General features: G+C 44.5%; 1 protein-coding gene across 3 annotated transcripts; it reads right to left on the bottom strand.

The window, feature by feature from the left end:
- Positions 1-12,037: 12,037 nt before the first annotated feature.
- ALDH1L1 (aldehyde dehydrogenase 1 family member L1) lies at positions 12,038-40,792 on the bottom strand. Of its 3 annotated transcripts, none has more exons than XM_040406820.1 (23): positions 40,694-40,792; positions 33,024-33,174; positions 28,242-28,476; positions 27,702-27,867; positions 25,021-25,122; positions 24,850-24,939; positions 24,344-24,481; positions 23,237-23,362; positions 23,058-23,149; positions 20,587-20,731; positions 20,313-20,432; positions 19,991-20,118; positions 19,237-19,387; positions 18,839-18,909; positions 18,123-18,228; positions 17,202-17,289; positions 16,686-16,779; positions 16,002-16,101; positions 15,681-15,779; positions 15,449-15,614; positions 14,324-14,429; positions 12,593-12,792; positions 12,038-12,126 (listed from the first exon to the last, which is right to left on the bottom strand). In XM_040406820.1, exons 2-23 carry the CDS (start codon positions 33,151-33,153, stop codon positions 12,071-12,073), a joined length of 2,709 nt encoding a protein of 902 aa, XP_040262754.1. In that variant the 5' UTR covers positions 33,154-33,174; positions 40,694-40,792; the 3' UTR covers positions 12,038-12,070. The 3 variants fall into 3 exon arrangements, with proteins under 3 accessions (XP_040262754.1, XP_040262755.1, XP_040262756.1); XM_040406821.1 differs by lacking the exon at positions 40,694-40,792 and adding an exon at positions 39,493-39,502; XM_040406822.1 differs by lacking the exon at positions 33,024-33,174 and having other exon boundaries at positions 40,694-40,755.
- Positions 40,793-60,948: the final 20,156 nt, after the last annotated feature.

The following is a 60,948-nucleotide window of genomic DNA, read 5'->3' as shown; positions in this document are numbered from 1 at the left end:
AGCTTGGAGGAGAATCCACATGTAAACATCTTGCTCTTGGAACCTTTCTGTAGTAAAACAGCACCAGTTCCTATGGAGGAGGTGCCCACTTCTAAAAATAATTGGCGGGAGACATCGGAATGACACAGAACAGGTGCAGAAACAAAGGACCTTTTTAATTGGACGAAGGCGTCCTCCGCCTCAGGAGTCCAGACCCTGGCATTCACCCCTTTCTTAGTAAGATCGGAAATGTAAGAGATGAAAAATTCGGGATGAACTGACGATAGAAATGAGAAAATCCAAGGAAGCGCTGTATGGCACGAAGACCCTGTGGCCGGGGCCAGTCCATTACTGCATTCAATTTTTCAGGATCCATCTGCAACCCCAAATCTGTGATGATGTATCGGAGGAACGGTACGGTAGATTTTTCAAAGATGCATTTCTCGAGTTTGGCATAAAGTCGATTCTCTCTCAACCGCTGTAAAACCAAACGCACATGCTTCCGGTGAGTGGTCAAATCTGGAGAATAGATCAGTATATCATCCAGGTACACTATCACGGAGACATAGAGCAGGTCCCGGAAGATATCGTTTACCAACTCCTGGAATACCGCTGGAGCATTGCACAGACCGAAGGGCATGACGAGATACTCGTAGTGTCCATCACGAGTGTTGAAAGCAGTCTTCCACTCATCGCCCTATCGAATGCCGATAAGGTTGTATGAGCCGCGCAGGTCGAATTTTGTGAAGACCTTAACTCCCCGGATCCTGTCAAAGAGTTCGGAGATTAGCGGAAGAGGGTATCGATTCTTGACTGTGACTTTATTCAGACCTTGATAGTCGATACAGGGTCGTAAGGATCCATCTTTTTTCTGCACAAAGAAGAACCCGACACCGCTGGTGAAGTAGATTTCCAGATAAACCCCCTCTTGAGATTCTCCTTGATTTAATCAGACATCGCTTGGGTCTCGGAAAGTGAGAGTGGGTAGACTCAACCATGAGGAGGAGTGGCACCAAGCAGAAGGTCAATATGGACGATGAGGAGGCAGGGTCTCAGCCTTTCTTACTGAAGACATCTGCAAAACTGGCATACTGATGCGGAAGTCCAGGCAGGTCTACAGGTACAGTAGGTGAGGAAGCAGGTCTGACCTCTGATAAGCAGGTGGACTGCCAGGAAGAACCCCAATGCAGAATCTAACCGGAGTGTCAGTCCAGAACTGGAGTGTGCTGACGCAGCCAGGGAAGACGAAGGATAACCGGATTCACGGACGCTGGCAGCACATAGAAGGAGATCATCTATGAATGCAGAACCCCTACTGGCAACCTAAGGGGCATAGTAAGAGAAAGCACAGGTTCTGGAAGTGGCAATCCATTTACGGATTGGACGAGATGGACGGGAGCTTTCTGAATGAAGTTACCGGATGACCCAGAGTTCAAAAATGCAGCCACAGACAGTGTTACTGCTTTGTGAGAGAGGGTCACTGGAACTGAAAGTTTTGGAGAGGACTTCTCCTTGTCTAGGACCATCTCTCCAACTGACCCTAGACATTGGCGTTTCCCGGCTTCTGTGGACAATTACGCACAAAGTGGGCCTTGCCTCCACAATACAGTCACAGGTTCTCTGCTTTGCGGCGTAAACGTTTACTGGTCAGAAAATTGAAGGCGCTCTATTTGCATGAGCTCTTCAGATGGGGTGGACACTAGAGGAAGAACCGGCCTCTGGAAGGATGGAGCCAAACGAGGTGGTCTTCTGGTGCTTGCAACCTCCTTAGAACGTTCCCTGAAATGCATATCTATCCTTGTGGCCAAGGTGATCAGGTCATTCAGAGTAGACGGACGGTCGCGACCAGCTAATTCATTCTTAATCCGGTCAGAAAGACCCTCCCAGAACACCGCCAGTTGAGCCTCATTGTCCCATGCAAGTTCGGCAGCCAGGGTACGAAACTGGATGGCGTACTGACCCACAGACGAGGAGCCCTGTCGTAGACGCAGCAGAGCTGATGCAGAGGAGGACGTGCTACCGGGCTCTTCAAAGACCAGCCAGGAAAGACTGCAGATTAGTGGTCTCTGGACCTCCATGTTCCCAAATGGGATTTGCCCAAGCAAGGGCCTCATCAGACAGCAGGGACACAATAAAGGCAACCTTGGACCGCTCAGTGGGAAACTTCTGCCCATGCAACTCAAAGTGGATCAGGCACTGGTTCAGGAATCCACAACAGGTTTTTGGATCTCCACTATAGCGAGATGGCAGAGGGAGTTGCACACCAGCGGCACACAAAGCCGGATTCACTGGTGTGGGAACTGCATGAGTAGCAGCAGCTAGAGAAGAGATGGCATCTAGACGAGCAGCAACATTTTACATGAACTGCACCATGACATCCTGAGGTTCACTCTGACACCTCACTTCATGTAATAATTCCTGAACAACAGGCTTGGGGTGACCAGCGGGGTCCATGGCTTCAGTGTACCACGTGTCTTACCTCCTCTAAGAGTGTTGTCTAAGTGAACCCCTCAATCTTCACAGTACCCCTGATGGTGGGGATAGACTTTCCCGAGGGGAACACCGCGTCGCTACAGGGGGGCGAGGTGGGGCAATTGCCCCCCCTATGTTATTCTTTGCCCCCCGGCTTCCCCCCCGCTGATTCCCCAAAGCAGAAGCCCCAATGGCCGGTGAATACTAGTACCGAAGGACCAGGAAGGCAGCGGTAAACGCTCTGTACTTACCACTTCCTGGTCCTCGGCTGTCGGCTGTGCAGGGCTGCACACAGCGTGCGGGCGCTCTGTGACTTCACGCTGTGCGCGCCAGTTCAGAGCACAGTCGACTGAGGAGAGAGAAAATTGCAGGCGGCGTCCAGGAGCAGGAGAGGTAAGTGTTTTTTTATTTTATAAAAAATGAGGCTGGGGGGGCATAATAGGGGCTAATGAGAGAAATGGGGATAATTAGAGACATAATGGGGCTAATTAGACTATTAGAGGCATAATGGGGGCCCCATTATGGGGCAAATGAGGCATATGGGAGCTAATGAGGCATATGGGGGCTAATGAGGCATATGGGTGGGCTAATGAGGCTTATGGGGGCTAATGAGGCATATGGGGCTAATGAGGCATATGGGGGCTATTAAGATGCATAATGGGGGCTAATGAGAGGCATCATGGGGGCTAATTAGAGACTCAATGGGGCTAATTAGACTATTAGAGGCATAATGGGGGCTAATGAGGCATAATGGCTTATAATGGGGGCTAATGAGGCATCAGGACTGATATGGGGGCTAATGAGAGGCATAATAACAGTGTCATCCACAGATGCCCCCATAACAGTGTGTCTTCCACAGATGCCGCCATAACACTGCGGCCTGCGCACTGACGAGAGACAGAAAGAAGGGGAAAGAATCTGCTGAAGCAAGCAGAGGACGGCACAGCAGACGACTGAATAGCTTATTTTGTAAGTAAATAGTTTTATTATAAATGTATCCCTGCAGACCGCAATTCTCTCGTATTTTGTAATCTTATTTATATATACTTATTTTGTTTTTGCCCCCCCATTTTTGACTGTGGTATCTTTGTGCCCCCCCTATATATTGTTCCTAGAGTCGCCACTGCGCGTCGCTACCTCTTGAGGAGGATAGGCACATGAGGCAGCTGGTACAGGCGGACCAGGAGGTACCTGAGAAAGGTGCCAGAGGCACAGGCGTTGTCAGCAGACTGAGTCATTACCAGGAGCAACAGTGCAGGACCGAAGGGTGAGGCAGAGACGAAGTCAGACAGGCAATAGGTCAGGGCAGGCGGCACAGGTACAGGTCAGGCAATCCGGATCGGCAACAGGAGAGTCAAGGCTAGCAGGCATGGATCAGACAGGTAGTGGAATCCAGGAATACAAGTACGAGTCAGGAACACAAGCGGATAACAGGAACCTTAGCAGGACACAAGGACCTTGACACTGAGGCATCTGGGAAGGGGGCTGAGCCACTTATATATGTGCAGGAGGGCTAGGATTGGTCAGCGAGGTCACATGATCTAACCCATAAAGCACAGGGAGTGATGCGTGTCGGCCCTTAAGGAAGTGCTGCAGGAAACAAGCAGCAAGCATGCTGTGGCCAGGGCTGAGAGGAAACTGTGGAGCGGATCCCAGAACAACAGTGTTTACACAGACAGAGCCCAGGACTGCAGCGGTGAATGGGAAGCACTGGCAGCAGATCACCGCTAAACATGGCGCCCGGGACCGCGGCGGTAGGCAGGGGAACAGCGGCGCACAGCGTCATCCTTATTTTTTTGTGGATCTGTGTTTTGCAGACAGCAAGTCGTGTGCATGAGCCTTTACATTGCATATGGCTGGACATTCCCCCATTCCATCAGGAACAATGCCAAAATGGGCAGAAACACACTCCTTTGTAGCAGATTTGCATGAGCTCCACCCCTGAGGTCCAGTTTGTAGGACAGCTCCCTGCTGCTAACCCTGCTCTTAAAGGGGTTGTCCTGAGTGTTTAATACTAATGACTTATCCTCAGGATAGGTCATTAGTAGCTGATTGGTGGGGTCCGACAACTGGGGGGCCCCTACAATCAGCTGTTTGAAGAAGCTGCTACACTCCAGTGAGCAATTAGGCCTCTTCCTAGGCCAGTGACGTCATGTTCATTGGTCACATGGCCTAGGCACAGCTCGGTCCCATTCAAGTAAAAGGGACTGAGCTGCTATCCAATGCTTGGTATGCTGTGAGGAGGCCTCAGCGCTCACTGGAGCTCCCCTCGGTCATGCAGTGATAGGAAGGGCGCCCCTTTTCTCCATGGGGCACACCCTGGTCTTGGGGTTCTGCTGCCTGATGGTGGTTCGGGGGTGTGCTGGGTGGTGATGAGGTGCAGGGTCCCGTGCAGTGGCAGAGGAGGCCATGATGAAGCAATTGTGCAGTTCTTTGCTGGAGATCCAAGTTCAAGCACATCAATTACAGATCTCAGCATGCACAGAGTGGCAGATGTTATACAAGTGCACTTTCCACAGTTCTTACAGGATATACCGGTGCAAAGGTAGTAAATAGGCCAAGATGTCTCTCTAAAGTGATTTTCCTCACACTGCACTTCGCTAACTGAATCTTGCACAAGCATCCCGGTATTGGGTGTTACAGTTCTCTTTCTTCAATGCAACCTCAGGGCAGACCCTAATGTCAGACTACACTCTGCACCGTTTTTAACAGGTTGCTGTACTTACAATGTACATTTCCACAATGTTCTCTGTGAGACATGGATAAATTTCTCCTATGCAAGCAATCAATCTTTCCCTCAAGCGTGTCCAGGGACCGTAAGACTTTAAGCTCCTCACCTGGAAATGGAGACTTAGTGCAGACAGCAATTCTCCACAGAACTTCTCTCGACACCTCCTCTTTCATATCTGGCATGCTTTCTGAGTGTGCAAAGTTCTATTCTGGCTTTGCTCTGGCTGGCAACTGATGCAGGGATGGCTTTTTTTTTCAACTTGGATTCTTAAAGGGGTATTAAAGTTGTTTCAAATGATCCCCTATCCACAGGATAGTGGATAACTATTAGCTCAGTGGGAGTCCTACTGCTGGGAACCCCACCAATCACAAGAAGGGGCCCCCGTACCCCCTACACCGTACTGAACAGGGCTCGGCAATCTCAGGAGCTCCCATAGAAATTAATGTAGCGGCTGCTCCGCTCATTTTCAGGGGGCTGCAGGGGGTATGGTTGATCGGTGGGGGTCCCAGTGGTGGCATTCCCACCAAGCTAATAGTCATCTTCTATCATGTGGATAGGGGATAACTTGAAACAACCAGAATACACCTTTAACGTGTGCTCTGTCTCCTTGCTCTTAAGGCTCATGCACACGAACGTGTGCCGGCCAGGCCTGTGATGCGGGCACCAACCGTAGGTTCACTTGAATGGAGACAGCGATCCGTATCCGACAATCCGCACCACAAAAAAGTAGTGCAGGCACTACTTTTTTGCGGTGCGGATGCACAGACAGAAAGCCCGCGGAAGCGCTCCATAGTACTTCCGTGCCTCAGTTCCGCACTGCATGTTCCGGATTGCGGTGCACAAACGGCCGATGCCTGTATATTGGGGGCCTGTTTTTTGGCGGGTCGCAATACAGGCCCGGCTGGCACACACATGGGTCTTTAGACTCACACACTAACAGATACTGGTCTAGACACGGGACTGATATAACTAGAATGTTCTCCCTCCTTCGCTCTACATAGAGTGGGTCACACCAGCCCCATCTAGTGGTGGATGTGAATATGGCCTATGAACGCCTATTAATACGGTAAATGCAATACCATACAAGATCACATTTTAACCCCTTTTTCAGTGGTGTACTGCTGCTTTGCAGTGGGAGGCTGCATCAAAAGAAAGGCGTCTCTATACCCTTTTGAATGTAGTGATGGTCGGGCATGAGCAGTTCTCCTCCATCCAAAAAGTCTGTGAGACTGTCACAGATGGCAGAGCGCTGAACTCGACAATCTCCATCCATCTCCATCGGATCTAACTCTATAAGATGGGACTACTCCCATAAAACTGTTGGGCCTTATTAATGTTGAGATTATATAAGGGTAGGTTCACACTAGCGTTAGGGATTCCGTTATGGCTTTCCGTTATAACATGGAGAGAACATGGTTATAACGGAAAATAACGGAATCCATAAGGCGGAAGGACGGATCCGTTCTTCTGCCCATAGACTTATATTATCACGGAATGCGAAACGTAAGCCTTTAAAAGGCATTCCGTTTGCTTTCCGTCCTAATAGAAGTCTATGGCAATCAAAACAGATCCGTCGGAAAACAAAGTCCTGTCGACAGGACATAACGGGACCCAGACGGATCCGTTTTGATTCCCATAGACTTCTATTAGGACGGAAAGCAAACGGAATGCCTTTTAAAGGCTTCCGTTTTGCATTCCGTCATAATACAAGTCTATGGGCAGAAGAACGGATCCGTCCTTCCGCCTTATGGATTCCGTTATTTTCCGTTATAACCATGTTATAACGGAAAGCCATAACGGAATCCCTAACATGGTTAACATGGTTATAACGGAAAATAACGGAATCCATAAGGCGGAAGGACGGATCCGTTCTTCTGCCCATAGACTTGTATTATGACGGAATGCAAAACGGAAGCCTTTAAAAGGCATTCCGTTTGCTTTCCGTCCTAATAGAAGTCTATGGGAATCAAAACGGATCCGTCTGGGTCCCGTTATGTCCTGTCGACAGGACTTTGTTTTCCGACGGATCTGTTTTGATTGCCATAGACTTCTATTAGGACGGAAAGCAAACGGAATGCCTTTTAAAGGCTTCCGTTTCGCATTCCGTGATAATACAAGTCTATGGGCAGAAGAACGGATCCGTCCTTCCGCCTTATGGATTCCGTTATTTTCCGTTATAACCATGTTCTCTCCATGTTATAACGGAAAGCCATAACGGAATCCCTAACGCTAGTGTGAACCTACCCTTATCTGCTCTGTTCATCTGGATCTTCATGGTAATGAATAAAATGCCAGAACTGCAATAAAGACTGACACACAGACAGAAGAGAGGGCAGAGCAGAGAGAGTTGGGGAAGGGGGGGGGGGGGGGGGGGGGGTTGTTGCAGCTACATAATAACGGTGTTGATTTTTTATGAAATTCAGGGTTTGGGGAAAGCTGAGCTCCAATATAGTTACACAATGTTTGGTGGAATTTTTTTACCAATTTTATTCAGGAATTTTAAAACAACAGAAAATAACTGGATGGATGGAGGACGAGGAGGACGATTCTGTGATCAGAAGTATTCTATTTACTGATTTTGTACAATATGCGGAGCTGTCGCCTTCTGTTAAAGTCATTACAAATATGATGAAGCCATTTCTCTGTTATATCTGTTCCTGGGAAAGCTGGGTGACAAGCAAAACAGCCTCCATTACCGCTGCCACAGAGGTGGACCATCCGCTTTCCTACAGCCCTGAATGGCAGAGCTGCGTTGTTATGCAGCAATAGATATCTAGGCAGACTTACCGTTCGTCTTTAATTATATATATATATATACATAATTTATTTTATTTTTTTCTTATCATTTATTACATTTATTTGCATAGCGTCCCAAGTAGGGATGAGCGAACCCGGTGAAGGTCCGGTTCGCCGGGTTTGGCCGAATTTCAGGTCAAAGTTCGGGTTTGGGACCCGAACCCGAATCCGGACCCCAATTAAGTCAATGGGGACCCGAACTTCACTTTATTATTTTCCATTATAACGTGGTTATAACGGAAAATAATAGCATTCTTAAGACAGAATGCTAAATAAAATGGACATTGAGGGGTTAAAAATAATTTTTTAAAAATTCATTCAGCAGGACCTGCGGTGACGTCACCGCGCTCACCACGTGACATCACCGCAGGTCCTGAAGAAAGGAGACATGCGCGATCAAGTGGAGGAGGTGAGTTTTTTTTGTATTATTTTTAACCCCTCAATGTCCATTTTATTTAGCATTCTGTCTTAAGAATGCTATTATTTTCCATTATAACCACGTTATAATGGAAAATTATTATTATTATTTATTATTAAAGCGCCATTCATTCCATAGCGCTGTACATATGATAAGCGGTGCGCATACATAATACAGACAATTGCACTAAGCATAAACAAGACGAGTTACAGACTGGTACAGAAGGAGAGAGGGCCCTGCCCGCGAGGCTTACAATCTACATGGTACAGAAGGAGAGAGGGTCCTGCCCGCGAGGCTTACAATCTACATGGTACAGAAGGAGAGAGGGTCCTGCCCGCGAGGCTTACAATCCACATGGTACAGAAGGAGAGAGGGCCCTGCCCGCGAGGCTTACAATCTACATGGTACAGAAGGAGAGAGGGCCCTGCCCGCGAGGCTTACAATCTACATGGTATGAGAGAAGGACGCAGTAGGTGCGGGTGAAGCTGGTCGTGGCGGTATAGAGGCAGCAGGGTCACTGGTTGTAGGCTTGTCTGAAGAGGTGGGTTCTCAGGTTTCTTTTGAAGGATTCCACTGCCGGTGAGAGTCTGATATGTTGGGGCAGCGAGTTCCAGAGTATGGGGGATGCACGGGAGAAATCCTGGAGGCGATTGTGGGAAGAGGCGATAAGAGGAGAGAAGGAGGTCTTGTGAGGATCGGAGAGTGCGTGTGGGGGTGTATCGGGAGGTCAGAGATGTAGGGAGGGGACAGGTTGTGGACGGCCTTGTATGTATTTCTTAGTACTTTGAAGTGAATTCGCTGGGCAATGGGGAGCCAGGGAAGGGATTGGCAGAGGAGTAACAGGGTGAGAGGTGGATTAGTCGGGCAGCAGAGTTGAGGATAGATTGGAAGGGTGCGAGAGTGCTAGATGGAAGGCCAGAGGGGAGAGTGTTGCAGTAGTCTAGGCGGGAGATGATGAGGGCATGTACGAGCATTTTCGCAAATTCAAAGTTGAGGAAAGAGTTGGAAGCGGTCGGAAGAAGAGGGTCATTCCAAGGCAGTGGACTTGGTTGACCGGGGAGAGTGTGCAGCCTTTGATCGTGATAGACAGGTTTGTTGGGGGGTTGAGCAAGATGGGGGAAAGATGATGAGTTCTGTTTCATCCATGTTAAGTTTCACAAAGTGAGAGAAGAAGGAGGTGGATATGGAAGATGGATATTGTGGGATTCTTGATAGTAAGGTGGTGATGTCTGGACCAGAGAGGTAGATTTGTGTGTCGTCAGCATAAGAGTGATACTGAAAGCCATGGGACTCTATGAGCTGTCCCAGGCCGAATGTGTAGATAGAGGAGAGCAGGGGTCCTAGGACAGAGCCTTGGGGGACACCAACAGAGGGAATGAGACGAGGAGGTGGTGCGAGAGTGGGAGATGCTAAACGTCCGGTCTGTGAGGTATGATGTGATCCAGGAGAGGGCCAGGTCAGTGATGCCAAGAGATGAGAGAGTTTATAACAGAAGGGAGTGGTTGACAGTGTCGAAGGCAGAGGACAGGTCAAGGAGAAGGTGGACAGAGTAATGTTTTTTTGTTTTGGCTGTTAGTAGGTCATTGGTGACTTTGGTGAGGGCAGTCTCAGTCGAGTGGTGGAGTCGGAAGCCAGATTGTAGGCGGTCTAAGTATAGGTATATGGAAGAAGATAAAGAACTAGCTGACTGCCTCAATGAATACTTCTGTTCAGTTTTTACAAAGATGCATGTGTCTTTACAGAGGAAGAGGTTCTGAGTCAGCTGTCTAAAATCAATACAAATAAGTCACAGGGGCCTGATGGGATACACCCAAAGCTATCAAAAGAGCTCAGCGGTGAACTAGCAAAACCATTAACAGATTTATTTAACCAATCACTGGCAACAGGAGTCGTCCCAGAAGATTGGAGATTGGCAAATGTTGTGCCCATTCACAAGAAAGGTAGTAGGGAGGAATCGGGCAACTATAGGCCAGTAAGCCTGACATCAATAGTGGGGAAATTAATGGAAACCATACTTAAGGAGAGGATTGTGGAACATCTAAAATCCCATGGATTGGAAGATGAAAAACAGCATGGGTTTACTTCAGGGAGATCATGTCAAACTAATCTTATAGATTTTTTTTGATTGGGTGACTAAAATAATAGATGGCGGAGGTGCAGTAGACATCGCTTATCTAGACTTCAGTAAGGCTTTTGATACTGTCCCACATAGAAGGCTTATCAATACATTGCAGTCTTTGGGCTTGGACTCCCATATTGTTGAATGGATTAGGCAGTGGCTGAGGGACAGACAGCAGAAGGTTGTAGTCAATGGAGTATATTCAGACCATGGTCTTGTTACCAGTGGGGTACCTCAGGGATCTGTTCTGGGACCCATATTGTTTAATATCTTTATCAGCGAAATTGCAGAAGGCCTCGATGGTAAGGTGTGTCTTTTTGCTGATGACAAAAAAAAAAAATTGTAACAGGGTTGATGTTCCTGGAGGGATACACCAAATGGAAAAGGATTTAGGAAAACTAGAGGAATGGTCAAAAATCTGGCAACTAAAATGTAATGTTGATAAGTGCAAGATAATGCACCTGGGACGTAAAAACCCAAGAGCAGAATATACAATCAGTGATACAGTCCTAACCTCAGTATCTGAGGAAAGGGATTTAGGGGTCATTATTTCAGAAGACTTAAAGGTAGGCAGACCATGTCATAGAGCAGCAGGAGATGCTAGCAGAATGCTGGGGTGTATAGGGAGAGGCATTACCAGTAGACAGAGGGAGGCGCTCATGTCGCTCTACAGAGCACTAGTGAGACCTCATCTGGAGTATTGTGCGCAGTACTGGAGGCCATATCTCCAGAAGGATACTGATACTTTGGAGAGAGTTCAGAGAAGAGATACTAAACTGGTCCATGGATTGCAGGACAAAACTTACCAGGAAAGATTAAAGGACCTTAACATGTATAGCTTGGAAGAAAGACGAGACAGAGGGGAGAGGAGAGAAACTGCTAAATACATAAAGGGAATCAACAAGGTAAAAGAGGAGAGAAGATTTACAAGAAGAAAAACTGCTACAAGAGGACATGGTTTTAAATTAGAGGGGCAAAGGTTTAAAAGTAATATCAGGAAGTATTACTTTACTGAGAGAGTAGTGGATGCATGGAATAGCCTTCCTGCAGAAGTGGTAGCTGCAAATACAGTGAAGGAGTTTAAGCATGCATGGGATAGGCATAAGGCTATCCTTCATATAAGATAGGGCCAGGGGCTATCCATAGTATTCAGTATATTGGGCAGACAAGATGGGCCAAATGGTTTTTATCTGCCGACACATTCTAGGTTTCTATGTTACAAGGACTATAATGGACCGGGGGAGCTGCAGAAGAGACCAGTGAAGAGAAGGTGAGTAGGTTGTGGTCAGATATGGGAAGAGGCGAATTAGAAAGGTTAGATAGGGAGCAGAGGAGGGTAATAAAATCACCCGAACACCGAACCCCAACTTCAGTGAAAAAGTTCGGGTTCAGGTCCGGGTACCCGAACTCTCGCAAAGTTCAGTACGAACCCGAATTTTGTAGTTCGGGTTCGCTTAACCCTAGTCCCAAACGTTTCTCTTTAAATTCATCTTTGCTCAGAGCAATGATTTGACGGTTTTTCTAATACGACCCTATACATGGTGGTGTCCTGTTTCTAGTACTCGATAGTAACGGCTTTCGTCTTTAGATATTCATTCAGCGCTTCTTCACCTGCATAAGAAAAAAAAACATTAAAAGTAGGATTTTTTTTTTTATTGGGTGCAGTACCGCTCTAGGACCAGAAGGTGGCAACAGGAAATAAAAAATTTGAAAATCCTCATATGGTTCTGGGATATAAAGCTCCATCTGAGCGCTGCTGCCCCCTCCTGGGGATGGGGGGGGGGGTGCCTCAGTATCCGGACCCCACTGATCAAAACGTCTGACATGTCACTATGACAATGTGGCCTCATTCCCTGAGTGGGAAACTTAGTAAAAAGTATGCTGCGGAATCCATAGCTTATCATATTTGCCAGGGATACATGTTTTGCACCCCCCGTATTTGCTTTTCAGGACCCCAAAAAAGCTAGGTGGTACCCCCTATGAGAGACCTATTAGTCTTTATATTGGTTGTCACCCAGCTTTCCCCTGACAAGATCAGATATGTAATATAATAATGTAGGACGACATTGATCCTCACCCAAATCCTTCCCAAACCCGGACTGTTTGAAGCCCCCGAATGGCGCAGCGACGTCGGTTTTGTTGTAGGTGTTGATGAAGACGGTGCCGGCCTGGAGCTTCTCGCTCACGTACAGGGCCTTGCCGATGTCTCGGGTAAATACTCCAGATGCCAGACCAAACTCGGTGTCATTCGCCCTCTTCAAGACCCCGTCAATATCACTGAAATAAAAGGGGAATGATCACCCATCAGCAGCAGTGCCCTCTAGTGGAAGAACAAGTCATTGCAGGACTAGGAAATTAGACAGGACATATCCCTATAACACAGGGATCAGCAACCTCTGGGGATCCAGGAACTACAACTCCCAGAATCCTCCTCTCACTTCTATAAGGTCTCTTTCACACGGGCGTCATGTATTTGGCCGGATAAGATGCGGGTGCGTTGTGGGAAAATGTGCGATTTTTCCGCGCGAGTGCAAAACATTGTAATGCATTTTGCACGCGTGTGAGAAAAATCAGCATGTTTGGTACCCAGACCCGGACTTCTTCACAGAAGTTCGAGTTTGCGTTAGGTGTTCTGTAGATTTTATTATTTTCCCTTATAACATGGTTATAAGAGAAAATAATAGCGTTCTTAATACAGAATGCCTAGTACAATAGGGCTGGAGGGGTTAAAAAAAATTATAATAATTTAACTCACCTTAATCCACTTGCTCGCGCAGACGGCATCTCTTCTGTCTCCTTCTTTGCTGTGCACAGGAAAAGGACCTGTGGTGACGTCACTACGCTCATCACATGGTCCATCACATGATCTTTTACCATGGTGGTGGTGGATCATGTGATGAGCGTAGTGACGTCACCACAGGTCCTTTTCCTCCTGCACAGCAAAGATGAAGACAGAAGAGAAGCCGGGCTGCGCGAGCAAGTGGATTAAGGCGAGTTAAATTATTATTATTTTTTTTTAACCCCTCCAGCGCTATTTTACTATGCATTTTGTATTCAGAATGCTATTATTTTCCCTTATAACTATGTTATAAGGGAAAATAATAATGATCGGGTCTCCATCCCGATCGTCTCCTAGCAACCATGCGTGAAAATCGCACCGCATCCGCACTTGCTTGCGATTTTCACGCAGCCCCATTCACTTCTATGGGGCCTGCGTTGTGTGAAAAACGCACAAAATAGAGCATGCTGCGATTTTTACGCAACGCACAAGTGATACGTGAAAATCACCGCTCGTTTGCACAGCCCCATAGAAATGAATGGGTCGGGATTCAGTGCGGGTGCAATGCGTTCAACTCACACATTGCACCCGCGCGGAAATCTCGCCCCGCGTGAAAGGGGCCTAAGAGTTTCAGGAACAGCCGTGTAAATGTGCATGCTGGTAGTTGTAGTTTTGTAGCAGCTGGAGTGCGGAAGGTTACAGATCTCTGCTATAAAACATCTATGTGATTCCCCAACAGACCTGAGGAGGAGGATGCATGTGCATTTAAAGGGATTCCTCCAAAACAGCTCCACCTCAGTCCGTGGATTGTGTCTGATATTACAGCTGTATTACTGCAGTGCCGCTCACAACCTGTGAACAATAGTGGCGCTGTTGTTGGAAGAAATCAGCCATGTTTTCCCAGATCTGCAGTAGTCTAGTCCTTACATCAGGGGGCGCTATTGTCTGTTTGCAAAGAATGGTTACTCTGTAGCAAATCTTTTTCTATATTCAGTTTCTATGCCGGTCAGGCTGATTATAACCTCCTACCCGTCTGAAAACCGCGAGATGATCATTACGGGACCAAACGACTCTTCTTTAGCGATGAACATGTGATCTGCCACATCTGTGAATATGGTCGGCTCGAAGAAGAAGCCTTCAGATAAAAAATAATGAGATTTAGTCAGACGGGAAATGACGATCAGATGATATTCAGCAAGAGAAATGTGTGTGTGTGGGGGGGGTCACTTATGGAGGAAGATATATTGATACATTATTACATTTTCTACACTGGATACAACTGTAGCATCCACTCAGTATTAAGGGCTCATGCACACGAACACTGTTTGGGTCCGCATCCGGGCCGCATTTTTTGCGGTTCGGATGCGGACCTATTCACTTCAATGGGGCCGCAAAAGATGTGGACAGCACTCCATGTGCTGTCCGCATCCATTGCTCCGTTCCGTGGTCCTAAAAAAAAAAAAAGAGCTTGTCCTACCCTTGTCAAGTTTGCGGCCAAGAATAGCCATTTCTATTATGGGCAGCATCCTTTTTTTTTTTGCAGATCCGCAATTTGCAGACCCCAAAACACGGTGCGATCGTGTACATGAGCCCTAAGTCTGTACAGGATTTCAACTTCTGGACATAAAGAAGCATGCTCCCATTTACTGGCAGCAAGCAGAGATTTTGTAATGGTGGGGAACTGAAATGCATGGGAATCATGCAGCGTCCTTTCATACATGTTTTATGATGCAGCTTTATACGAAGTCTGATGGAGCAGATTGTAGTGTCCCGCTGGTCTCGCCGGCTCGGTGTACATTCCAGCCGCCCTGTGTTCTGTCCTCAGCTGCTCTGTGACTTTCTCCCCTTCCTGCACTAATGCTGCACATGGGGTTCCTGGCAGGATACCCGCCGCCTGGCGCACAGATATGACCAGACTGGCAGAGGATCCTGACCCAGTCCAGGAATCAGTGAGCGATGCACAAGGCAGGAGGTGAGCGCCACCTAGAGGTATTTCCCATCACTGACCCTATAGCATGATGTCTATGGATGGTCCCTGTTGTGACTGTCGAAGCACTACAAGTCGCAGCATGCCCCATGAACCAGGGGATAACAGGACATACCGGTTCTGACATACATGGCCACTTTCATTTGGTCTCCTAGCTCAGAGCTCACCTGGTCTTGGGACCTGTTTTCCACCGTACACCAGCGTGGCGCCCTCCGTCACGCCCATTTGGCAATACTCAATTAGTTTATCTAGGTGGGCCTTGTGGTTCTGGGGTCCGTGGTCTGTGGACCTGTCCAGTGGGTCTCCAATCTTCATCTTTTTTACTTCTTCCACCTAGAAAAGTTTTGATTATGGTTGTTGCAGACCAGAAGACGTGTCTTCATGTGTCAGTTTACTCACCACTCTCTTCACAAACTCATCATGAATGGAGTCCTCCACAAATAGCCGCCCGGCAGCGATGCAGTTTTCACCTTTATTAAAGAACACGGCACCCATCCCCTGATGGAACAGGAAAAAAAATAATCCATAACACTGCAGAATTTCATACAGACATCAAATAAAGCAAAATGGGTCATTGGGGGTTTAGTCCTTTGCAAAGAAAGAAAAAATGTGCAAGAATGGTCCGGAGCGCCACCTAGTGGCGATACACCAAATAAGAAGAACTGCTACTGCATTGCCTTTTATCAGCTCCTAATAAAATTCTTGGCCGTAAAACCTTACCATCCGTACAGCTTTGTCCAGGTCAGAGTCACTGAAGATGATCAGAGGAGATTTCCCTCCGAGCTCCAGTGACACCTTCTTCACATTACTCACTGCACAACTGAAAGAGAAAACAAGATACTTAAGCTGGACATGGTTTTTAGATAGCCGAAAGCTAGTCCCCCTGACAGCCCCATACACATGCATGCTCGGACGGCTGAGCATGCATGTGTCCTCATTAGGGAGAGGGGGGGGAAATGCTGCCAGACGCCTCCCGTGGGCAGTTTACCTTCCTTAGGCTGAAATCCAACAGCCCTAAATATATTAGATGGTCAGTCCAATGAAATCGGGGGGTCCATCTGACATTCATCTAATGTGTATAGCCACCGTAAAAAATATTTAAAGGGACTGTGTAGTGGCATAATATTCTCAGGATAGGTCATCGATATCAGATCGGCGATGGTCTGACGCCCAGCACCCCAGCCATGAAATATTTCAAGGGGTCACAGCACTTGTGTGGGCGCATCGTGTCCTCCTCACTATTTACCTGTCACGGGACCCCCACAAGCCAGACACGTATCCCCTATGCTATGGATAGGGGGTACTTTTGAATCTTGGGACAACCCCTCTAATACATGACACCTCAAAACTTCTCAAATACTGCCCTATATGTTCAAAAATATTTTATGAATCCTCGAAACTCACCTTTTCATGATATGCTTCCCTATGGGGGTGGACCCTGTGAATCCTATTTTCCTGACATCAGGATGATCCGAAAGACGTTGACCAATAAGAGATCCTAAGTGAAGTGAAAAGAGCAGTGAGACTCTTAGGCTGGGTTCACACCACGTCTTTCCCATCCATTTAATGTACACAAATATGATGTATACATTAAACGGATGCCTCAGACAGATGCCATACAGTGGCATCCGTTCACCATAGAGTTCCATTGTAAAAAAAAAAAAAAAAAGTATGCTTTCTTTTTACCGGACTGTGCAGGATACAAGAACGTGATGTGCTGCATTTTTGTAACCTTTTTTTCTAATGTATAGGTCAAACGGAGGCATAAAACGGGATGTGAACCCACCTTCCCTTTAATTTGCACAGTGCATTTTTCTGGAGAAGAATCTGATTTATTTATGTATTTATTTATTTATCTTGTTTGTTTGTTTATTGAGAGGGTGAGGTTTGGATTTGTGATCTTGGGTGTGCGGCACCTACCAGCTCCAGGCAGGATATTAACCACTCCTTTAGGAAATCCGGCTTTTACAGTTAATTCAGTAAATTTCAGAGCTGTTAATGGGGTCACCTGCCGAAAATGACAATTATAAAATGTAGGTTTCTAATTTACACACAGTACAATTTGGCAACTGATTTACATTAGCTGACCTTCAAAAGATAGCACGATGGAAAAAAAAGTTATAATAAAGTGCATTACATTACTTATCTTCTTATTATCCTGAGTTACATCCTGCATTATACTCCAGAGCTGCATTCACTATTCTGCTGGTGGAGTCACTGTGTACATACATAACTTATCCTGTACTGATTCTGAGTTACATCCTGTATTATACTCCAGAGCTGCACTCCCTATTCTGCTGGTGCAGTCACTGTGTACATACATTACATTACTGATCCTGTACTGATCCTGAGTTACATCCTGTATTATCTTCCAGAGCTGCACTCACTATTCTGCTGGTGCAGTACATACATTACATTACTTATCCTGTACTGATCCTGAGTTACATCCTGTATTATACTCCAGAGCTGCACTCACTATTCTGCTGGTGGAGTCACTGTGTACATACATTACTTATCCTGTACTGATCCTGAGTTACATCCTGTATTATACTCCGGAGCTGCACTCACTATTCTGCTGGTACAGTCACTGTGTACATACATTACTTATCCTGTACTGATCCTGAGTTACATCCTGTATTATACTCCAGAGCTGCACTCTCTATTCTGCTGGTGGAGTCACTGTGTACATACATTACTTATCCTGTACTGATCCTGAGTTACATCCTGTATTATCTTCCAGAGCTGCACTCACTATTCTGCTTGTGGAGTCACTATGTTGCAACTTGTTTCAAGAAATGTCAATGTGCACCCACAGAGCTGAGCACATCTGATGTATCTCACCTGAGCTGGCTTCAGCACCACCGTGTTACCTGCTGCCAGACAAGCTGCTGTTTTCCACGCCAACATCATGAGTGGGTAGTTCCAGGGGATAACGATTCCACACACTCTGCGTAACAAAATCCTATTTCATTGCCACATGTTATGTTACCAGTATATTATTATCATCTATCTCACATGTACATAGGGCAATATTTAAAGGAGACACACATGATACCAGAACTGTCCCTTTAAACTAAAACAGCTCATAGATGTCCCTAGAGGGTCCCCTAAAGTGCCAACCGTATGGCAGTAAAATGGTGAATAAGTTATGCTAATATATGTATATAGTCCCCGCCCCCCAGGAGCCATTGTGGCTACACAGAAGAGCCAAGAGGACCTGTAAAATGTAGTCACCATCGCTGTGACTTTCTGGAAACATCACGAGTCTCTGGGGAAACAATGCCTAAGAGTCCACCGGTGACTGCGCATAGCAGAAGGGGCTTCTGGTGGCAGGCAGGGGGCGCCACAAGGTTCGATGAGGTGCTGTTGCATTTCCATCAGTGCCTCTCGTACATTTTTGTCAAGATGTCATCAGTCATGGCATTGTGTGGACCACCCTAAGATATTGGTTGCTCCCTTACAATATGCCAAACCTTTCATGGTAATGTCAGGAAAGTTTCTGTACCAGGCGTGCAGTTTACCCGGGCGCTGCATTCAGCTCTGCGTGGCACACTTACCCAATGGGCTCTCTCTTGGTGAAGGTCAAATTCCGATTCGGTCGAGCTTGATTAATTGGGATGGTGGAGCCCTGGAAAACAATTCCATGCAATATTCTAATTATCGCTAAGTACATGGAATAGCGCCCCCCTATGGTCAAATTGCCATGAAGAATATAGGATCCTAAGCCGATTTCATCCTCTTCTGTTCCCATTTGCTCTCTTCGCCTAATATTGACATTGTAAATCTGTCCTGCCGTGGTCTTCAGATGTCACAAGTGAAGTCTGCTGGAAGTTGTAGGGTCAAGGGTTGACCATTACCCGGGTCCCAATCTATTGCAGACTGCCCTGTTGCCTCCCCTGCTATATAGATATAAAATGGCGCCATGAGTAGAGGCTGTTACTTTCTCGGGCATCACCTGAATTTTATCACACCAGCCGGCAAAGTATCGGAAGGTCTGTATGGACATCCCCACGTGAGTCTTCAGCGCCAACGTGTACACGGCGCCCGAGTCTATGGACTCAATGGTGGCCAGCTCTTCCTGGTGCTCCTCCATGAGGTCAGCAAGCCTGGGACAACACAGAAGAAAGGGACACTGGGAAATAGACTTTACAGTAGCCTCCCCCCACCCACCATACCGTGCCTAGCTGTAAGTGCCATAGGTAATGGTGCCTAAAAATCTGTTCCATACAGTACCGCCATACTGTGAAAAATCTGCTGTGTGAACCTGGCCTAAAGATTTTTGGTGGTCTCAAGGTCATCTGTGGCACTCCCACTTTCAGCAAGACCAGCAGATGACCCCTAAGCAACCTAAAGGTGGCCATACACATTAGTCTACCATTGGGCTGAACCCACCAATGGGATCGGCCGACCATCTTCTTATATGTTCACTGATGTTCATTCAACTACTGTCGAGGCAACATGTCCAATCCTTTGTTCCCAAGAGAGTTAAGTCACCTTCAGAGGAACACAGAGTTGTCTAGAGGGGACAGAAGTGTCTGGAAATGGCTTTATTCCCCATCAGGAATACATGCACCCCCAGCCAAACCGAGCATGCATCTGTACGTGGAGATCAGGACACTTGTTCAGCCTTCAGCTATTGAAGTTCAGACACCCAATATACCTGCCCTGACCTCCCACAGGTGCTTACAGGAACATGCAACGGAGCTCACCTGTAGATCAATCGGCCCCGATCCCTTGCATTCATTTTGCCCCATTCACCATTCTCGAAGGCGTCTCTGGCAGCAGCCACAGCTTTATCGATATCAGACACCTGGGCCAGGGACACTTTGCAAATGGCCTGTGAGAAGGAAACATGGATGAACCCGGGGGTCACCTGGCCATATTGGTCCTCGGAGGACACTCCATACTGGTGGGAGGGGTTATCATTGGGAAACCCCTACAGAGCCTTCACTGTCTCTCAGCTTCATCCAGTGGGGAGAATTAAAAAAAAAATTTTTTTTTTTTAAATTTTTTTATTTTTATTACACTTACCTCCCCGTCCGTGGGGTTAATGGTGTCGTAGGTTTTCCCACCTTCAGCGTCCACAAACTGTCCATTGATGAAAAGCTGATGAGGAATCCTGATCTTCATATTGTTAATGTCCTTCTCCACCTGCAGAGGGACAGAAAAAGCTCTGGAGTGTAAGGACCTCATCAAACAGTGACCCGTATCTCAGCTTCCTGAACCCCTGATATAGGAGAGGGAGGGGGATACAAGGGGGCTAACTACACAAATTCATGTTCAGATGAGTATTTCCCCATCTTACGTGATCTATGAGTATTTCCTCCTCATCGTCCCCTCGGAGCCTCCTCACGAGCAGCTGAATGAACTCCTCAAACTTGGTGGCCATATAGATGTCTTCATTCTGAAGCTGCAGCCCCTTACACTTCAGCTTCACTTCCTCCACCAGCCTGGAGATGTGAGCGCAGGAAGAGGGAAGATGGTCACCAGGGACGTACACAGGACTCAGCAGACCCCATTGTAAAAACACCCCCAAAGGTGCACGGATAACACTCTATAACCGAACCAGCCATAGTCCATATCTAATACCAGCCATAGTCCATATCTAATACCAGCCATAGTCCATAGCTAATACTAGTCATGGTCCATATCTAATACCAGCCATAGTCCATATCTAATACCAGCCATAGTCCATATCTAATACTAGTCATAGTCCATAGCTAATACTAGTCATGGTCCATATCTAATACCAGCCATAGTCCATATCTAATACCAGCCATAGTCCATATCTAATACTAGTCATAGTCCATATCTAATACCAGCCATAGTCCATATCTAATACTAGTCATAGTCCATATCTAATCCTAGTCATAGTCCATATCTAATACCAGCCATAGTCCATATCTAATACCAGCCATAGTCCATATCTAATACCAGCCATAGTCCATAGCTAATACTAGTCATGGTCCATATCTAATACCAGCCATAGTCCATATCTAATACCAGCCATAGTCCATATCTAATACTAGTCATAGTCCATATCTAATACCAGCCATAGTCCATATCTAATACTAGTCATAGTCCATATCTAATCCTAGTCATAGTCCATATCTAATACCAGCCATAGTCCATATCTAATACCAGCCATAGTCCATATCTAATACTAGTCATAGTCCATATCTAATCCTAGTCATAGTCCATATCTAATACCAGCCATAGTCCATATCTAATACCAGCCATAGTCCATATCTAATACCAGCCATAGTCCATATCTAATACCAGCCATAGTCCATATCTAATACCAGCCATAGTCCATATCTAATACCAGCCATAGTCCATATCTAATACTAGTCATAGTCATATCTAATACCAGCCATAGTCCATATCTAATACCAGCCATAGTCCATATCTAATACTAGTCATAGTCTATATCTAATACTAGTCATAGTCCATATCTAATACTAGTCATAGTCCATATCTAATACTAGTCATAGTCCATATCTAATACCAGCCATAGACCATATCTAATACCAGCCATAGTCCATATCTAATACCAGCCATAGTCCATATCTAATACCAGCCATAGTCCATATCTAATACCAGCCATAGTCCATATCTAATACCAGCCATAGTCCATATCTAATACCAGCCATAGTCCATATCTAATACTAGTCATAGTCATATCTAATACCAGCCATAGTCCATATCTAATACCAGCCATAGTCCATATCTAATACTAGTCATAGTCTATATCTAATACTAGTCATAGTCCATATCTAATACTAGTCATAGTCCATATCTAATACTAGTCATAGTCCATATCTAATACCAGCCATAGACCATATCTAATACCAGCCAAAGTCCATATCTAATACCAGCCATAGTCCATATCTAATACTAGTCATAATCCATATGAAATACTAGTCATAGTCATATCTAATACAGCCATTGTCCATATCTAATACCAGCCATAGTCATATCTAATACCAGCCATAGTCCATATCTAATACCAGCCATAGTCCATATCTAATACCAGCCATAGTCCATATCTAATACTAGTCATAGTCTATATCTAATACTAGTCATAGTCCATGTCTAATACTAGTCATAGTCCATATCTAATACTAGTCATAGTCCATATCTAATACTAGTCATAGTCCATATCTAATACTAGTCATAGTCCATATCTAATACCAGCCATAGACCATATCTAATACCAGCCAAAGTCCATATCTAATACTAGTCATAGTCCATATCTAATACCAGCCATAGTCCATATCTAATACTAGTCATAGTCCATATGAAATACTAGTCATAGTCCATATCTAATAGCAGCCATAGTCCACATCTAATACTAGTCATAGTCCATATCTAATACTAGTCATAGTCCATATGAAATACTAGTCATAGTCCATATCTAATAGCAGCCATAGTCCACATCTAATACTAGTCATAGTCCATATCTAATACTAGTCATAGTCCATATCTAATAGCAGCCATAGTCCACATCTAATACTAGTCATAGTCCATATCTAATAGCAGCCATAGTCCACATCTAATACTAGTCATAGTCCATATCTAATACCAGCCATAGTCCAGCACTTGCAGGAGCAGAACCTGACAGAATAAAAGTTCATATCCACACTACTCCTGATTATAAAAGCTCCAGAAAAGTAAAGTTTGTCCTGCTCTCCCCAGCCACTACCTAGTGCTATAAGCAGTTTGGCCTAGTCAGAACTGCTGACGGACACTCTTTAATGATGGTGATGAGCCCACCTGACTACATCCATAGATGCAGCTCCAGCCTTGAAGAAGTCAGTGGAGTCTTCAATCTGAGAGACATTGGTGAGGATTCTCTTCCAGGCAGCCTATGACACAAACACAGAGGTGGTTTACCTACCGACTATCTACTGGTCTACTGGATGTTCATGGAGGCTGGTTCTGGACTGACATACTCGCATTTCATCCGCTACGGCTTGCTCCTCTGGGGACAGCTGTAAGGTTGCATTGTCCGACAACTTAAAGTATTGAGATGCTGGAATCATCTTCCCGTCTTCAAACTGGATGTTCTTCACCGTCAGCTGCGATCAAATACAGAGACCTGTGAGACATGGGCCTGGGGTTGGGTGAGGCCTCCTTTTGGGACAATGACGAGCACGTGCCAAGGACTTGCAAGTCATATTCTCCCCCAGGAAGTAAACTATAGAGAAAGAGGAGGTCATGACAATCGGGAGGAGTCGTCACACAGTTGTTTGGAAAGTTGGATAATGGAAACAGCTGTTGGGTTCGTTACAGTGTAACAGGTTTGAATATATAATAAGAATATATAATGAACGGCTCATCTTATACAGTAATAATGAAATAAAGTTAAAATTATGAAATAAACTTATATAACTATGTTTAGCTCGATATCACTCTACCTATAATGTAGTCCGAGGCATCTCACGTGTCTGGTTCCAACAGACAAAAAAGGACACTATAAATTTAGAAAGTGAGTGCCTCAAGGAGTATATAAAAAAAATAAAAATAATTAACAAATAAAACATATATATAACTGCGATACAATGTAGCAATAGCCTAGATACAATTAACAAAAATTTCAGTCCAGAAATATATGCAATAATGCAGCTTATAAGGTGACGCTGGCCGTATCTCACAATGCAGGTATCGGCAGGCGATGTGCACTTTACCAATCCTTATAGCTTGTATGTGGACCTGTGGAACTAAAGCGCTCAGCAGACCAAAGATTACCAGGGAGCACGCATACAACTCTGTTCACACTTGCGTTAGGGTATTCCGTTAAAGGTTCCATTTATAACGGGATTCGTAGACGGAATGCAAAACGTAAGCCTTGAAGAAGGCATTCCATTTTGATCTGTCATAATAGAAGTCTAGGGGCAAGCATAACGGATCCGTCTGGTTTCCATTATGCAGGACGGAAAACTAAGTCCTGTGGACTTTCCGTATAAATGGAACCTATAACGGAATACCCTAACACAAGTGCGAACCCGGCCTAAGCAGTAGCATGAAAATATCACTAACAATCCAAAACCAGCACTTACAGTTTTTCCATCATTTCCATAAAGCACCAGGCCATGCTTTGTGACCACGGCTGGTTGTGACGCCCCAGGAATCTCCAGAGGTTCTCCATCTGGGTTTGGTCCATTAGACGTGAAGGAGGAACCGAAAAAAGTCCATTTCTGGATTAAGGAAACAAAAGTATTAAAGTATCTATCTACCTATCTATAATACAAATGATGTGAGCGGTAGAAAAAAGGGAAGGTTGGTGTGCCAGCGGCTGCGGAGACGATCCAACAGCCAAATAAATAAATTCAAAGAAATTCCACAGCACTACCAAACAGTTAATTAAAAGTAGTGTTCTTTAAAGAACTCTACTTTTAATTTACTTTTTGGTAGGGCTGTGGAATTTCTTTAAATCTATCTATCTATCTATCTATCTATCTATCTATCTATCTATCTATCTATCTCCTATCTATCTAATCAATCTCCTATCTATCTATCTATCTATCGTTCGTCCCCCCTGTCCTTGTCTCAGATCTGCACTTACACTTCCATTGACCTCGGTCCAGGCTCCGGGCACCTTATCATTCCCTCTGATGAAGTTGTGTATTGCTTCTGCTGGTTGGTCCCAGTTAATCTACAGATTGGCACAGAAAACACCAGAGTGAGGACGACCATCCCAGAAACTCCTTATCTGGACACTAGGATTTGCACAGACCTTTGCATTATCCTTCTTTTGTATTGGGTCATAGGTGGCCCCTTCGCTTGGTTGTGGGATCCTGGGAGCGGAGCCTTGTGCAATGAGCTGAACGGCTTCCACCTGAAAGATAGACCCCTCATGAGCAAAGCAAAGTATCTGCACCTTCACAGAATATGGTGTTAACTGGCATCAGAGCAGTCACCGCGCAAGGTTATTATATTATTGTGTATGTTAAATGTCTCCAGTGACACAGCTGAGAGAGACGTCCGCACCCTGCACGCCCAGCCGATCACCGAAAAGCTACATATCCTAAATATATACATCTTTCCTCTCAACATATGCTGTACGCTCTGAGCCATTCAGATGTGTACTCCCTGCAGCTCCCTCTCCCCTCTCACAGCATGCAGCCACACAGAGAGAAGCTGCAGCTGCAACCCCCTCCTTCCCCTGTCTTCTAATTACTGTCCTTCTGTGAGGCTGCACGCTGTGAGGGGGGGCAGCTTTAGCTTCTCTCTGTGTGTCTGTGAGACTGCATGCTGTGAGAGGGGAAAGGGAGCTGCAGCCTCACAGACACACAGAGAGAAGCTGGAGCTGCAACCCCCTCCTTCCCCGTCTTCTAATTAATGTGCTTCTGTGAGGCTGCATGCTGTAAGAGGGGAGAGAGAGGGGGCAGATGCAGCTTCTCTCTGTGTGTCTGTAAGACTGAATGCTGTGGGAGGGGAAAGGGAGCTGCAGCCTCACAGACATACAGAGAGAAGCTGCAGCTGCAACCCCCTCCTTCCCCTGTCTTCTAATTAATGTGCTTCTGTGAGGCTGCATGCTGTAAGAGGGGAGAAAGAGGGTGCAGCTGCAGCTTCTCTCTGTGTGTCTGTGAGACTGCATGCTGTGGGAGGGGAAAGGGAGCTGCAGCCTCACAGACATACAGAGAGAAGCTGCAGCTGCAACCCCCTCCTTCCCCTGTCTTCTAATTAATGTGCTTCTGTGAGGCTGCATGCTGTAAGAGGGGAGAGAGAGGGTGCAGCTGCAGCTTCTCTCTGTGTGTCTGTGAGACTGCATGCTGTGGGAGGGGAAAGGGAGCTGCAGCCTCACAGACATATAGAGAGAAGCTGCAGCTGCAACCCCCTCCTTCCCCTGTCTTCTAATTAATGTGCTTCTGTGAGACTACATGATATGAGAGGGGAGACGGGTGAAGCTGCAGCTTCTCTCTGTGTGTCTGTAAGACTGCATGCTGTGAGAGGGGAAATGGAGCTGCAGCCTCACAGACACACAGAGAGAAGCTGGAGCTGCAACCCCCTCCTTCCCCGTCTTCTAATTAATGTGCTTCTGTGAGGCTGCATGCTGTAAGAGGGGAGAGAGAGGGGGCAGCTGCAGCTTCTCTCTGTGTCTGTGAGACTGCATGCTGTGGGAGGGGAAAGGGAGCTGCAGCCTCACAGACATACAGAGAGAAGCTGCAGCTGCAACCCCCTCCTTCCCCTGTCTTCTAATTAATGTGCTTCTGTGAGGCTGCATGCTGTAAGAGGGGAGAGAGAGGGGGCAGCTGCAGCTTCTCTCTGTGTCTGTAAGACTGAATGCTGTGGGAGGGGAAAGGGAGCTGCAGCCTCACAGACATATAGAGAGAAGCTGCAGCTGCAACCCCCTCCTTCCCCTGTCTTCTAATTAATGTGCTTCTGTGAGGCTGCATGCTGTAAGAGGGGAGAGAGAGGGTGCAGCTGCAGCTTCTCTCTGTGTGTCTGTGAGACTGCATGCTGTGGGAGGGGAAAGGGAGCTGCAGCCTCACAGACATACAGAGAGAAGCTGCAGCTGCATCCACTTCCTTCCCCTGTCTTCTAATTACTGTGCTTCTGCAGACATGTTTTCAGGGGGTTGGTGGTACTTCTCCATCGGTTGCACTACTTGGGGGCCCACATCTCCAGCAACAACATAGTCCCATGTACATAGTTGTTCAATGGTTTGGAATTTCCAATAATCCAGCATGTCAGTGGCGTGCTGAGTTACTGGCATTTTACTATAAAGTCACATGAGGGGAAAAAAATGCTGAGCATGAACTGCTGCTCGGTCCCTGATCATGTGACCCTGACTCCTCGAGCAATGAGCCAAAACAAATATTTACTCAGCCTGGAAATAAAACAGGATTCTCAACCGCTGGGTCCATTTCATGTCAAGGATGTTTTACTGTTGTGCAAAGTAAGTACCCCCACAGCTGCTCAGTCCTCTTTAATCTACCCGATCCAATCATACATTATACTCTAGTCACATCCAAAGCTGCATCAATCATTCTGCTGATTCTGCTGTATTCCATGTAGCAGAATTCTAAATGCAGCTCTGGATCTTGGAGCAGAATAGTTAGATAAGAAAATCATGTTAAAAAAAAAGTTCTTAAGCTTGGACTGAGTGAGCACCCCGAAAGTGAGCCACTGAAAGAGTTAATCCTGCCCGACCACGCTGACCGCAGCCAGTAAAGGATGCAGAATTAACGGAATCTACGATTAGTAACACATGGCTGCTTTCTTCCAGAAACAGCATCACACTTGTTCATTGGTTGTATCTGGTATTGCAGCTCTGCTCTCTTGAAGCTAATAGGACTCAGCTGCAATACCACACACAACCTGTGGACAAGTGTGGCGCTGTAAAAGAAGAATGCAGGCATGTTTTTCTAATGATGAACATTCCCTTTAATATGTGACGAATGATATACCGACCATGCCTTTAACTCCCTCGGGAAAGAGGAATCTGTTGTATAGTGAATTGACGGTGTCATCTGGGAGGACGTCGCACTCTTTCTGCAGGACAATGTCGCCCGTATCCAGCCCGTCATCTGCCCAGAATATGGTGAAGCCGCCCTTCTTATCTCCCTGCATCAGCGTCCTGCAAGAGAAAAGTCATATGAGCGTGAAGGGCACAGTCCGCAGTGGGGTTTGGATACCCGGACCCTTGTACCAAGGTGATACCAGGGTCCTCCATGACTAACCCTATGTGATAAAAGGCTATATACACCATTCATAAATGATACAGTTGTGTGGTACGGTATGCTATGTGGCTGTGTGGACTATGGGTCCCAAGGAGTTAGGGCCATGTGGCAGTTGTTCCCTCTTGTAGACACTTTGTTGAATGCCATTCTCAAGCTGGCAGAATTCTGAATTCAGCTCTGGATGTAACTAGAGTTAATCTATGGTATACAAACTATCTAAACCCGAAATGTAGGTTTGACCTGTTATGAAATGTACAATCAGAATAATTACCAGTTAATGGCGGAGGCCCCCCGATGTCGAGGCAGGATGGAGGGATGATAGATGACAGATCCATATTTTGGAGCATCGATGACTTCCATGGGGATGAATTGAGAGCAGAATGGAAGGACATTCAGCTCGGCCTCCACTGATTTGTATTGCTCCACCACCTCCGGAAGCGCCTGACCCTTCACTCGCCAGCGCAGGAATTTGAAGACAGGAACGCCATCCTTCTCCGCTTCTGCTCCTACAGATACAAGGAATGAAATGGAAACGATTCATTAGATGGAAAATCCAGTAACACTGGGTCAAATGGACAACCAATGTTACCTCAAAAACGAGACCTCAAAAATGTAAGGTGATAGGGGTCCACTCTAGAGAGGAGCGACTTTCTTGAAATCCATTCAGTTTTTATTTTTTTTAATTTGATTTGTATCCGAATCGATTCTACAGGAATCAAGTATGCTCCAATTGGCCTGCAAATTGGTATATGATACTCTGAGGTCTTCTAGGACTCAGAATTTTTATATCTTTTGTTGAGGAAGGGTTCAATTAAGGCAAGGTGAAAGTATTATTCTTTACTTAAGGTATAAATAGGCGGAGTCATCACTAGATGACTCCTCCTATTTATGAATATTAATTATTACTATTTGCATAAATACGGGTGATTAATATTCCCCCTTTACATCTTTTCATTATCTCTCTCTCTCTTTTTTTTTTTTACACATTTTTGTCGCATGTGTTATGCTTTTTCATATTAGAAAGTTTCCAAAAAAAGAATCTCTTATTGACAGCAGATGGTGTTTAAACATGTTATGGGAAAAAAAAAACAGTAGCTTGTTGCGACCAAGCATCCAAAAATTATGCCTTAACGGGGGCAGATCCTCACACACGTTAATGTCAGAAGAAAGACTGGCAGGTTCTAAATAAGGCTGGAAAAAGTCTCCCTTTTACTTGGGAGCAGCAGCAGCACAGTGTGGAAGTGGAAAGGGTAGGGTAATAGTGGCATGTGATGGCAATAATAGTAGCACAGCAGAACAGACAAGGCTGTAGAAGTGTGTGCCTGTGTTTAGGGGTGGTAGTCGTAGTCGTAGTAGTGATGGCTGTGTACTGGTATTGGTAGTGGCAGTAGGGGATTAACAGCAGGGAGCAGCAGCTGCAGTGGTGACAACAGCAGGCATATAGTACAGAGCATGATAATAGGCAGGCAGCAGCACAATGGCTGCAGCAGCGGTAGCAGCCATATTGTATGGAACATGATGGTAGGCAGGCAGTGGCATGATGGTGGCAGTTGCAGCCATATGGTGCAGAACATGATGGTGGGCAGGCAGACAGCGGCAGTGGCATGATGGCGGCATCAGCAGCTATGTGGTACATGACATAATGGTAGGTAGGCAGGCAGACAGCACTGTGGCACGATGGTGACAGCAACAGCCATACAGTACAGGACATGATGGTAGTCAGGCAGGCAGACAGCACTGTGGCACGATGGTGGCAGCAATAGCCATACAGTACAGGACATGATGGTAGCCAGGCAGGCAGCGGTATGATGCCCCCCTCACAGTAGTTATGCACAGATATATGCTCTCTTCACAGTATCTATGCCCAGATATGAGCCCATTCAGAGGAAGAAAAAAAACAGTAAATACTCACCTAGTTCCTCCGATGATCAGAACTCAGCGGCCGATGCTCCCCAGCAGCAGCAGGCAGGATACAGTCACACATTGCGCTGCTGGTCTGTGTAGAAGGAGCAGAGGCTGGTTCCTGGGCCGGCATTGCTCCTCCTACACAGCCCAGCAGTGTGATAGTGGGGTCTCTGACCGCATCCTGCCTGCTGCTGTGGAACGCCGACTGATGAGCCGAATGGTGAAGCGAAGAACGGACAGTTCCCTGCCTCACCGTTACAGGCAACTGTCTCTGCATCCTATATATGCAGAGACAGCTAAGAGCGGGAGATATCTCAGCCATTCCGGGACTATGGGACTGCCACCAAAATCCGGGACTGTACTGCCGGATGCGGAAAGGTTGGGAGGTATGTAAATGGTACAGCATAGACGGCACCTTCAGCAACTTAGCCAGGTGGGAATTAAGCTTACACACCAGCAGATTGCTGCCATCAGCATGTAATGATGATGACAACAAGAACACTGCACTGCCCCTGGAGGAGGTCTGGCTGCTGCAAAACAGACCGGGAGAAGGAGGACACTTTTGCTGAGCTAACTGGTCGCTACTTCTATTTTCCCACAGTAACTGGTGATCCAGCATCATGTGCTGCGATAGAGACCTGTTTGTGTTTGAATGCCTAAGGCTTGTTTTAATCCTGCAGATCTTGCACACGGCGATGGTTTTGTCTTTCAGCACTTTGGAGAAAACCTGCCAGATGGGATATACTCTCACAGAGCTGGCAGCAGCCAAGCTTGGTCTAGGTCTGGCATGTTTAAGGTGCATCACCTGTTTCCAAGCTGACTAAAATAGAAGCAGATGTGGCCCTCACAATTTTTTTGGAGGTTCTGGTCATACTTTGTCTCTGCTCTTTATTGCTGCCACCGCTACCACCCTGTTACCTACTCCTCAGCATCCCTATGCAGCTACCAGGTTATTCCCAACACACAGTCATAGTCATAGTCCTCACCCTCAATGATACTTTTATCAGACTGTGATATGTCATCATGGGGTCCATGGCCCCCTCCAGATTCCCTGCCTTGTATTTGCCCCGAGTGCCGCTGTTCCTACCGGCACCACCATAGCTACAGGTGCCACTACTACCACCATCACCAAGACATCAACAGGTAGGCTATGTTGAGTATTTTCCATTGCACATGGGGTGTTGTTGCCTCTTCTTAGGAAAAAAGAAGGCACCCCACTAGGAGAGGGAAGTTAAAACAGAAAATGCAACTGAAAGGCTTCTCTGGGGTTGCAAGGAGGAGAAGCAGGAGGAATGCTGTGATCCCTGGCTCCAAGTCACTGTTTCAGACTCAGAGGTGACCTAGATGTCATCCTGCTGTGACTGAGAGGAGAAGTGAGCCATCAAGTCACAATTTCCTCCTCTTTGTCCTCAATGATAATGTCACCTATCGGAAGCCATGGAGAACTGTGGCCTACTACTACTGTCCGAATGGCTGGGGGTGCTGCTACCACTGCTACTACCCATGTTTTGACTCTCGAATGACCTAAGTCTTTTGTTTTGCTCTCTTCCATTTTCCAGACATTTCATTATGAGTCCTATAAATGAAAGTGACAGGTTTCCTATAAGGGAAAAGTCACAGGTTGGATACACCAAGATTATTAAACGGTACTAGCAAAATTCCAAGTCTTTTCGCTGTAATTCAAACACACTGCACACTGGTATTGACAATTTACTAATTGAGTTTTTGCAGTAAAATGTCTTTGAACTAGATCGTCTGATGTAGTAATTGTCACACCGGTGACAGGTCTCAGAAGGTCAGAAAGATTATTTACGCATTAGTGATCTGACAGCCTCTTTCGGTTTCACTTTGTCTGTGTGTTGCTGGTATGTCCACACCTCCTGGTCAGGTGTGGATCATGTGACCTTTACCTCCCCCTATTTAGTCTGACTTTACCCATCACTCCTTGCTCTGGATAGCTTCATTTGGTCTTGGAAGAGCTGGAGTGTGGTTCTTGGTGAAGTCCTGTTCGTCCATCAGCCTCAGAAGTTAAGTGTTCCGCTTGTTGTGTTTTGTATTCCCCCCCACCTTTGTTGTTTACTAGGCCTTAGCGAGACGCTGGTTCCTTCACCAGGGAAGGAGCGGGTTGTCTCTGCCCTGTCATTACCATTAGGGCATCTGAGGGCCACCAGGGTTTTCTAGGTTCCTTTGTATGGGCATCTCTACCATCGAGAGGTGCCCATACGGATAGGAGTTAGGGCCAGGAGCAGGGTTTTATAGGTGGTGACCCTTTTCCTTCCCTAGCGGTGAGGCCTAGTGTCTTTTCCCTTCCATCTTGTTGTCTTTTGGTGTTCTCCCCTTCTACATCCGTGACAGTAATACAACACTTTTTTTTTAGTAAACTTACAACGTTTTCAATAATACGGGTATAAAAATGACGTTATTGCATTATTGCTTTTACTCTAACTAACCACTATATTGCAGTAATATGCAACAAGTTCAGTGACACAGGTATCATGCACTGATATGCCCAATTACAAATGATAAAATGAAACATTTTTATTTTTTATTTTTTATATTGCAATTGCTCACCTTTTGTTGCAGCTCTATTAAACACAAAACCCTGTTCCTCACTCTGTATATGCTTTCCCTGATAAAAGTCCCTAAAATATACCTATATACCCTTATTCTCTCCCTATACTATCCTTATAATGACCCTATTACACTGCATTAGTGGTTTGTGTCTGCAACTGTTTTTTGGCAGATACTGCCATAACACATCCTTCCAGATCACAAGCTGAAGGCAGAATGGCATTCTATGACTTTCTCAACAAAGAACTTTCCTGAATTCTGCCCCCGATTGTCTGATCATGCTGTCTGTCAGCCTCTGAGCCAAGCTCCTCACCCCACACACACTTTCTTCCAGCATCATATGATTCTCAATCTTCTTCCTCTCTCTTGCAATTCTTCACCAATAATCACAGTAAAATGGCGCTGGGTGCATTTGTACGTGATTTGTCCAAAACTAATTGCAAAAACTTTAGATTTGTTTGGATTCATTTATGTGAAATTTGTGATAAATTCAATTCCTAAATCTCGACTGCAACTTACTGGTAAATCATGTAGCAATGAAAGTAAATAACGATGGAGGTGATGATGAAGCACATACCTAGTGGGTCTGGCTTGCCGCCAGCTTTATCAGGAATCGTGAACACTCCCACCACTTGGTGTCCCTCCTTCACCAGCTCTTTATATACTTCTTTACCAAAGATGCTCTGCCCAATCACAGCTATCCGCATGACTATAGTTGTTGTGATGGACTGATGAAGACATATAAAAGGAAAAGCTAAATTATGAGGGAAATGATACATCTTACATCACTGACTGCAATATTTACAAATAATCAAATCTGGTAAACCAGTTCTAAGATCAATAGGTGAATAGGAATTGCTGGATTCCACAGTAAGGGTACATTCACATCTTTTTTTGCGGAACAGAACCATAGATACAGACAGCACACATCTTTTGCAGCCACATTAAAATGAATATATCTGCATCCGTTCTGCAAAATTGCAGAACAAATGCGGACACAGAAATACAGTTGTGTGAATGTACCCTAAGAAAAAGGATCTGTGAAATGACTTTTTATTATTGATTATTTATGACATTATTTCATATATATTTCATCCTGGGAACAGCTTTTGCCTGTACACCGCATAGCCCTCAGAAGGATCGAGCAAGTGTACATAAGAAGTGGGGGAAAGAAGAGACAATTATAAAACTGCTTCTATGTAAAAGGATATAACTATTATAATACTGCCTCCTATGTACAAGAATATAACTACTATTATACTGCTCCTATGTACAAGGATATAACTACTATAATACTGCTCCTATGTACAAGAATATAACTACTATAATACTGCTCCTATGTACAAGAATATAACTACTATAATACTGCTCCTATGTACAAGAATATAACTACTATAATACTGCTCCTATGTACAAGAATATAACTACTATAATACTGCTCCTATGTACAAGAATATAACTACTATAATACTGCTCCTATGTACAGGAATATAACTACTATAATACTGCTCCTATGTACAAGAATATAACTACTATAATACTGCCTCCTATGTACAAGAATATAACTACTATAATACTGCTCCTATGTACAAGGATATAACTACTATAATACTGCTCCTATGTACAAGAATATAACTACTATAATACTGCTCCTATGTACAAGAATATAACTACTATAATACTGCCTTCTATGTACAAGAATATAACTACTATAATACTGCTCCTATGTACAAGAATATAACTACTATATTACTGCCTCCTATGTACAAGAATATAACTACTATAATACTGCCTTCTATGTGCAAGAATATAACTACTATAATACTGCTCCTATGTACAAGAATATAACTACTATAATACTGCTCCTATGTATAAGAATATAACTACTATAATACTGCTCCTATGTACAAGAATATAACTACTATAATACTGCCTCCTATGTACAAGAATATAACTACTATAATACTGCTCCTATGTACAAGAATATAACTACTATAATACTGCCTCCTATGTACAAGAATATAACTACTATAATACTGCTCCTATGTACAAGAATATAACTACTATAATACTGCTCCTATGTACAAGATTATAACTACTATAATACTGCCTCCTATGTACAAGAATATAACTGCTATAATACTGCCTCCTATGTACAAGAATATAACTACTATAATACTGCTCCTATGTACAAGAATATAACTACTATAATACTGCTCCTATGTACAAGAATATAACTACTATAATACTGCCTTCTATGTACAAGAATATAACTACTATAATACTGCTCCTATGTACAAGAATATAACTACTATAATACTGCCTCCTATGTACAAGAATATAACTACTATAATACTGCCTTCTATGTGCAAGAATATAACTACTATAATACTGCTCCTATGTACAAGAATATAACTACTATAATACTGCTCCTATGTATAAGAATATAACTACTATATATCGTATGGAAGAGCTAGCGGGCTGGGAACTTAGGGCACATGAGAAGCACAAAAAGCTATGGGCCCCATGGATTACATATAGATATGCGAATGGTACACCAACATCTTAAACAATTTTCAACAGACAAACAACTTTGAAAATGTCCCCCCAGACAGGAACGACACATTAGTGAGAATGGAGGGTGCTAAACCTTCTTTCTCCCTTTGGAATCATCAAAGGTTATCTTAACAGCCTCAGACCGTATCTGTCCAGTTCTAAGGACACCCCCCCCCCCCCCATCCCCCATCCTCCCCCCCCTTTTTATATGTTTGTTTGACCTACCTACATCAGGTCACACACCAAATGTCAATTAGTTGGTTCTAGATGACCTTGCTCTGAAGACATGCACTTTATATATGTCATATGTATACTATGCACTATACTGTCAAAGTACGCTTTAGACTTGTCTGTAATAACTCTGATTTGTGCATCAATGTATGTAAACATCTCTTTTGATATGCTTTTCAATAAAAAGACAATTGACAAAGAATATAACTACTATAATACTGCTCCTATGTACAAGAATATAACTACTATAATACTGCCTCCTATGTACAAGAATATAACTACTATAATACTGCTCCTATGTACAAGAATATAACTACTATAATACTGCCTCCTATGTACAAGAATATAACTACTATAATACTGCCCCCTATGTACAAGAATTAACTACTATAATACTGCCTCCTATGTACAAGAATATAACTACTATAATACTGCCCCCTATGTACAAGAATATAACTACTATAATACTGCCCCCTGTGTACAAGAATATAACTACTATAATACTGCCCCCTATGTGCAAGAATATAACTACTATAATACTGCCTCCTATGTACAAGAATATAACTACTATAATACTGCCTCCTATGTACAAGAATATAACTACTATAATACTGCTCCTATGTACAAGAATATAACTACTATAATACTGCCTCCTATGTATAAGAATATAACTACTATAATACTGCTCCTATGTACAAGAATATAACTACTATAATACTGCCTCCTATGTACAAGAATATAACTACTATAATACTGCCCCCTATGTGCAAGAATATAACTACTATAATACTGCCTCCTATGTACAAGAATATAACTACTATAATACTGCCCCCTATGTACAAGAATATAACTACTATAATACTGCCCCCTGTGTACAAGAATATAACTACTATAACACTGCCCCCTATGTGCAAGAATATAACTACTATAATACTGCCTCCTATGTACAAGAATATAACTACTATAATACTGCCTCCTATGTACAAGAATATAACTACTATAATACTGCTCCTATGTACAAGAATATAACTACTATAATACTGCCTCCTATGTATAAGAATATAACTACTATAATACTGCCTCCTATGTACAAGAATATAACTACTATAATACTGCTCCTATGTACAAGAATATAACTACTATAATACTGCTCCCTATGTACAAGAATATAACTACTATAATACTGCTCCTATGTACAAGAATATAACTACTATAATACTGCTCCTATGTACAAGGATATAACTACTATAATACTGCTCCTATGTACAAGAATATAACCACTATAATACTGCCTCCTATGTACAAGAATATAACTACTATAATACTTCTCCTATGTACAAGAATATAACTACTATAATACTGCTCCTATGTACAAGAATATAACTACTATAATACTGCCTCCTATGTACAAGAATATAACTACTATAATACTGCTCCTATGTACAAGAATATTACTACTATAATACTGCCTCCTATGTACAAGAATATAACTACTATAATACTGCCCCCTATGTACAAGAATATAACTACTATAATACTGCTGCTATGTACAAGAATATAACTACTATAATACTGCCTCCTATGTACAAGAATATAACTACTATAATACTGCTCTTATGTACAAGAATATTACTACTATAATACTGCCTCCTATGTACAAGAATATAACTACTATAATACTGCCCCCTCTGTACAATGATATAACTACTATAATACTGCCCCCTATGTACAAGAATATAACTACTATAATACTGCTGCTATGTACAAGAATATAACTACTATAATACTGCCTCCTATGTACAAGAATATAACTACTATAATACTGCTCTTATGTACAAGAATATTACTACTATAATACTGCCTCCTATGTACAAGAATATAACTACTATAATACTGCCCCCTATGTACAAGAATATAACTACTATAATACTGCCTCCTATGTAGAAGAATATAACTACTATAATACTGCTCCTATGTACAAGAATATATCTACTATAATACTGCTCCTATGTACAAGAATATAACTACTATAATACTGCCTCCTATGTACAAGAATATAACTACTATAATACTGCCTCCTATGTACAAGAATATAACTACTATAATACTGCTCCTATGTACAAGAATATAACTACTATAATACTGCCTCCTATGTACAAGAATATAACTACTATAATACTGCTCCTATGTACAAGAATATAACTACTATAATACTGCCTCCTATGTACAAGAATATAACTACTATAATACTGCCCCCTATGTACAAGAATTAACTACTATAATACTGCCTCCTATGTACAAGAATATAACTACTATAATACTGCCCCCTATGTACAAGAATATAACTACTATAATACTGCCCCCTGTGTACAAGAATATAACTACTATAATACTGCCCCCTATGTGCAAGAATATAACTACTATAATACTGCCTCCTATGTACAAGAATATAACTACTATAATACTGCCTCCTATGTACAAGAATATAACTACTATAATACTGCTCCTATGTACAAGAATATAACTACTATAATACTGCCTCCTATGTATAAGAATATAACTACTATAATACTGCTCCTATGTACAAGAATATAACTACTATAATACTGCCTCCTATGTACAAGAATATAACTACTATAATACTGCCCCCTATGTGCAAGAATATAACTACTATAATACTGCCTCCTATGTACAAGAATATAACTACTATAATACTGCCCCCTATGTACAAGAATATAACTACTATAATACTGCCCCCTGTGTACAAGAATATAACTACTATAACACTGCCCCCTATGTGCAAGAATATAACTACTATAATACTGCCTCCTATGTACAAGAATATAACTACTATAATACTGCCTCCTATGTACAAGAATATAACTACTATAATACTGCTCCTATGTACAAGAATATAACTACTATAATACTGCCTCCTATGTATAAGAATATAACTACTATAATACTGCCTCCTATGTACAAGAATATAACTACTATAATACTGCTCCTATGTACAAGAATATAACTACTATAATACTGCTCCCTATGTACAAGAATATAACTACTATAATACTGCTCCTATGTACAAGAATATAACTACTATAATACTGCTCCTATGTACAAGGATATAACTACTATAATACTGCTCCTATGTACAAGAATATAACCACTATAATACTGCCTCCTATGTACAAGAATATAACTACTATAATACTTCTCCTATGTACAAGAATATAACTACTATAATACTGCTCCTATGTACAAGAATATAACTACTATAATACTGCCTCCTATGTACAAGAATATAACTACTATAATACTGCTCCTATGTACAAGAATATTACTACTATAATACTGCCTCCTATGTACAAGAATATAACTACTATAATACTGCTCCTATGTACAAGAATATAACTACTATAATACTGCCTCCTATGTACAAGAATATAACTACTATAATACTGCCTCCTATGTACAAGAATATAACTACTATAATACTGCTTCCTATGTACAAGAATATAACTACTATAATACTGCTCCTATGCACAAGAATATAACTACTATAATACTGCTCCTATGTACAAGAATATAACTACTATAATACTGCCTCCTATGTACAAGAATATAACTACTATAATACTGCTCCTATGTACAAGAATATTACTACTATAATACTGCCTCCTATGTACAAGAATATAACTACTATAATACTGCCCCCTATGTACAAGAATATAACTACTATAATACTGCTGCTATGTACAAGAATATAACTACTATAATACTGCCTCCTATGTACAAGAATATAACTACTATAATACTGCTCTTATGTACAAGAATATTACTACTATAATACTGCCTCCTATGTACAAGAATATAACTACTATAATACTGCCCCTTATGTACAAGAATATAACTACTATAATACTGCCTCCTATGTAGAAGAATATAACTACTATAATACTGCCTCCTATGTACAAGAATATAACTACTATAATACTGCTCCTATGTACAAGAATATAACTACTATAATACTGCCTCCTATGTACAAGAATATAACTACTATAATACTGCCTCCTATGTACAAGAATATAACTACTATAATACTTCCTCTTACTACTGTTTATGTACAAGAATATAGAAAGAAATAGTTAGGAATGTAACAAGGGCAGACACAATACGACGTATTTTATAGCTATAGCAGTATAAATGTTATTTCTTGAGCACTTTGCCCTCTCCCTCTACAGTAAGACACATAATACCGTAGAGATGTAACAGGTGATATAAATGCTCTAATACCTTTGACACATGCTTTACGTAGAGGTGTGTGCTTCAGGGCGCTGGCTTATGTTCACCAATCAGGAGCGAGCTCTATCCGAGCCTCCTGAGAGGTTTGCCCAATCAGCGACTCTCATGCAATTACACCCGGTTACCCTGAGGCGATGACCCTGACACTTCCAGACATTGTAGCCTGGTTTACTTTTACTTATAAACTGTAAAATACATTGAATCAGGCAATGAAATGAAATAAAACTTTTCACCATTCCTGAGTTGACCCTTAAAAGAGGAACACCGACTATAACAAGAGCATAACCAGAACTATTTCCAGAGTTTCCAAAGGTATTAGTTGGTTGCATCTCATTACTTTGTTATCTGAGACACAATGACTGCAAAAATGTAAAGGGGACACAGGGACAATTTAAGGTACATTCACTCTCAGTGCCTATGACAACACCCACGGTCAACAGTGCCGTCCAGATGTTTTGCAGCCCCATTGAAGTAAATGGGTCTGCATCCGACCCATAAAAAATGTGGCTCACGTGCTGACCCAAAGCACGGTCATGTGCATGAAACACTATGCAACTTTGTAATATACTGCATGCTTCAATTTCTCAGTTTTCAAGAACTCTGGTTGTTGTCAGTGAAAGAGAACTTTCTTGTTGACATCTACAGGTCGATACCTCTCTTACTAAAATTATATCCAATCACATAAGCAAACACAAATCTCTCCCCTGTCAAGATTGTATGCTACAATGTATCAGTGCAGGAAAAACATGTACCGGTATATCTGAATTCCATTGCAGACTAAAAATTGCTCTGTGACCTAAAGAGAATGGACCTCAGGCTGATACAGTTTACATGCACTGATACACTGTAACAAACTTTCAGGGCAGAAGAGAGAATTATGCTGACTTCATGGAGGATTGTCTAGACTGGATGAAACTGTAACAAAGCCTGCGCTGTATTTGGCCAGGAAGTGTTTTCATTATTTGGAGGTAAGCAAGATAAATTTCATTCACTGACAACATGCAGAGACCTTGAATATAATGAACCATGGACACAGAATCTGCAACGTTTTCAGTGAGTTTCATTTATATAACATTAGAAAATCCCTCAAATTTACAAGGGTCAAGAATAAAGCCGACGGCGTGTACAAATAGAAGACAACCCCCAATAACTCACCTGGATGCAGGACACAGGAAAAGTTTTGCTGGGCGAAGTCTCCCAGTGCAGTGTGGAGCTACTTTCTAGAAGCAGGTGAGAGAGAAGCGGAGGAGGAGTCTGCGAGAGGGACAAGATCCAGGGAAGTATTACTGATAACTGCAGTAACACACAGGGCAATGTATGAAGAGGTCACAGCTGAATATTCAATCTCTAAAACTCAAGGCCGCAGGTAAAGAGCAAAAGATAAAAAGTATAAAGCGCAGATAGATATTACCAGGGATAGACACAAAGGTCTGCTGCCATAACAAGGGAAGGCACCAAAGCACATTCCAATACATGGCCCTCAGAATCACCACCGCTGACAGAGGTTCTTGGTCAGCTGCATCAACATTAATCAACAGTCACCTAGTACACCAGTGATCTGAAGGGGTTTAAGCATGCATGGGATAGGCATAAGGCTATCCTTCATATAAGATAGGGCCAGGGACTATTCATAGGATTCAGATATATTGGGCAGACTAGATGGGCCAAATGGTTCTTATCTGCCAACACATTCTATGTTTCTATGTTTCTATAAAACTATCTGTTCCAGAACAAAAAGCTGAAAATTGTGTAACAAAGAAAATACTGACAAGTTTGACACACCATAATACTGCCTCCTATGTACAAGAATATTACTACTATAATACTGCTCCTATGTACAAGAAAATAACTACTATAATACTGCTCCTATATACAAGAATATAACTACTATAATACTGCTCCTATGTACAAGAAAATAACTACTATAATACTGCCTCCTATGTACAAGAATATAACTACTATAATACTGCTCCAATGTACAAGGATATAACTACTATAATACTGCTCCTATGTGCAAGAATATAACTACTATAATACTGCTCCTATGTACAAGAATATTACTACTATAATACTGCTCCTATGTACAAGAATATAACTACTATAATACTGCTCCTATGTACAAGAATATAACTACTATAATACTGCCTCCTATGTACAAGAATATAACTACTATAATACTGCTCCTATGTACAAGAATATAACTACTATAATACTGCTCCTATATACAAGAATATAACTACTATAATACTGCTCCTATATACAAGAATATAACTACTATAATACTGCTCCTATGTACAAGAATATAACTACTATAATACTGCCCTCTATGTACAAGAATATAACCACTATAATACTGCCTCCCATGTACAAGAATATAACTACTATAATACTACTCCTATGTACAAGAATATAACTACTATAATACTGCCTCCTATGTACAAGAATATAACTACTATAATACTGCTCCTATGTACAAGAATATAGCTACTATAATACTACCTCCTATGTACAAGAATATAACTACTATAATACTGCTCCAATGTAAAAGGATATAACTACTATAATACTGCTCCTATGTACAATAATATAACTACTATAATACTGCTCCTATGTACAAGAATATAACTACTATAATACTGCTCCTTTGCACAAGAATATAACTGCTATAATACTGCCTCCTATGTACACGAATATAACTACTATAATACTGCTCCTATGTACAAGAATATAACTACTATAATACTGCTCCTATGTACAAGAATATTACTACTATAATACTGCTCCTATGTACAAGAATATAACTACTATAATACTGCTCCTATGTACAAGAATATAACTACTATAATACTGCCTCCTATGTACAAGAATATAACTACTATAATACTGCTCCTATGTACAAGAATATAACTACTATAATACTGCTCCTATGTACAAGAATGTAACTACTATAATACTGCTCCTATGTACAAGAATATAACTACTATAATACTGCCTCCTATGTACAAGAATATAACTACTATAATACTGCTCCTATGTACAAGAATATAACTACTATAATACTGCCTCCTATGTACAAGAATATAACTACTATAATACTGCTCCTATGTACAAGAATATAACTACTATAATACTGCTCCTATGTACAAGAATATAACTACTATAATACTGCCTCCTATGTACAAGAATATAATTACTATAATACTGCCTTCTATGTACAAGAATATAACTACTATAATACTGCTCCTATGTACAAGAATATAACTACTATAATACTGCCTCCTATGTACAAGAATATAACTGCTATAATACTGCCTCCTATGTACAAGAATATAACTACTATAATACTGCCTCCTATGTACAAGAATATAACTACTATAATACTGCTCCTATGTACAAGAATATAACTACTATAATACTGCTCCTATGTACAAGAATATAACTACTATAATACTGCTCCTATGTACAAGAATATAACTACTATAATACTGCCTTCTATGTAGAAGAATATAACTACTATAATATTGCTCCTATGTACAAGAATATAACTACTATAATACTGCTCCTATGTACAAGAATATATCTACTGCAATAATGCCGCTTATGTACAAGAATTGATCGACTATAATGCTGCTCTGTATTGAAATTAAAGGGGTTCTCTGGGGTTTACTACTGATGATTTATCAGTGCATATCCAACTCCCTGGACACCAGCCGATCCGGTGTACCAAGAGGCTGTGTCCTTCTGTCAGTGCTTAGGCCTTTTCCTAGGCCATGTAATATGTCACCTTCTTTGGTCACATGGCCTAGGGACTGCTCAGCCTCATTCATGTGAATGGCACTGAACTGCAATACCAAGAACGGCCACATTACTATGTATGGCGCTGTGCTTGTTAAGCTGCATGAAGGCCGCTGCACTCACTGGAGCGCTGCAGCCTTCTCGAACGGTTTATCTTTGGGGATGCCGGAAGTCAGATGCCCAACTATCTCATAGGGATAGCTATTCATGACCTATACTCAGGATAGGTTAAAACCCGGAGAACCCCTTTATTGTGTAATCATGTACTGCAGTTGCTCGGTGCTTAGTCAGTGTTCATAGTGAGATTTCACACATCAGATAACACGGTTCTAGTTAGGGCTGAGTTTCTGTCTCGGTTCAGGTTTTATATTATACAGGTATATGGCGGTATTACTTGTGTCTGGCGGGGCTGAAGTTACTCATTCACAGATGGTGTGACTGGCACAAGGTCGGCTCTCTTATGTACACTGAGGTTTTTCTGGTTTTTACTGTGAAGTCCTGGACCTCGAGGGTCAGTGATCCGGCGACTTTCTGAAATAATATCTGATCGGCGCGGTCTTCAACTGTATTTCTCTACTGCCCATATGGTCCAGGTTTGGACAACCTCCTCTAAAGCCCATGATGGAGCAGAGAACTTCCTGATGGGGGTTATCCTCCTTTTCAGGATTTTCCCTAACTCTGCTTAGTGTAATGATTGGCTCCACCATGAAATGTTATGGCGCAGTGATGGGGCCGCGAAGATGAGGGAGGACCCATGAAGCCGCACGGTTGGCGGGATGCCTTATTCTTATAGGACGCTGATCTCCCAGTACAGTCATGTGGAGCGATCCCCAGATTTTCTGCAGCTATCAGATAGACCCATGTGAGGGTCACCCAGTAGACATCGTCCATAGGGCCACAGTATACCGTATGGGGGGGGGGGCTCTGTGATAGCCCCCCGCTCTGTGGGAGACTCTCAGCTCCTGCCCATGTGTTACACCTTGTTTTTCCTTCTTTACAATCACTGGGAACCTTGACCCAGAAAAACTCTGAAAAACAGGACGGAATTAACCCTGAGATAATAACTGCATATCCAGGGTGTAGATGGTAGAGCGCCGCACAGCAACCCACCTACCGGCCCAAAGGTCACACTACATACCCCCCGACCGGAAACAGAAAAACTGCCAGGTCATTCACCGTGAGCAAGACACCAGACAAATGTATCTGTTTGCAGTACGCAGGCCTGCAGGGTGAGCGAGTGTGAGGTCACGGTTAATAGGCAGAACGAGGGTTGCTCTTGGTACTCACAGTTTATAGAAGACCCTGGGCAGGCGTACAGCAGTGATGGAGAGGCTGGCACAGGAGTCCTCTGGGGCACTCTCAATGTATAGGGACCAGGCCGATGGTAGATGAGGTGCCCTGGGTGTTGCAGGTTTAATGTGCCGGTGGCAAGATCCCTTTAAGTTTGTGACGCCAGTGCCGGTAACGGTGGCACACCGATTGATAGAGGTAATAAGTGAGGAACACAAGTTGCAGTGAACCAAAACTTTTGTTTACTGAAACAGTTAACTATTTACAGTTTTTTGTTCAGTTCCACATGTACAAGAAGGTAACAGGCAGGCTTTACATCCAATGGCAGGCACAATGTACTTGCAAGATACTCAGAGGGTTAAACACTTACAGATCAGGCTGCACTTTTCCTCAGAATCCTGTCTGTCTTTATCCCAAGGCCCGTATGCCCTATTGCTGGCTTTATCCTTGGTTAGGGAAACTTCCTCAGGTATATATCTCCTTGCTTTGCACATACAGTACAGACCAAAAGTTTGGACACACCTTCTCATTCAAAGAGTTTTCTTTATTTTCATGACTATGAAGGCATCAAAACTATGAATTAACACATGTGGAATTATATACATAACAAACAAGTGTGAAACAACTGAAAATATGTCATATTCTAGGTTCTTCAAAGTAGCCACCTTTTGCTTTGATTACTGCTTTGCACACTCTTGGCATTCTCTTGATGAGCTTCAAGAGGTAGTCCCCTGAAATGGTTTTCACTTCACAGGTGTGCCCTGTCAGGTTTAATAAGTGGGATTTCTTGCCTTATAAATGGGGTTGGGACCATTAGTTGCGTTGAGGAGAAGTCAGGTGGATACACAGCTGATAGTCCTACTGAATAGACTGTTAGAATTTGTATTATGGCAAGAAAAAAGCAGTAAGTAAAGAAAAACGAGTGGCCATCATTACTTTAAGAAACGAAGGTCAGTCAGTCAGCCGAAAAATTGGGAAAACTTTGAAAGTAAGGGCTATTTGACCATGAAGGAGAGTGATGGGGTGCTGCGCCAGATGACCTGGCCTCCACAGTCACCGGACATGAACCCAATCGAGATGGTTTGGGGTGAGCTGGACTGCAGAGTGAAGGCAAAAGGGCCAACAAGTGCTAAGCATCTCTGGGAACTCCTTCAAGACTGTTGGAAGACCATTTCAGGGGACTACCTCTTGAAGCTCATCAAGAGAATGCCAAGAGTGTGCAAAGCAGAAATCAAAGCAAAAGGTGGCTACTTTGAAGAACCTAGAATATGACATATTTTCAGTTGTTTCACACTTGTTTGTTATGTATATAATTCCACATGTGTTAATTCATAGTTTTGATGCCTTCATAGTCATGAAAATAAAGAAAACTCTTTGAATGAGAAGGTGTGTCCAAACTTTTGGTCTGTACTGTATATCCTTCTGCCCTTCAGCTCTCTGTTTGGCTGGAACAATAGATCTGCTCTGTACTCTTATAGGAACTTAGTTTCTCAGGAGGCTGCTTCTTCTCCAGGTGGCAAGCTAGGAGCCTGGGCTATCTAGCTGCATGTCAGAGGCTGCTTCTCAGCTCTTTTCTGGCTGAAGTGACTCTAGGCTTCTGACTACACACACCCTCTCTGACTGACTCTTTCCTGTCTGGGCCTAACTATTTATATAAGGGGTTCCCTACCTCCCTCTACTGTCTAGGAGGAGGAACTACACCCTTAACAGGCCTGGTACATAGGAGATAACATAAATAACATTTCACATTAAAATGCAATATAAAATACAATGACCATGTTCCACTGGAGGTGGAGAACAACGTGACCCAATTGACCCCAGTGGCGTCTCTAGCTTTAAAAAAAAAAATTTTTTTTGGGGGGGGGGCACACTGGGGGCCAGGACAAAAGTAGGGGGGGCAGCTATAACAACGATACATTTACACAAGTATGATTAGAAATGCTGCGATACTTTACCCAATACCTAAAACCGCAACAGGGAAGAAAAGTCCTGCTGTCTGTTAAAAAAAAAAAACAACAATCACTCAGATTTCAACATGTCCTAGCTGCCTGGGCATGCTGGAATTACTCCTGAGTCAGAGGTAAGTCCCCTTCTCTTTGTCACATGGCATGACCCGATAGTATCGCTATCGGTGAGCACCTGAAGTACTTGTACAAAGACAATATCTGTAACAAAAATAGAGGCACAAAGGAAATGGTGGAAAATTGTGTGCAAATATTACTCCTAAATAACTACTGTGTAAGGAATGCCTTCAGTTTCATACATACCTTTGCAGTCTTCCCTTCTTTTCTGCAGGGGGGCATCAAGCTCTCATGGGCCCACCCAGTGGCGTCGCCAGGGGGGGGCCAGAGGGGGCCACGGCCCCCCCTACATCATGCTGTGCCCCCCCAACTAAAATGACACCCCCCCCCGTGAGCAGCCGCCACCGCCGGGAACAGGGAGATGAGCGCTTCCATTGCGCTCATCTCCATTGTAAACTGCCTGTGCCAGCGGAGGTGCAGGGGAGGGAGAGGCGTGTCCCTTCCCTTTCCTCTGATAGGCTGCAGGCAGGCACCGAAGTGGAGGAGAGGCCCCGCCCCCTAATTACTCCTGTTTACCTTTCTAAAGCTAAAGGACCTTTGATGATGTCATCACAGGTCCTGTAAGGGAACTGCACAGTGTAAAGTGTAGTTCCCAGGTTAGAACAGTGCATCTGCCAGGACCTGTGATGACATCATCTTCAACATCACAGGTCCTGCAGAATCTAGCAAAGGAATTGCACCAAAAATGGTGTAGTTCCTAGGTTTCAAAGGTACATCTGCCAGGACCTGTGATGACATCATCACAGGTCCTTCAACCCCTAACAGCAAGTATTAAAAGTTCACAAGCAGCTCTGCATTGATCCATACAGACTGGAATGGAGAGGTAAGAGGAGGTCCTCCACTTTTCATCATTTACCTCCCCTCCATGCCCTGTTTTTACTCATTGCTCACTCATGTATAATACTTCAGACAGTTACCACTACCTCATGTACCTCACAGTGACTATAATGCATAACTGACCACATATTTCTATAAACACTGCATCTACAGTATTATACCTTCTATGTGTCACATCAATACACTGCTCTGTGTGTATATATATATATATATATACACACACATACATGCACACACACTGCATATATTACACAGTATTATACATGCAATATGTACAGATATCAGTACACTTCTGTATATACTATATATGTGAGGTACGAGGTATAATAGATGCAGTGTGTACAGATATATAGTATTTACAGCGGTGTACTGATATCTGAGGTACGAGGTGTCAGTACACTGCTGTATATACTATATATCTGTACACACTGCATCTATTATACCTCGTACCTCACATATTACACTACTGTATATACTGTATACACTGCATATATTATACCCCGTACCTCACATATAAGTACACTGCTGTATATACTATATACCTGTACACACTGCATCTATTATACCCCGTACCTCACATATCAGAACACTAGGGAATATACTATATACCTGTACACACTGCATCTATTATACCCTGTACCTCACATATCAGAACACTAGGGAATATACTATATACCTGTACACACTGCATCTATTATACCGCGTACCTCACATAACTGTACACTGCTGTATATAATATACATCTGCATCTATTATACCTCTTTTGTGTGCCAGGCCTGTTTTGTAATCCCAATCCGGCCCTGATGGCATAAATTATAAAACGCAGCAGCAAGAATAGTTCATGGAACAAAGGGAGGGGCTACAAAAGGGGAATGGGGGCCCAATTTAGATTCCTGCTATGGGGCCCAGTGATTTTTATGTACGCCCCTGGCTGCAGGCACTAGGCCGGCAGCCTATCAGAGGCCGGCGCAAGCGGCGCGATGACGTCATCGCGTCGCCTGAGCCTTACATTACAGCGTGGGACACAGGAAGAGGCTGCATCGCATCGCTGACACTTAGGTAAGTATAAGTGATTTTTTTTTGTTTTGTTTTTTACAATAGTGTTACTGGCACATTGGGGGGGGGCTTATTACAAAACCGGCACATGATGATGGGGGGGGACTTTATACTGGCACATGATGATGAGGGGGAACTTTATACTGGCACATGATGATGGGGGGGACTTTATACTGGCACATGATGATGGGGGGGACTTTATACTGGCACATGATGATGGGGGGACTTAATACTGGCACATGATGATGGGGGGACTTAATACTGGCACATGATGATGGGAGGGACTTAATACTGGCACATGATGATGGGGGGACTTAATACTGGCACATGATGATGGGGGGGACTTAATACTGGCACATAATGATGGGGGGGACTTAATACTGGCACATGATGATGGGGGGACTTAATACTGGCACATGATGGGGGGACTTAATACTGGCACATGATGATGGAGGGGACTTAATACTGGCACATGATGATGGGGGGAGACTTAATACTGGCACATGATGATGGGGGGGACTTAATACTGGCACATGATGATGGGGGACTTAATACTGGCACATGATGATGGGGGGACTTAATACTGGCACATGATGATGGGGGACTTAATACTGGCACATGATGATGGGGGGACTTAATACTCGCACATGATGATGGGGGGACTTAATACTGGAACATGGGGGGCTTAATACTGGCACGTGATGGGGGGCTTATTACTGGCACGTGATGGGGGGCTCATTACTGGCATGTGATGGGGGCTCATTACTGGCACGTGATGGGGGCTTATTACTGGCACGTGATGGGGGCTCTTGTTACTGGCACGTGATGGGGGCTTATTACTGGCACATTGGGGGGCTCTTGTTACTGGCACGTTATTGAGGGCACTTATTACTGGCACATTATTGGTGGGCACTATAGGGGCATCTACTGAGGCCACAAAGAAGGGGTGTTTTATATGGGGGGCTCTGTACAGTAGCATTTTATACTGGGACACATTATGGTGGGTACTATGGAGAAGGGGAGAGAGGAGTACTATGGAGTCATCTACGGGGGGCACTAAGAAGGGGTATTTTATACTTGCAAATTATGGGGGACACTGAGGGCATCTACTGGGGCACGATATATGGGACATTTTATACTGGTACATTATGGGGGGCACTAGCAGGAAGGGGGGAGAGGAGCACTATGGAGGCATTTACTGGTGCACTATATAGGGGTATTTTATACTGGCACATTATGGGGGAAATTAGCTCAACTGGGGGCATAAGGGGGTATGTTTTGCACATTATAAGGAGAATTATTTCTACTGGGGGGCATTATGGTGGGTTTTATTACTCCCCCATGGTATGACCCCCTAGTAGCAGCACCAGCCTCTCTCTGCTCTGCGACCCCACTGCCCCTTCTCCAAATCCTTATTATGAAATCTTTCTCATTAGGATAAAACACAACATCAGCTCCGCCGAGCCCCCGGCCAAGTGTTGAAGTGGTGTCCGAGATCCCCAAGGGCCAAGCCAAGTAACTGTACGTTTTCATGTGAAATATGTTTATTTTATATATGTACACTCCTGTGAGAGGCGGGGAGGGAGATCTGTGGATGACACTGTTATAGGGAGGGAGATCTGTGGATGACACTGTTATGGAGGGGGAAATGGGGATGACACTGTCATGGGGTGGATCTGTGGATGACACATATAGCATAAGATGCTATATACGGTATGTGGCATCCACAGATCCCCCCCATAGCAGTGTCATCCACAGATCCCCCTCTCTATAAAAGTGTCATCCACAGACAGCTGGACATTTCTTCCCTGTTGCGGTTTTAGGTATTGGGTAAAGTATTGCAGCATTTCTAAGCGTACTTGTGTAAATGTATCGTTGTTATAGCTGCCCCCCCTACTTTTATCCTGGCCCCCAGTGTGCCCCCCCAAAATTTGAAAGCTAGAGACGCCACTGGGCCCACCACACTGAAGCTGAGCCTCACCCACTGCCCTTTCACGATACAAGAGTTCGTGTCCCAGGGTTTTATCTTGTGTGCTTTGGACCTTCAGCAATGATTTTAAAAAATTAAGTAAATAAAATAAAAAATATATACATTTGAATAGCGTATCCCTGTTTACAGTAGAAGAGCAGGGGGTCAAAATGATAGGAGTTTCTGCACTTTAATGTTATTCTAAGTGCAAAAGGTGCGCCAACTCTAGCTGGGCCTGTGACCATCTGCACTGCAGCATAGTGTAACTGTCAGTATATTATGACAGGTCGCCTGTGAGATCCACTGGCTTCCAGACAGGTTCTGCCACCGATCTGGAGGTGCAGTGAGAATGCAGGACGTATGCATACGTCCAGTTGTGTGAACATTGCAGCTGCAAGGACATAGGCATACATCCTGAAGTAAGAAGGGGTTAAAGGGTTTTTCCCCATCTCATTAAGTTATATATATCCACAGTATAGGGGATAACAAGCAGATAGGTGGGAGTCTGACTGCTGGAACCCCTGCCGATCCTGAGAATGTAGACATGCATAGGGAATGGATGGAGTGGTGGACACGCAGTCCGCACCATTCACTCCAGGCACAATTATGTCCCATTCTCAGGATTGGTGGGGGCCCCAGTGGTCAGACCCCCATCTACTGCTTTAGCTTATAGAGCAGTGGTCTCCAAACTGTGGAGCTCCAGATATTTCAAAACTACAACTCCCAGCATGCCTGGATAGCTAACGGGAGTTGTAGTTCACTGAGGGCAGTGATACAGCTGAATACAGGAAAGCGCCCACAGCTGCTGGCCAAGTGCATAAGTACCTAAAGCTCCTAGCAGTAGGTAATGCTGAGAGCATCAGATCATTATGATCTGCTGATGGCACTGTTATGGGGGGAATGGGGGATCTGTGGATGGCACTGTTATGGGGGGATTTGTGGATGGCACTTATGGGGGATCTGTAGATGAAACTGTTATGGGGGGATCTGTGGATGACACTGTTATGGGGATCTGTGGATGACACTGTTATGGGGGGATCTGTGGATGACACTGTTATGGGGGGCTCTGTGGATGACACTGTTATGGGGGGATTTGTGGATGGCACTTATGGGGGATCTGTAGATGACACTGTTATGGGGGGGATCTGTGGATGACACTGTTATGGGGGATCTGTGGATGACACTGTTATGGGGGGTACTGTGGATGACACACTGTTGTGGGGGGGGGCTCTGTGGATGACACACTGTTGTGGGGGGGGGGCTCTGTGGATGACACACTGTTGTGGGGGGGGGGGGGCTCTGTGGATGACACACTGTTGTGGGGGGGGCTCTGTGGTTGACACACTGTTGTGGGGGGGGCTCTGTGGATGACACACTGTTGTGGGGGGGGGGCTCTGTGGATGACACACTGTTGTGGGGGGGGGCTCTGTGGATGACACACTGTTGTGGGGGGGGGCTCTGTGGATGACACACTGTTGTGGGGGGGGCTCTGTGGATGACACACTATTGTGGGGGGGGGCTCTGTGGATGACACACTGTTGTGGGGGGGGCTCTGTGGATGACACACTGTTGTGGGGGGGGGCTCTGTGGATGACACACTGTTGTGGGGGGGGGCTCTGTGGATTACACACTGTTGTGGGGGGGGGCTCTGTGGATGACACACTGTTGTGGGGGGGCTCTGTGGATGACACACTGTTGTGGGGGGATCTGTGGATGACACACTGTTGTGGGGGGGGGATCTGTGGATGACACACTGTTGTGGGGGGGATCTGTGGATGACACACTGTTGTGGGGGGGCTCTGTGGATGACACTGTTATGGGGGGGATCTGTGAATGACACTGTTATGGGGGGGATCTGTGGATGACACTGTTATGGGGGGATCTGTTGATGGCACTGTTATGGGGGGGATCTGTGGATGTCACTGTTATGGGGGGATCTGTGGATGACACTGTTGTGGGGGGGATCTGTGGATGACACACTGTTGTGGGGGGGCTCTGTGGATGACACAATGTTGTGGGGGGGGCTCTGTGGATGACACACTGTTGTGGGGGGGGATCTGTGGATGACACACTGTTGTGGGGGGGGGGCTCTGTGGAGGACACACAGTTGTGGGGGGGGGGAATCTGTGGATGACACACTGTTGTGGGGGGGATCTGTGGATGACACATATATAGCAGCATATACAGTGTCATCCACAGATCCCCATAACAGTGTCTCTGTGAGTAAATGATCCCCAATACACTGCGCATGCGCGAAAAAGACGACTTAGCGCAGGCGCAGTAGAGGTTAACAAAATGCAAACAAAAATAAAGGTTAACAAAATGCAAATATCTCGACCTCTTCAGCACCTCTGTGACATTTAATTGACAGTATTATGTCTATATCGTGGAAAATAGTTTTAAGGAAATGAAATAAAGATTTTAAATTTTATATTAGTGATCAGTTCAAGCTAGACGTAATGCAAAACTATCTCCCACGATATAGACATAATACTGTCAAGTAAACGGAACACCGGCATCTGGTGTTGTAATGGCAGCGGGGCCCGATGCAGTCACTGTATTCTATTACACCGGGCCCCGCTCACTGTAATACTAATATTCCGATGTGAGCAACTTGAAATCCTCTGCGATCCTCTCTCTCTCTGTACTCACAACCTCAGTAGCAGGCCGGGCGGCAGCGCAACTCACTGATGTCACGCGCCTGCTCCTCCCACTGTATGAATGAAGTAGGAGGAACAGGCGCGTGACGTCAGTGAGTTGCGCTGCCGCCCGGCGTGCCACTGAGTTTTAGAGATGGGAAGTTCGGATCTTTTTCATGAATCGAATCTTCGGTTCACTTGCTGAGTCGGCTCTCAAGTGAACCGAAGGTCTGGAGGGACTCGCTCCTGGCAAACACAGCTCTGCTGCAGTGGAGCAGACTGATGTAATTACACTGTATAGTTATTGCACGGATTTAGATAATGGTCTAAGAGTTTATTAGTTAAAAGAATCAAATGAGTCAGAGACTCATTTGATTCTTTGAGTTAAAATAATCCTGTCACCGAGTCCCTGCCAGGCTTCCTGCTCTGCTACATTGCTGCAAGCACCCTGTACACACACAGCTCTGCTACATTGCTGCAAGCACCCTGTACACACACAGCTCTGCTACATTGCTGCAAGCACCCTGTACACACACAGCTCTGCTACATTGCTGCAAGCACCCTGTACACACACAGCTCTGCTACATTGCTGCAAGCACCCTGTACACACACAGCCCTGCTACATTGCTGCAAGCACCCTGTACGCACACAGCTCTGCTACATTGCTGCAAGCACCCTGTACACACACAGCTCTGCTACATTGCTGCAAGCACACTGTACACACACAGCTCTGCTACATGCAATACTATACCACCCACCCGGACTTGTCAGGAGACAGGGAGCCGCAGAGCAGGAGGCCTGGCAGGGACTCGGCGACACGTCTCTGACTCATTCGATTCTTTTAAAGGGTTTCTATTACTTCGTTTCACATATTTAGCTGTCAGACACTAGCGATCCGCTAGTGTCTGCTCTGCAAAACCATCCTAATATAATTGCTTTTGGGGCAGCCGTTTCGCTAAAAAAATAACTTTTATTGATATGCTAATGAGCCTCTAGGTGCTATGGGGGCGTCATTAGCATCTAGAGGCTCGGTCTACCTTCACAAACTGCCGCCGCCCAGCGCGTCCCTCCAGCCCGCCCATCTCCTCCGGAATGCGATCCTCCCGGTGAGCGTATGTATTCGGCGCATGCGCAGTGAATGTCTGACCGCTTCCCTGCTCAGACATCTCCACTTCGCCTGCGCCGATGACGTCATAGTGCTCCGAGGAACAGGCGCAGTGGAGATGTCTGTGCAGAAACCGGTCAGACATTCACTGCGCATGCGCCGAATACATACGCTCACACGGAGGATCGCATTCAGCAGGAGATGGGCGGGCTGGAGGGACGTGCTGGGCGGCGGCAGTTTGTGAAGGTAGACCGAGCCTCTAGGTGCTAATGACGCCCCATAGCACCTAGAGGCTCATTAGCATATCAATAAAAGTTATTTTTTTAGCGAAACGGCTGCCCCAAAAGCAATTATATTAGGATGGTTTGTTAGAGCAGACACTAGCGGATCGCTAGTGTCTGACAGCTAAATATGTGAAACGAAGTAATAGAAACCCTTTAACTAATAAACTCAGACGATTCTCTGAGTCCCTGCGACTCCCCCTGTGCTGTGAGTCAGTGCTGGACTGCTGGTTGCCTCTGATTGGTTGGAGGGCGGGGAGGGGCGGGGCTAGCTTCCACTGTCGGCTCCTATTACACTGCCTGCTGCCTCTATGCTACTGAGGTTGTGAGTACAGAGAGGGAGAGGATGGATCGCATAGGAATATTACTATTACAGTGAGCGGGGCCCGGTGTTATGTTATTCTGGGGCGGGCCCCCATCCCGGCCGGGCCCTCGGACCATGTCCGAAGTGCCCGACCGGTCAGTCCGCCCCTGTACGGAATCGAAGTTTAGAAGAATGTACAGTACACAGTACACACCTGTGACGAGCGGTTCAGTCCGGCCCTGCCCGCAGCACACCAAAATGAATGGGGGCACATTTTAGTTGGGGGGGCACATGGGGGGGCACAGTGTGATGTAGGGGGGCCGTGGCCCCCTCTGGCTCCCCCCTGGCGACGCCACTGATTGACCCTTGTGTAGTGCCCACCCTTACGTAGTGGGACACTACATGTCTATCTATCATCTATCTATCTATTGTGAACATTGAGGTGTTGTTTGCACCAGGAGCGTGTCACCAAGGGGCCCGGCCTTGGTGGAGTAAAAGCCCTAGTCCAGGTGTCCACTAAAGTAGTTGGGGGACACCATATAGATAGTGTAGCTGGTTCAGCTATTTCAGGGCGGGCTTTTACTGGGAACAGGCAATGTGTTGGGTGGGTGCCTGTTCCCCATGTTCCAGTCCAGGACTTAGGGCATGCTCATGTCCAGGGATGCTATTTAATCCTGCTACTGGATCTTGGGTGGGTCTGACTCTGGAGTGTCTCGTGAAGCAGGGTCCTGGTGAGGCTCTGTGTGAGTGGTCTCAGTCGGGTGGGCTGAGGGGCCACGAGGCTAGCAGATAGCCTGAACTTTGGGGGTCGCGGTGACGCCTGTGAAACAAGGATCACTGAGGCCAGAGTCGGGAGGACTACTGGGCCACAATCCCCCAAAAGGTATTGAAGTGTCACAGCCTGGAGGTTGCTGGACTGAATGGCTGAGGAAAGCCGCATTTGTGCTCCATGTGTGAACAGGGCTCTCTAGGTGAGTCAGGGATACACTTGTGTTTAGTTAGAGCCTCGCCGGGCAAGGGTTTGTTATTTTGTGTGGATGTCACACGTGATAAGTTGAAGCTTCTTAACCTGTGCTTTGCTACAGTGTCTGAAATAAAGCAAGAGTTTGGACATTATAATCGTGTCTGCGAAGATATCTGTGAGTGCGACCCCCTGAAAAGAGACGATCCCTTACACCAGGGGTCCTCAAACTTTTTAAACAGGGGGCCGGTTCACTGTCCCTCAGACCGTTGGAGGGCCGGACTATAGTTTAAAGGGGTATTCCCATCTTGGACACCAGGGGCATATCGCTAGGTGCGGGTCCGCACCTATATAGAGAACGGAGCCCCGAAAGCGAATGGGAGCGTACCACGCATGCACTGCCCATGCTCCCATTCATTTCTATGAGGCCGATGGAAATAGCCGAGCCAGCGCTTGGCTATTTTCGGCAGCCCCATAGAAATGAATGGAGGGCGGTTGCGCATGCGTGGTACGCCCTCCTTCACTTTCGGGGCTCCGTTCTCTATATAGGTGCAGGTCCCACCTAGCGATATGCCCCCGGTGTCCAAGATGGGAAAACCCCTTTAACTATGAACAAATTCCTATGCACACTGCACATATCTTATTTTGAAGTGAAAAAACACATTTCCCTACCCCTGAACGAGGTGCGCCTGCGCGGCAAGACGGATAGAACCAGTGGCGGATCCAGAGCTCCCCAATACTATACTGCAGAAACAGATAATACCACTGATAATATTAGTGCCACACAGAGCCCCCCATATAAAATACCCCTTCTTTGTGGTCTCAGTAAATGTCCCCATAGTGCCCCCCAATAATGTGCCAGTAAGAGGTGCCCCCATAGATGCCCCCCAATCATGTGCTTGTGAAAAGTGCCTCTCCCCGCCACTCATGTACCAGTAATAAGTGCCACTCTCCTCTCCCCCCCCACTCATGTGCCAGTCTCCTCTATGCTGCCACCCCCCATGTGCCAGTAATAAGTCCCAATTCTCCCCCCCACCCATCATGTGCCAGTCTCCTCTATGCTGCCACCCCCCATGTGCCAGTAATAAGTCCCAATTCTCCCCCCCACCCATCATGTGCCAGTCTCCTCTATGCTGCCACCCCCCATGTGCCAGTAATAAGTCCCAATTCTCCCCCCCACTCATGTGCCAGTCTCCTCTATGCTGCCACCCCCATGTGCCAGTAATAAGTGCCAATTCTCCCCCCCATCATGTGCCAGTCTCCTCTTTGCTGCCACCCCCATGTGCCAGTAATAAGTGCCAATTCTCCCCCCCCCCCCTCCCATGTGCCAGTAATAAGTGTGGCAGAAAAATTGTCCGATTTAATAAAATGCGATGCAGGTCTCTTCCGGCCTGTGTCCCGCTCTGTACTGCTCAGGTGGCGCGATGACGTCATCGCGCCGCCTGCACTGGCCTCTGATAGGCTGCGGGCCTTGTGCCGGCAGCCTATCAGAGGAACAGGGAAGGGAGACGCCTCTCTCTCCACTGCCCCGCCACAGTCTTCCATCTGTATCGCTGTCCTGAGGACGGCGATACAGATCACTATGGAGATGAGCGCAATGGAAGCGCAGCGCTCATCTCCTGCTGTGCCCTGCAGCCGCCACCGCTGCCTACAGAACTGCTGAAACAGCCAAAACACCCGGCGGGCTGGATCAGTGTCCTCGGTGGGCCGCATGTGGCCCGCGGGCTGTAGTTTGAGGACCCCTGCCTTACACTATGTACCTACCTATCTCATATCTATGTTTTCTCTATCTACAGTATTTCTCTCTTTTCTTTCTCATATCCATCTACCTCCCTCCCTCATATTTATCTATCTATATGTCTACCTACAGGGGTGTAACAAGGACCCATGGGGCAAAACCATGGCCGCCTTCAGCAGTATGATTATAGGAAGATTATCCGTCCAAGGACAACATCTGCCTGGAGTTTGTATGTTCTCCCCGTGTTTGTGTAGGTTTCCACTGGTTTAGGGCTCGTTCACACAAACGCTTTTTGCGTTCCGTATACGGGCCGTTTATTGCGTTCCGTATACGGTCCGTATACGGAACCATTCATTTCAATGGGTCCGCAAAAAAAACGTGAGCATTCCGTTTCTGTATGTCCGCAATTCCGTTCCGCTAGATTTTGAGTCTTGTCCGCAAATCACGGTCCGTGGCTCCATTCAAGTCAATGGGTCCGTAAAAAAAACTGAACACATACAGAAATGCATCCGTATGTCTTCCGTATCCGTTCCGTTTTTTGCGGAACCATCTATTGTAATTGTAATGTAATTACTGTATACCGTATATGCCATACGGAAAAACGGAACGGAAACGGAAACATAACGGAAACAAAAAGACTGATAGGGACCTTAGATTGTGAGCTCCTGGGGACAGCTGGATGCTTATGTCTGTAAAGCGCTGCGGAATATAGTGGCGCTATATAAGTGCACAAAATAAAAATAAATAAATAAATGTTGGTTTTCATAATGCACACAGTGATGTCACAATGGTGGGATGTTGTGCGCAGTGATGTTACAGCGCAGGAATAATGTTCACAGTGAAGTCAGAGAACAGCAATCAGGCTTAGGCCTCATGCACACGACCGTTCCGTTTTTTGCGGTCTGCAAACCGCGGATCCGCAAAAATACGGAAGCCGTCCGCGTGCCTTCCGCAATTTACGGAACGGGCGGCCCATTGTAAAAAAAATGCCTATTCTTGTCTGCAAAACGGAAAAGAATAGGACATGCTATATTTTTTTTTGCGGGGCCACGGAACGGAGCAAAGGATGTGGACAGCACGCGGAGTGATGTCACCGCACAGAAATAATGCAAAAAGGTCATCGTCATTGTCCATATTTATCACATGTCTGAGTTGAGATGGGCCCCTTTAGTTTTTGGGGACCCAGAGCAGCTGCTATGCCTTATAGGTACACCCATTGTCTGTCTGTTTATCTATGTATCTATCAAACACAATTGTTTTCATCCACTGTGTTTATCACTTACGTAAAGTAGAACTCCTCCTCTGATCGAGGCTCTTTTCTTTGTACCTGCAATAGTTTCCTGATTATATTTTTTTATTATTATTATTTATTTTTTCCTTATATTTTGTTATTAGTTTTTGATTGTCCTTACACACAGCAGCCAATCTGAACAAGCAGAACTTCAGTGCAAAGCATGGAGGATGGACAAAGCACAGCTGTGATACAGGAAAAAGAGAAAGCCGATTCCATTTTCAGCTTAGATTACCCTGCAAGGAATTTGCAGTTCCTGATCACAGCTGTGCTTCGATGTAGCAGAGCTAAGTGTCAGCCAAATGTCTGATAATGTTTCCAGGACCCTTTGGACCCTGGATATTCAATAATATAATTCAAATAGCCTCGTTGCCTAGACTAGTAAACTCCCGTTTCTGGTCAATATAAAACGTAACGTTTATTTTATTTATTAGGAATAATGTAAAACGGGAGAACAAAGGAAACTTTAAAATTCTAGGTGCGGTAGGGCGCTAGTGGCTGAGATAAGGGTTACTTCACCCGTATATACTGCCTCCTAACATCCGTGCACTTTGTTCACCTAGATGGATCTCATGCTGGAGGAACACTTGTTCAGTCGCATTAAATCATTTGTTTCCCATATCTTTCTCTTTAGCGCGACTCTCCGCCACTAATGTCAGGGCGCAGAGGAGTCTGCAGTCACTCCTCGCTATGACACTTAGTCCTGCCTACACCTAATCTAAGACAAAAGCTCCCCCAACATGTTTCACCACTAAACGTGGCTTCTTCAGGGGAATGGCGCTACTATCAACAAGAACGCTTCCCCGCTGAGCTCTTTTAACCACTGTGGGCGGGTCATTAAATATTCTGCGGCCAATCGCCGCTAAGCATTTTTGCATGACAGTCCAGTAACCCAATCAGGTACCGTCATTATGTGTTTTCGTCATATCATCACGTCCTTCGTTCGCATACCGGCATTGCGCATGCGTGGGAACTTTAAACTTTAAATCGGGGATGTAACAGTTCGGCGCATGCGTCTGGACTTAGATTTCTCCTGTCTTCGCCTCATTCGTTTGCGGGCTGATCCGATACGCATGTGTGAGAACTTTGAAGTTATTATTCTGGGGTATGACGATAGGGCGCTTGCGCCTATACTTTGAATTTATTCCAACTCTATGTTTTCGTCATGTCATTACGTCTTGCATTCGCCGACTGGCACTGCGCATGCGTGGGGACTTGAAATTTTTAAGACACGGAAATGTGACAGGACGACGCATGCGCCTGGACTTAGATTTTCATCGCATCGTTCACTTGCATGTAGATCGATGCGCATGCGTGAATACTTTGATGTTTCTATTCCAGGGTATGTCAGTACAGCGCTTGCGCTTATACTTCGAATTTATTTCCTGGATCATTCTGTACCAGTACGGCGCATGCGCCTAGACTTAGATTTTCTCCTGTCTTTGCTTCATTCATTTACAGGCTAATCAGATGCGCATATATGAGAACTTTGAGGTTTTCTATGTTAGGGGGTAGCAATACAGCGCTTGCGCTTATACTTTGAATTTATTCCATCGTTATATTTTCACCTCTTTCGCTCGCAGGCAAGCATGACGCATGCGTGAAAACTTTAAGTTTTTATTTGGAGGTATAACGGTACGGCGCATGCGCCTGCACTTAAATTTTCATTGCCTCGTTCATTTACAAGTAGATTCATGCGCATGCGTGGGGACTTTGTTGTTTCTATTCCAAGGTATGTCAGTACAGCGATTGCGCCTATACTTTAACATTATTCCATAGATCATCGCCTCTTTCTTTTGCGGATAGATCAAAACGCATATATAGGAACTTTCCAGCTTCACTTCTGAGTTCTGATATTGACGTGACGTGATTTATGTCCATAACGAACCGCACATGCATCTAAGCTTCCCACATCTAATCTTCGTATGCTGTTGCATTGTCTGCATTTCTGCATTTAGTTCACTGTTATTGCATTACAGGGAGATCTTATGAACAGGTCCCATTTCCTCTCGGTGTGTACTTATATCGGGGACACTTTTGTTTTTGTATTTTCCTGTATATGC

This window comes from Bufo bufo, chromosome 9 (genome assembly GCF_905171765.1).
Source record: "Bufo bufo chromosome 9, aBufBuf1.1, whole genome shotgun sequence".
NCBI classification, from domain to species: domain Eukaryota; kingdom Metazoa; phylum Chordata; class Amphibia; order Anura; family Bufonidae; genus Bufo; species Bufo bufo.
The sequence above is the reverse complement of the archived record's forward strand: the minus strand, read 5'-3'. Positions and strand labels throughout refer to the sequence as shown.

Bases quoted from the DNA above. Each gene is read 5' to 3' on its own strand.
- ALDH1L1 (XM_040406820.1), bottom strand. From the start codon at position 33,153: ATGCGGATAGCTGTGATTGGGCAGAGCATCTTTGGTAAAGAAGTATAT. The intron at 23,363-24,343 runs GTAAGTGCTGGT...ATTTGATCGCAG, and splicing joins ATGGAAATGATGGAAAAACT to CTGACGGTGAAGAACATCCA. The intron at 16,102-16,685 runs GTGAGTTTCGAG...TTTCTCTTTCAG, and splicing joins GGGAAGCATATCATGAAAAG to TTGTGCAGTGAGTAATGTGA.